This window comes from Bidens hawaiensis, unplaced genomic scaffold, assembly GCF_021521415.1.
Source record: "Bidens hawaiensis isolate Kalapana, Puna unplaced genomic scaffold, B.hawaiensis_p1.1 tig00020665_1, whole genome shotgun sequence".
NCBI classification, from domain to species: Eukaryota; Viridiplantae; Streptophyta; class Magnoliopsida; order Asterales; family Asteraceae; genus Bidens; species Bidens hawaiensis.
Genome location: NW_027493169.1, coordinates 280796 through 352884, shown reverse-complemented (window position 1 = coordinate 352884; position 72089 = coordinate 280796). Strand labels below are relative to the sequence as shown.

Here is a 72089-nt window from a genome sequence, read left to right as displayed (position 1 = left end):
TTTTAAATATACTTTTATAATAATAATAATAATAATATATAAGTATTTTTCAATTTTCAATGTCACAATCATAGGGACATAATAAATTCAAGTCGTAAGGTGGTAACAGTTTTCAACAACCACAAATTGAAATGTTGCCTTGGTTTCATGGCACATCTTCATTTTTCATCACTTAAAAATATATTTATAAAAAATTAGTCTTTTATTTGTGTACGTATATATTAACTTATTAACTTAATAGTATTATTATTATTATTATTATTATTATTATTATTATTATTATTATGTCTTTTCAATCAGTTAAATAAAACCATGGAATTCAGACACTAAGAACAAACAAAAATTGTATATTTTGAGGTCATATTTTTCCCAACAAGGACAACTTTGATTAACCAAAAAATAATTAAAATACATGCAACATTATTTCTGTCTATATAAACAATGCCAATGAGTCATAGACTCATAGAGTCATAGTAGCTCACAAGACAACTTCACCTAGAATTAATCATGGCCAAACCTCATGTTCTAGTAATACCTTATCCCGCGCAAGGCCATGTGATCCCTACATTAGAGCTTGCGCAACGGCTAGTCAAGCAAGGAATCAAAGTTACATTTATTAACACCGAGGTTAACAACAAGCTCGTGACAAACACTTGGCTAGACAAAGATAGTTTTGGGGATGTTATGCGTATGGACTCGATCCCTGACGGGTTAGAGCCATGGGAGGACAGGAGTGACCTTTGTAAGTTGACCTTGTCAATATTACAAATTATGCCTCACAAGCTTGAAGAGCTAATAGAGAAGATTAATAAACAAGACAACAATAAGGTTACTTGTGTTATTGCTGATGATTGCATGGGATGGGCTATACGAGTTGCGAAAAAGATGGGAATTAGAAGAGCTGCCTTCTGGCCTGCCTCAGTTGCTACATTGGCATCCATATTGTCCTTTCAGAAGTTGATTGATGATGGGATTATAAACAATAAAGGTGAGACATTATGTACTGGTTTTCTTGTTTATAGCGAGACGCTAAAAACCAACAAATACAACGAAAGTTACATAGAGAAATTATTACACTTATCTTCACATACAACCTTTTAAATGTAGAACGATTTTTTTATCCAAAGTTAACCCAATGATTTTATACAATATAAAGTACTACACACAGTACAAATTTAGTTTGAGTTGTGTAATTAGGCCGTATAAAGTGGTATTTAAACAATATTGTTTTTGTAACATAATTAACATATCTATTATTGAAAAGAATGGAAAGATAGAGTTAGTGGCTTAACTAAACCTAAATTGTGTGTTCATGACCAATTTCAACCTGAACCAGTTACCCAACCCGCTCAACATGTGTATTGGCAGTAGGGGTGTTCTTCGGGTTTCGGGTTTTTCGGGTCGGGTTCTTCGGGTTTCAAAGTTTTAAATCTTAACCTGAAACCCAACCTAAATTTCTCATGGGTTTTTCGGGTTTGGGTAATTCGGGTTCGGGTTTTTTTTGGGTTGGGTTAATCGGGTTTCGAGTATCTTAGAAAGCAAAACAAAAAAAAATTAAAAACTTCAATGCGAAAATTAAAACAAGATATTTTTCTTTGCTCGTAACGCAAATAATCAAATAATAAACCAACATGATAAAACAATTCAAAAGAAGAATAAAACGAAGTAACTAACTCGAACCATAATTTTCTTCAATCGGACGTGATTTGGTTATTCGATTACGGTTTCCATTATTAATAAACGGAAAACATAAATTAACAATAAACAATCGATCCATAATAGTTGGAATGACAACAATCGATTAGGTCAGCAACCGATAACTTTATTGGCCAAGCCTAAACCTATTATACCTAAAAATATATTTAATTTAAAAACTAAAAGTTTATTCGAGTTGACCCGAAACTTATAAATCAAACCCGAATTACTTCGGGTACGGGTTTTTTTGGGTTTCTAGTAAAAGTGACAGCCCTAGTTAGCAGGGTCAATATGTAATATGTTACATCAAGTAAGAGTACTCTAGATGCTATTTTTTTTTCTTTATGTAGGCATAGCTCTAAAAGAAGAGACAATTCAACTATTAGAAACCATGCCTCCTATTAAATCTCAAAACCTTGCATGGGTGTGCTTTAAGGAAGTGGCTACCGTAGAAGCCACCTTCAAACTTGTACAAGAAGCCGAAGAGGCTTCTAAAATGACCGAATGGTTTATATGCAACTCAACTATTGAGCTAGAGGCTGCAGCATTTAGCATGTACCCGAAACTATTGCCGATAGGCCCTCTGCTTGCAAGTAATCGACTTGCTGACCAGGCAGGTCACTTCTGGCAAGAAGACTCGACTTGCTTAACATGGCTAGATCAACAACAACCAAGCTCTGTCATTTATATTGCGTTTGGGAGTTTCACTATTTTCAACCAAACGCAGTTCGAAGAATTGGCACTTGGTCTTGAACATACCAATAGACCATTCTTATGGGTGGTTCGACCAGGTATGCATTGGCGGACCTACACCTTGGTGTAGGTGTCGGCCGACCCTGTGATAATATTCTTTTAAAGGCATATATATGTGTGTGTGTGTGTGTGTGTGTGTGTGTGTGTGAATGATATTTTAAGAACTTGATAAGTTGTTAGAACTTTAAGAACTCAATATGGACCACACGTTTAATTGAATGGGTATTGAATATGTGGCTGGAAATAAATCTGATTAAAAAATTACACAAGTTTAAATGTTAGTTACACATGTGTAATAAGTCGTTTCGGTGTGTAAAAAAATACTGTAATTTTTTTACGTTACTTACACTTGCGTATTACATGTGTGTAAAAAAATTCAAAAAATAAATAAAAAAATTGTTACATTGAGTTCTTAATACTCAAAGTGGTTCTCAAAAGAAATCAATCACACACACACATATATATATATGTGTGTGTGTGTGTTAAAATTATGATAGACCCCTATAAAATCTTGACACTGACCCTCTTCCGGACCCTGTGAATTTTTCCTGGGTCCGCCACTGCAGGTATGACCAAGGAGACTACAACTGAATACCCGAATGGATTTATGGAAAGAGTAGGATCTCGTGGAAGAATCGTGAATTGGGCATCACAACAGAAGGTCTTGGCTCACACTTCCGTATCATGTTTCATGAGTCACTGTGGTTGGAACTCTACTTTAGAAGGTACCAATAACGGCGTCCCTTTTTTATGTTGGCCATACTTTGCTGATCAGTATCACAATGAGAGTTACATTTGTGACATTTGGAAGACTGGGTTACGGCTAGAAAATAACGAATCAGGTATCATTACTCGGGGAGAAATAACAAGTAAGGTGGACGAGCTTCTTAGTGACAAAACATTCCGAGCGAAGGCGTTGGATTTTAAAGAAAAAGTTACAACTAGTGTAAGAGAAGGGGGTTGCTCACATAGAAACCTAAGCAATTTTATTGAATGGATTAAAGAGATATGAAGACAATTCTCATATGTTATATGCCTTATGATTGTCACACCACAAAACTTTATATTCTCTTGTTTTAAGTGTTAATAAGTTCCAACTTCTATCACAAAATGTTTATAAGGCGTGGTGATGCCATTAGTTGTGGTTATGTTATGTTGGTATTGAATTATTAATTGTTGATGTACTGTTTTCCTATTTGTGGATGTTGTTTTTATTTGAAATTAATAAATAACTTATAGTTGATCACTAAGATAGTTTATTTCACTTTTTTCTAAACACAAAGATATAATCACAACCAACCAATCAGAAAACACCAAATAAGCTCTCTCAACTAAATTTAACCCATCCGGAGAATAAAAAAGTACAAAATAAACATTCAAATCACCATCGTTACCATTGCTGCCGCCACCACTGTTATCATCACGGCAGCCACCACCACCACTGTTACTAATATGTGTCTTACAATATTGTAGATTGGATTTTGAAAATAAAATTTTAAATTGTTGTGAGATTTCAAATCATAAAGGTGAGGCCATTGACGGGTTGGTATATGATAGATATGTACCATTTACATCATTTTCCATCATTTATCACGTCAACGTCATCTCAGCTTTTCTTCCACCATTCAACTCCGCCACTCAACTCATATTATAGCCATTCTCCCTCATTCTGTTTATTTATATATTTACAATTTAAGGTGAACTAAATAATATAGTGATGTACTATTTGAAGCATAATTTATACCAAGTTCTAATTCGACTTTCAAACCCATCACATTTCCACCTCTCTCTCTCTCTCACCTCCACTTCTTTGTAATTGTTGTTTCACGATATCCTCTTCTCCACACCCTTTTCGGTGATTCCATCGCTCCCTTCGACTATTGATTGTTGGCGGGTGTTGATTTAGGATCCTAGGTGTTAGTGGCTTGGTTGTCGCAGGACGGCCTATTGTGGTGAGGTGTTGGTTGTGAAACCTTGAGAAAACGTTATACGTTATACGAACCAAGATCTGATCCCAATTGGATACATCAACTATACACGAGACGATACGCTAAGGATTACTTTATTGATAACATACGTTAAGGATTCATACATTATACATACATAAGGTTAATCTCTATTCTAGAGAGAATTCGAAAGCATAACGTTACTTTTGGAATAAATAAGCACATATCTCTAAAGCCCAATGAACATGATCTGCCTATTTATACGCTCAATCCCTATCCCTATTAATGAATGAGCTCCCATTCACTACATTTCATGGCGAATGGGCATCCTTAACTAGTGAATAAGCCTCACACACTACATCCTTTGCGTTTGAGCTCATACCTTAACGAATAAGCAGCTAGTTTATACTATTTAAAACCAAAAGAAATCAAAAGGAAATTTAAAATAGAAAGAAAAAAGCTGATTGCCCTAGAGGGATATGACTAGGTCTAAAGAGCCTCACCTTAGCATCCCAAATATTAACCCTCCCTCATGCATACCACAATACCCCATGGCCTTGCAAGGATAGGCATTGATAGGGTTTTAAAATCATGATGAATGGTGCTTCATCGAATGAGGGGGTAATTATTTTTGTGAGAAAATAAAAACTTAAGCCAATTTATAAAAGACATATTTTACTTATGCTATATAATTATATAAAGCCAATTTTATACCTGTACTAGATTAGTACCCGTGTTACACACGGTGGAACATATTTAAAATCATAATATGTATGTAACATCATATAAATTTAATTAAATACAAATGTTGTACTTGTAACAAATAATAGTTTTACATGAATTATAAGATATTGTAACTTATTGAATCATATATAAAAACATACAAAGAATAACAAAGATAAATAAAAGTTAAATTATTTTATAACTTTTACCATTAGTACAATAATAAGCAAACAAAGGAAATTAGTCTCCAAATCAATAAAACAATTTTACAATGTCGATTCAACAAAACTACCTATCTCAATGTTGATTCAAAAGATGAACTTTCTGTAAGACATTTATTACACACCAATAACCGTAATGTTTATTACTCTAAAATAGTACCCGTGTTTATTTACACATCAATTTAAAACATTTATTACACATCAATGTTAAAATGTGTTAAAATTGATGAACAATATTTAAGGCATTTCTTTTTATAAGTATATTATAAAATTATGTTACAAAACAAATTGTTATGACAATCAATAATCTAAATTTATTTTTTCATAATACAATAAATAATTAATTGATCTTTAAAATAAAGTCTTAATCGATATTCAATAACATACTAAGTTTCATTCAAGTGTAGTTGACATACAGTTGATTCCCAATATATATCATTCATGAAATATGAAAAAACTTTCTCATTCAATTCTTTATAACTATTTTGTAGATAAATTGTGTTAAATAATCACTGAATGCATATAATAATAATCTTATATTGTTTTAATAGATTGTGCTCTTTAACTTTATGTTTCTTTCAATATGTGCCCATTTAACCCGTTTCCTTTGTAGCTAATTTTTTTTACCCATTTAAAGATAATGTAATTTGAAATGGTTGATGACTATCTATGAAATTTGAAATGAATAATCAACTGTGTATTGTAAGTCTCTTGGACTTGCTTGGTTGCTGAAATTTGAATTATTTCTAACAAATGTCATACTAGAAATATATATATATATATAGTTAGTAAATTTTCATCTTAAAAAATCTACTTTTGAATTAAATAACCTAGTGAGTGACCCGTGTAATACATGAGCGGGAATTATAAAACGTAAAATATACATATATGTTTTAAATTTAAATGAATTGTAAATGTTATATTTATAAGAACGAATTATTTTAGATGAATTATAAGGTATTACATCATGAATATTAATTAAATGGTAAGTGCATCATTTGAAATTAAATTATTATTATTAAAATTATAATAACGTACACGTTTACCAAAATTAGAGTCAAGTCATATTAATAAAAATATTCAAGTTGTTAACCTATTAAAATTCGGTTTTTGAAAGTATGGTCAAAGTCCAACTGTATAACATATTTTTGTAAATTTAATATAAGTGGTAAAAAGTTCGTATTTCAAAATGGTTTAAATAAATAATTTTTACTATTCTCATTTAGGAATAAATATATATATTAAGAGATTTATTTGAAATTTGCATTAAATTCATAATAACTTAAAATATATAGAAATGGTTATTAAAACTAAATTTTTTTATTTAAGGCATGAATAGTGAAAAAATATGAAATGGGTTTATCATAGTGGATAATATTAAAAAAAAACGGGGGGGGGGGGGGTTGAAAAAAGTTGGTCAAAATAAGAATGGGAATTATGGTTGTCTATATGTAAATGTAACTAATTAGCTTTAATATCTGAACTAAAAATATACAATTTTAAACTTTGACAATTAATTTATTGTAAATATAAAAACAATTAACTTATTTACTTTAATATTAACTTCAATAGTTTCGAAAATCAATTTAGTCAACATATACCCAAAATGTTGAAAATGGTTGAAGGTGTAAATTAGTAAATATTACTTATTTATAAAATTATATCGTTGCCTATAACGATTATCTATTTTTGTAAAATATGAAAGTGTAGAAATAAGATCTACATGAATTTGTAAAATATAATATAAACTGAAATGAGAAATAATTTTGTAAATTAAAACACACTATAATGTTACCGAGAAATCATGTCGTTTTTTACTCCGTTTAAATTTATTGTTAATATAAAAACAATTACATTATTTACTTTAATATTAAGTTCAATAGTTTCAAAAATCAATTTAGTCAACATATACCAAAAATATATGGATACTTTAATTTTCAAACGACTTAATTCGTTTAATAATAAACTTATTTCCTCATTTACTAACTTACTTTAATATTAACTAATTAGCTTTAATATTTGAACTAAAAATATAAAATTTTAAACTTTGACAATTAATTTATTGTAAATATAAAAACAATTAACTTATTTACTTTAATATTAACTTCAATAGTTTCGAAAATCAATTTAGTCTACATATACCCAAAATATATGGATACTTTAATATTCAAACAACTTATTCGTTTAATTATTTACTTTTCAAATAATTCAAAATAAATTTAAAATCGGGTTGTTTATAAGTTAAGGAAAGTCAAAGACTATCAAATGTGTTAGAATTTACTTTAAATCTTTTAATTATTTATTTATTTCCGTATTTACTTATTTATAGATTATGTAGTATAAATTAATAACTTATTTATGTATACTTTAATATAATTAGAAATGATAAATAAATCTGTAGATTATAATATATTGTACTATAAATAGAAATCATATCGTTTTTAGATTTATCAAAACACGGGTTACACGACAATAAGTATTTTTTTTAATTTTAATAAACTTATTATCCGTGTCTATATTTTTTTTATATTAACTTGTACAAAAAATATAACAAATTAACTTATTTACTTGATGGTCTAAAAACATTACAATTAAGTTTAATATTAACTTGAATATTTTCGAATACCAAATAAACTTATTCACTTTGACTATAAAGTAATTATTTTGAAATAATTCAAATTAAATTAAAAATTTGTTTGTTTATAAATTAAGGAAAGTCAAAGTATAACAAATGTGTTAATGTGATAATTAAAGTATATAAATTACAATATTCATGTTAATTAGGTTATTTAAACAAATAAGGAAAGTCAAACTAAATAAATTGCATTAATGGGATAATTCATGTCTAATAAACTAACACACGCCGGAAAAAAAAATACAGATAAACTAATCTCGGATCTACGATATACAATAATATTTTATTTTATGTAAAAAAATTTATAATGAATATAAATATTCAAAAATGAAAAATACATCAATATTAAAATTAAAATAAATACATATTATAAACTCATGATCAATCCGTGAAATTAGATTATATGAGTCGGACATACCTAAAATAATAAAAACGAAAATTAATATTGATATTATGGTGTATTTTAATTGTAACTAATAACCGGAAAAATTTAAAGGTGTCACTGGAAATAGGAAAATTAAAGGAGTTACCGGAAAATATATTGTATAAGCCGTGACATTCACCTGAAATTATAAAGTAGAATATTAATGTTGATATTATGCAACCATTGTTATAGGTAAAACAATATCCGGAAAAACTAACCGGAAAAATTTACCGGAAATACTTACCGAAAAAACGAAAAAATGGAATATAAGATTTAGATTAACAAACTAAAATGAAAACTTGAGCAAATCAATCGGGTATATAACCTGAAATAATGAAAAACAACCATTTTTATAGGTATAACACATAGCCGGAAAAACTTAACAAAAAATCTTACTGGAAATACTTACCTGAAAAAATTAATACGTCCATATATAACCTTCATCGACGTTTATGATTTACAACCTAAACTATTTTTTATAAAATCAGTTAACAATGAGAATAAAGATAAAAAGGTTAGAGGAAGCAATAATCGAAAAAAAAAATTAACGTTGCCGGAAATACATAGATCAACATCGGAAGTTTATTATAAAATATAAACTTACTGGAAAATTAATACAAATCTACATCCATATTCGTTGGAATATATGAATAGGAGAAAGGAGATCCGGCTAAACTATAAAAAGAGAGAAAAAGTTGATTAGGGTAAAAAATTAAGAAATGTTATGGTACAAATATAGGTTAGTGGATGAGTTGGCATGATTATGAAAGACAATGGGTGACATGGCAATAAGGTGACATTGATGTGGATGGCCTAGAATCTTGACAAGTGAAAATTGTTCATTGCTTTAGTAGTATGTATAGATTAGTTATGCTATACTAACCTTCGACCTTTGGTGGAGTGATTATGCTAATGATGGACAAGTGTCTACCCTCTTTGAGGGCCAGGTTCGAATCTTGAAGCCCCCCGAGTTTTCTATTACAGTGTATGTATTTCAGAGAGGCTACTCTTGTGGAGGGTACAACATCTATCATGTGGCAGGTGGCTGGAAATTTTCATGGGGAACGCCAAGCCAAACTCGGATGCCAGCATGAACCCGGTTAAGACAACATAGTCTGGCCTGAGTTAGGTGGTGGGGCTCCTCTTTAAGAAGTTGCGATCTAACTTAACTATGAAAATTCGCCGTTCAAAAAAAAGTTATGCTATACTAATAATAATAAAGTATTTTTTTGAATGATGACTATGAAAAAGAAGTTAATTAGTAAATCATAACATTTACTAGAAAGATGACTTATCATCCTATAAAAACTTGCTTTGTTTTATTGAACTTTTAGTTTCATCAAGTATCAACAAAAGAAGGAATAACTAGTAGCAAAATCTCAAGCCGGCTGGATAGATAATAATAATAATAATAATAATAATAATAATAATAATATTCACTGATTTAACTGTAATGGTTAGTGAACAAGGAAAAAAACAAACAATTTCAACAACCAGCATATGTCAGGACACTAGCATAGAGTCTTGAAACTGGCCTTGTTCTTTTCAAGCTTTAGGATCAACATTCTAAACATACTGAAGAAACGTGGATCTACTCACTGGTAGCAGATCTACTTTCCTCGGGTGTGATTATACTATTTCACCGACGGTTCTTCTGGATCAGTGTTCTTCCACCTACAAAATGAACAGCGCCGTTACTTACCCCTCAGAAAGGGACAGAGGGGTCCTCTTTGGGGTAACCCTCCGGCGTGAGAATCAGTATATTTGTGGAGAAGATAATAGTGTGTGTAAGAGAATCTCCGGGGTCTTGCTGAATAGCCGAAATACCCTTTTTGATTGTGAGACTGTCTGTTTGTATGTAACTGACTGTGAGTGAATGTGATTCAATATGATTGAATGTGTTATCACTGCTTGTAACTGTCAATGATTGAGTATGAATGTGTCATCAAAGTGGAGTTGATGCTGTATTTATAGTGCTAGGGTTACCACCGGTTGGGCTCAACCTCGTTGGCTTCCTCCAATTGCACTGCGCCACGTGTCCTCTGGGACACCTGGCGCTTTCTCGTTGGTTGTAATCACGTGGTAACACATGTGTCATGCTGAGTTGTCGACCTTTCATTTGGCAGCTATCAACATCAGCATATTCTTTCTCCTTAAAAAGATGCCTTCTGGAAGGTTGTCTGATGTGCACAATCAAGGTTGCCCTAATCCTGATTTGGATAAGGACGAGGTTGATTATGTGCACGTATGATATGCGCTCACCCTGAGGATGCGCGGGGTCTTCTCTTAATTCTCACGCGCAGATATTTCATGCGCAGATGTGATATGCACGAGCATGTGATATGCGCCGCGCGCTGATGCGCTGCGCGCATATGTGATGCGCGAGCATATGTGTGCCTGAGCAGATGCGATATACACGGGCATGTGATATGCGCCGCGCGCTGATGCGCCGCGCGCATATGTGATGCGCGAGCATATGTGTGCCTGGGCATATGATGCCTGAGCATGTTTTGTATGCGCCATGCGCATAGGTTTTGGCTTTGTGCCTTCATAATGTCTTTATCTTGTGGGTTGACCCGCCTTGCTCGGTGTTGAGGCGGGTACATACCTCTTCAAGCCCCCCCAGTCTAATGTGTGTCTTATCTCGCGCGAGCGCGGTAAGATGGATATTAGACTTACTAATTTTTGTCTTTTAATGGGGTTTTGTCGTTTTCCTGGTTGCTTCCATCGTTGCGCGAAGTTCTATCCATTTGGTTGAAAACGAAGGGTCCAAACACGTGGTTAGTTGGTGGTGACGTGCGCCGTAAACATGTCAGACGTTTCGTGTGCTCGAGGTGCTACAGTTGCCTTTCACGTCCCCTCACACAGCTGTCTTGAACACGTGTCGCGCTCGCATTGGTTAGCACCTGCGAGTGGGGGCGCGTCTCTGCTCCGTGGCAGGTCGGTTACAATTTTATGTCCCCTCAACAGTGTCAGGGACACGTGTCGCGCCCTCGTTGGCTTGCACCCGCGAGTGGGGGCGCGTGAAATCCGATCAGCTGCCACATTTCTCTCTCATGGGCCTATAAAAGGAGGCCCTTAGGAAATTTTTTATCTTCATCTTCATTGTTGATAATTTTCGAGTTTCTGCCTTTCATATTCTGAATTGAGTGTTTTCATCTTTTCGATTTCTCGATTATCTGCTGCTGCAGTTGTATGTCTGATAGTTCAGACTCGTCTAGCCCCTCAATCACCTCTGTTGCCTCTCGAAGACGCCGTGTGAAATCTGTGGTGATGTCGACATTGAAGCAAAAGGGGAAAGGGAAGAGGGTTGTTGAGACCACATCGGAGGAAGTAGGGAGGACCAAGGCCACCAAAAGGTGGAATGAAATCCTCTGCAAATTGAAGCAGGCCGATCTCGACAACCTCATCGCCTCTCAGGGCTTTCCCACCCTGTTTGGCTGCATGTTGCCTAGGTCCGGGCAAACGGCGGCGGACCCGCCTGCCGGCTATATATCCCTATATAGCCACTTTTTCACCCACTGCAACCTTCGTCTCCCGATGACAAAGTTTGTGGGTGCACTGCTGAAGTTCTATGGGATTCATATATCCCAAGTCCATCCGTTTGGACTCGTGCGCGTGACTCACTTCGAGTTCATGTGCAAATCCCAGCGCGAGGAACCCACTCCTCGGCGCTTTCAATATTTTTACAAGCCCAAGATCCAGGACAATTGGATCTCTTTCATTCCTCGCAGTCAGAAGGTGAAGTGCTCCACTGTTTCATTCAAGAGCCTTCATGACTGGTCTGAGAGGTTCTTTTACATAAGGGCTGGTGTGATCCCCATCCGTATGACCATGCGCTCTATCTCTTCTGCGCCTGCGGATGAGGGTGTCCTCAAGAACCCAACTGGCGCCTGGGTTAAGAAACTGACCGCCGAACCATCCCCCGCGAAGAAAATTTGCGAGGAGGCGCTGGTTGGGGTCGGCATGAGTAAGCTTTGGGCCGATAGCGCGCTTGAGCCCGTTATCCAAGTCGACGGGTTGTGTAAGTTTATTTCATTGGTTTATTTATTTTTTCTGCGCGAACATAATTCTTTTGCTGATATCACTTGATTTGTTTTTGCGCAGTCACCAAGGATTATGTCCTTGCCGCTTATGATGAACAAGTGGAGGGTGGCTCCGTCGCGCTTGGCGCTGGGGAAGTTGGTTTCCCAGATCGCTTCGATGACATGTTCATCCCAGTGGATCTGGAATTTGACTTTGACAGTGACGCGCCTGGTAAGCCTTCGCACTTATGCTCATTCCTTTAGAATATCCAAGTTTATTAACAGTTCTGTTGGTTGTTTTTGTAGATGCGCTTGAAAACTACGAGCTAGAGCTCGCGGAAGAGGAGGAGGAGGAAGAGGAGGCGCCCCTACTAAAGCGCAAAGCTAAGGGGAAATCTGGCGCAGGGGCCAGTAAGAAACAGAAGAAAGATGACACCCCTGTCGCTCATCCCCATGCTCAAACGAAGGGACCTAAGGAAACCCAGGTGTTTACCACAAAGGTTTCTTTAGCTTCTTTGCCTGTGAGAGTGGGCAGACCTCCTGTCCACTTGAGGTATGGTGGCGTCGCCTCCTCCTTTCGCGCGGCTGAAGAGAGAAGCAGTGCCGCGCCTGCAACAGGTATACTTTATTTATCTTCATCTGGCTGAATTGTTATTAAACCTTTCCTCCTTTGAATGTTTGCAGAACCGGCGACGGTAGGAGATGAGCCACAGGCGCCACAAGGTGCTGAGGCTGCGCCGGGGGCTGCTTCGGAGTCCCCTGTTCTACCCTCTGAAAAGGTAGAATGAATTTTATGGCGATGTTCGCCGCGCGAACAGAATTGCGCCAAGGTATGTTTTGCACACTTGTCTTCTTTATTTTTCTTTTGGATTCAGTCATAAACCATTTTTCCTTGTTGATTTGTTCATAGGAGTTGTAGCTGGCGTACAAGTTGCTGGCGACACTCCTGGCGCCGTTGGCGGCGCCGCTGGTTCTGGTCCTGCTCCTGCTAGTGCTGATTCTCCCCTTATTGGGGTTACAAAAGAGCAGGAAGCCGTATTGTGCGCCGAACTGGCGGCGTCGAGACCTCCCTCGCCTCCGCCTACGCGCAGCCCTCTCCGCGATGCTGGTTTGGAGCCCCCCAGGTCGCAGGAGAAGAGGCCTATTCAAGAAGATGAGGAGGATGAGGGGGCTCAAGGTGAGGGCTCTTTGGGAGACCGCGCCAGCCCTGCGATGCCACAAGTCTTCGCAGCGCATACTTCTGGTGGGGCTGGCGCTGACTTTTCTGCTTCATCCCCGCAGGTATGTTTTAATTTGTTGCTCCGCTGCGCGTTCCTCCATATAAGTATGTTTTATGACTTAGAACATTTCTTGTGTTTTGTAGGAAGGTGACCACGTTTATCGCCCGAGATGGAATATTAATGAAGAAAGTTCCTTCCAATCCATGGGCGTATGCGAGGACTTCTGGGCTCATGCCGTGCCTCCTACTGAAAGGAGGTATCAGGAGGAGCGCACGCGCGCTGACTTGCTCAACGATCACATTTTCGTTGGGTCAGCTTTCTTTGCTGCCTCCCAAGAGCTTCATCGCGATTATATTAAAGTACGCGATGCTCTTGTGGCAGCCCAGCAAGAGGCTAAGGTGGCTGCCTGGAACCTTTCTGATGCTCGCGCACGAGCTGAGAAACTCCAGGCGGAGCTCAGCGAAAATAGAGCAAGTGCCAACACCGCCTATATTAAGCGCGGGCATGAGCTCCAAGCTGCGCGGGAGAAGCAGCAGTTGGCGGAGGCCGAAGTTGCCAAGTACGCGCGTAGAGTGCGTGTCTTGGAACAGCAGGCTGAGGCGCGTGACCAAGCTATCGTCCAGAGTATCACTGAAAAATCATCACTGGAGAGCGAGGTTGCACGCCTGAAGAGGGAGTTGGCGGCCGCGCAGGCCGATAGAGATGAGGCCTTGGCGACGGCGGCGTCCAGCCAGGAAGCACTTGGTGCTGCGCAGGCGGAGAAAGAAAAAATCTTGGCGGCAGCAGCGTCTGATAAGGAGGAGCTACAAAAGACTAAGGAAACTGTTGAGTTATTAAACTCCCAGGTTCCTGTCCTCGAGACGTCTGTTGCTGGCCTAGCGCAGGATCGCCAATGGCTGGTGTCACAGAGCATAACTCGCTGCGCTTTGGCGATGAAATATTCCGCCGAGTTTCAGGCCCTTGTGATGGACTGCAATGCCGCCGCGCGCTTGGTGGGCCGAGCTGAAGGGTTTACGGATGGGTATGACTATGGCATGTTGAAGAAGAACCCATCCGAGTACCCTTACAAGAGCGACGCGGCCTGCGCGGACATGGCCGCGGTGGGGGAAAAGTATATGAATACTCCCATCCCCATCCTTATGCAGGTACCTTGACCTTAATGAGTTTTACTTGACTAATTTTTCCAAGTGTTTTGTACTCAATATTTTTCTAATGATTTTGCAGATAGCTGCGCTTGCTGACCAGCCCGACCTCGGCGCGCTAAAGAAGTTGCTCGATGAATGCGAGAGGGCTGGTGGCGATGATGGTGGCGCGGGGGATGTTGCCCCTGCCAGCGGTTCTGGCGCTGCGAATAAATCTGCTCCTGCCACCGTCGTGATAGAAGACTCTAATGAGGAGGAAGAACTTGACTATGGTCAGTTCGGAGATGAGGAGCAGGCCGCGTCAGATGCTGCGGGAGATGATGAAGGTGATGAAGTGGCTGACGTCGACGTGGAGACTTGAGAAGCCCTTCATCAAATTTTACATATTTAATTTTTTATACTTGTAATTTGTAACTCATCATACTTGTAAATTTCAATCCAATGGAATGAAACTTGTTTTCTCTTTTTCACATCTTGCGCATTTCCATTAATCTCTTCATGTTTGCTTGTAGATATAAGATATGCTTGCACGTTAAAATAAGAACAAGGTTGTAAGGAAATTATTCACTTAACCTCTGTTCTATTTTGTTTGTGGTTTCGCAGTATCTTGCTCATGCTGACATGCGCGCTAACTTTTCATTATTTCTTTTTTGCGCGTCGTTGTCGCGCGGTATTTATATGGAAGTATGAGTTTAGCCATTACATGTCAGCGTGTGTTACTCAGATATCCACTATGATTCCGCGCGCGACCTCGACCTGAGACCTTAACATGATATGGCATGTACTTTGCCTTAGTTGTGTTTAAGGATTTTTATGATCAGGCCGCGCGGGATGTAAGATGGATGTTTGTGAGTGTTTTGAGCTAAGGCTCTTTGTTTTGGGCTAAGGCCCTGACGTTTTTAGAGTTAAGACTCATTAACGTGTTTGAGCTAAGGCTCGTAGGTTTGGGCTAAGGCCCTGGCGTTTTAGAGTTAAGACTCGTTAACGCGTTTGAGCTAAGGCTCGCGCATGTATGTTTTACTTCGCTTTATTTTGCTTTGAAGTCAATATAGTGTTGTCATATTGTTCCAAATTAATAAAGGAAGTGTGAAACATGTATGCAAAGGTAATAGAACAAATATTGAAAGATAGCGCGACAAATATTGAAAGATAGCGCGAATCATCATTCATGATGGCTTAAAAGCCTTGATTACATATTTGAACTTTTTACATGAAGCATTTTCTAAGTTGTGCCGCGTTCCACGCGCGCGGTATCTTTTTTCCATTCAAATCTTTTAAAGTGTACGCGCCTTTCCCCAAATCTTCTGAAATTTGATAAGGTCCCTCCCAATTGGGGGACATTTTTCCTGGGGGTATTGCGCGACTAGCTTCATTGTTTCGAAGGACAAAATCATTTTTCTTGAAGTGGCACTCTTTCACGCGCTGATTATAATATTTTTCCAGCTTTTTCTTGTATCTGGCTTCATTAATGATAGCCGCTTCTCTGCGCCCTTCAAGCAAGTTAAGGTCCAATCTTCTTTCGCGCTCGTTATCAGTTTTGCTCATCATGAGTACCCTATGGGATGGGCATCCAATTTCTGCTGGGATCATAGCCTCTGTCCCATAGGTTAGGCTGAACGGGGATTCGCCATTGCTAGTTTTGCTTAATGTCCTGTGCGCCCACAGGACATTAGGTAACTCTTCGACCCAAGAATGGGATTCTCCCTCCAACCTTTTCTTCAGCCCATTTAGCAAACTTTGATTCGCGCGCTCCACTTGGCCATTCCCCTGAGGGTGGTAGACGGACGTGAAGATTTGGTTGATGTGCAATTCTTTGAGCCAGCTTGATATCTTCCTGTCAGTGAATTGTTTGCCATTGTCGCTCACAATTTCCATAGGAAGGCCAAAACGGCAAATGATGTGGCTCCAGATAAATTGCTTCATCGCCTCAGCTGTGATTTTTGCTAGTGGCTTGGCCTCAACCCATTTTGTGAAATAGTCTATCGCCACTACCAAAAATTTCACTCGCCCTTGCGCTTGCGGCAGGGGCCCCACAATATCAATGGCCCATTTGTGGAAAGGCCATGCGGAGGTCACTGGAATCAAGTTGTTCTTTGGACGCATGGTGTTTGGCGCGTAGCTCTGACATGCCTTGCATTTTTGGATTTCTTTTAGCGCATCCAAGTACATGCCTGGCCAATAGTAGCCTGAGCTCATCGCCTTGGCAACCACCATGCGCGGACCAGCGTGAATTCCACAGATTCCTTCATGAATCTCCCTAATCACATAGGTTGCTTCTTCAGCATCCAGGCATTTCATGAGCGGTCCAAGATAAGAGCGCCGATATAATGTACCATCAAGTAATTCATAGTTCTGTGCCTTGTGTCTTATCTTTCTCGCCTGTGCGCGATCGTCCGGTAACTTCCCCTCCTTCAGGAATTCCATTATTGGAGTTATCCAGGATGAAGGGGTTGTATGAATTACAAGGACCGATTGCGTTTGCACTGACGGGCTGCTCATTACTTCCACCCTGACATCTTTGCCAAAGTGATCAAAATTAGTTGATGCCATTTTACTCAACGCGTCAGCGGACTTGTTTTCGCTGCGCGAGATGTGTATGATTCTGAAGAAGTCAAACTGCTCAACGAGCTTTTTTGCCTGCTCTAGATACAGAGGCATTGTGTTCTCCTTGGCGTCATATAGGCCGTTGACCTGAGCAGCTACCAAGTAAGAATCAACATGCGCCTCTAGTCTTTTAACCCCAAACTTGCGCGCGATGCGCAGACCAGCCAGCAGGGCTTCATACTCAGCCTCATTGTTGGTACTCTTGAAGTCCAACCTAATAGCATAAGTATATTCATGATTATCAGGGTCCACCAGTTTGAGGCCTGCGCCGGACCCTTCGCTGTTGGAGGCTCCATCAGTGAATAGCCTCCAAACATCTTCTTCATCATTTGCTCGCGGAGGGTCTACCTCGCGCTGAGCTTCTTCAATCTTTCCCTCTGGGATTTCCGTGATGAAATCCGCCAAAACTTGACCCTTTATCGCTGGACGGGGCTTATAAGTGATCGTGTGTTCACCTAATTCCAGCGCCCACTTTGTCAGCCTTCCGGAGAGCGCGGGGCGTCGCAAGACCTGCTGGATGTTGTAACCAGTCAGAACTTCAATAGGATGACCATTGAAGTATCTATAGAGCTTGCGCGACGCGTGTGTTAGTGACAAAACTAACTTTTCCATGATGGAATAGCGCGTCTCAGGGTCTGTGAGCACCCGACTCACATAGTATATTGGCGTTTGGATCCCCTTGCGATCCACCAATAATACTGCGCCGATCGCGCGGTCTCCAGCTGACAGGTATAATGTAAGGGTTTCGCCAGGAAGTGGAGCTGTGAGCGCTGGCAACTTTATGAGACATTCTTTTATCTCAGTGAAAGCTTGCTCAGCCTCAGGCGTCCACTTGAATTGGCTCTTCTTCAAACAGTTCCTCAAGGTGTTAACGAATGGAGTAGATTTGCTGGCGTGGTTCGCTAGGAACCTGTTGATTGACACCAATCTACCATTCAGCTTCTGAACCTCTTTCATGGTGGATGGTGAAGGCATGTCAAGGATGGCTTCCACCTTTTCAGGGTTCACCTTGAAACCATCCTTAGTGACCATTACACCAAGAAATTTCCCCTCTTCTGCGCCGAAAGTACATTTGCTCGGGTTGAGCTTCATGTTAACTTCCGTTAGGCGCTGAAGAGTTTCCTCGATGTCATTGAGCATTTGTCTCTCCTCCCTGCTCTTGATCACCAAATCATCAACGTAGACTTCTAGATTTCTTCCGATTTGTTCACTGAAAACCGAATCCATAAGTCTCTGATAGGTTGCGCCCGCATTCTTTAAACCAAAGGGCATTTTTGTGTAACAAAAAACACCCTTGTCGGTTCTGAAGGCAGTCTTGTCTTCATCCTGTGGTGCCATTTGAATCTGGTGATAGCCTTTGTAGGCATCCAGGAAACATTTGAGCTTGAATGGCGCCACGGAGTCCACCTTTGCGTCGATGTTTGGGAGGGGGTAACAGTCTTTCGGGCATGCTTTGTTGAGGTCCTTGAAGTCAATACACATTCTCCATGACCCGTTGCTTTTCTTTACCATCACAGGATTGGCTACCCATGTCTGGTATCGGATCGGGCGGATGATGTTTGCGCGCAACAGGTCCTCCACTTGCCCATTCATGGCCTTCGCCTTTTCATCCCCCATGATTCTCTTTTTCTGAGCAATTGGCTCCACCGACTTGAACGTGTTAAGAGAATGTTGCGCCAAGTCTCGCGGGACCCCCGTCATATCGGAGTGTTGCCACGCGAAAACCGACGTGTATTTTGTGAGCAACTTTTTCATTCTCAATCTCGTTTCGTCTGAAATGGTAGCGCCAATTGTGACCGTTTGCTCTGGGAATTTTGGGTTTAAAATCCACTTCTCTGGCGCATTGTCAGCCATTGGAAGTTTCATTCTCCCTTCCCGCGGCGTGCTTGTCACTGCGCACAAATGATCGCGGTAAACAAATGTTACGCCTGTTGGTGTAGGGATCCCCAATGCGCCGTGCGCTGGCGACGGTACAGCATTAAATTGGGCAATCGTTCCCCTACCCAGGATCATATTGTGGCATGACGTGGTGGGCAAGACCAAGAAGTTGACAACTTCGGCTCGCTTGTGCTCATCATCCCCCATAGTTAGTTCAAACTGAATCTGACCTAGGGGATGTATGATTTCATTTGAGACACCACAGATTGGTGCGTTCACAATTTCGAGCCGCGCTTGGTCTGCCGGGTCTAACTTTCTGAAACACTGCTCATACATAATGTCAGATTCGCTTCCAGTGTCCACCAGGACCTTTGACACTTCGTAATGAGCAATGTGTGTGGTGATGACGAGAGGACTGCTTATTGAAGGGCCTCCCCTGATTCTTGGGAAGATGACTTGCTGCTCGCGCCAATCTCCGTGGATTTGCGCGCTTCTCTTTTTTGACGTTTGCCCTTGTCGTCCCCCCTCAGCCACACAGATTCTTTTGTATTTCTTGCTGGCAGAGGCTCCTTCCGGTTGCTCATCTTCTATTCTTTGGTTTTTTACCAAGTGAGCCAGCCTGCCTGACTTTACATCCTTCTCGATCGCATCCTTTAAATGATGGCATGCGTCGGTGTTGTGGCCCGGGGACCTGTGAAATTCACAATATTTGCCACTGTTTTGCGGTCCCTTGTAGTGTAGTTGCTTGGGGGGCTTGAATTGGACATTCTCAGTACTTAACACCTGTGAAGGTGTTTTAGTGAGGGGCGTCCATATTCTTGGCAGAGGTCTGCTAGGATCTCTGCCGCCCTCCCTCTTGTCACCCTCCCCGCGATTACGAACTTCTTTTTGGGGCTGTGGTGAGGTTGGTTGCGCTTGTTTTTCCGCGGAAGAAAAACTTGTTGGCTGCAACCTGGACCATACAGAGTTCTGTTTGGCCCTCTTCTCTTTGCTGCGCAGTGATTCTGCCTGATGCGCTCTTTCTCTTGCCCTATCTTGGGCAATCTGTTTCTCATTTCTCGCGAAAACTCGCGATGCCTCCATTAACTTGGCCCACGTGGTGGGCATACCATCTTTGCTTACGAGAGCCCGGCGGAGTTGATCACTGCGCGCGCCTTGTATAAAGGCCACGCGCAGGAGCTGCTCAGTTATACCCCCGATTGCCAGGGATTCCTGATTGAAACGAGTGATGTAATCTTCAATCGTTTCATCATTCCTGCGTATGCAGTGCATGATGTCATCAGGATCGCGCGTGTGCCTGCGCTGCTGTACGAAGTGGGCTTGGAACTTTTCTAATAGTTCCTCGAACCCATCAATTTGCCCTGTCGGCAAGCTCTCGAACCATACCCGCGCTGCGCCCGTGAGGCAGCGAGCAAACATATGACACCATGTTGGCATCGTCCAGCTCTCTAGGTTTCCCGTGTTATAGAAACCTTGCAAAAAGTCATCTGGATCTGTTGTGCCATCATATTTGCCCAGACCACTTGGCATCTTTGTCTTGTGCTGGATGGGAGCCTGCGCGATGCGCGCAGTAAACTTTGAGTGTTTTACCAGGATGGCTGGTCTGTAGGGCGTGGTTACGTCCACTTGCCCTCTGATCGGTGGGCTGTACGGCATGTGCAGATCCAGATCTGCTCTGGCTCCAGGCGCCATGTTCACAGGCGCGCGGAGCTGTGAGCCTCCTGCATGAGTATCCCGTGTCTTCCTCATGCTATGCACTTCTTCATCACTGAACTCAGTGTGTGCAGTGTGAACAGAATGTCCTTCTTCCGGCGCGCGCGGCCTCTTTGTAGTCTGCTTATCAAAAGCTTGCCTTTGTGTTTGGTCGGCTAGCTTCTTCTGCTTGACCATTTCGTTGTACTTTTCAATCAGACGCCGCTGCTCGTTTATGAGCCATTCATTCGGATCATTTGCTTCATCTTCTGGACTCATTGGTCCTTTCAGCTTCGCGCCGGCCATATTTTGTAACGTGTGATCGTCTGGAGGAGTTTCAGTCTGGCCGTGAGGGGTTGTGACGAAGGGACGGTTGCTGGTGGTACGCGTAGAATCACGCGGAACCCTCAGAACCTGCTGTCCGTCGTTAACACCCTCACGTTCAATATCCTCCAGAGCTTGATCAACGTTACGAACTCCAGAAACCATGGTGATTGATTTTTTTTTTATAGATCGGATGAGATCTGATTGCCGTTTGTAACCGTGGATGGCGCCAATGAAGAAACGTGGATCTACTCACTGGTAGCAGATCTACTTTCCTCGGGTGTGATTATACTATTTCACCGACGGTTCTTCTGGATCAGTGTTCTTCCACCTACAAAATGAACAGCGCCGTTACTTACCCCTCAGAAAGGGACAGAGGGGTCCTCTTTGGGGTAACCCTCCGGCGTGAGAATCAGTATATTTGTGGAGAAGATAATAGTGTGTGTAAGAGAATCTCCGGGGTCTTGCTGAATAGCCGAAATACCCTTTTTGATTGTGAGACTGTCTGTTTGTATGTAACTGACTGTGAGTGAATGTGATTCAATATGATTGAATGTGTTATCACTGCTTGTAACTGTCAATGATTGAGTATGAATGTGTAATCAAAGTGGAGTTGATGTTGTATTTATAGTGCTAGGGTTACCACCGGTTGGGCTCAACCTCGTTGGCTTCCTCCAATCGCACTGCGCCACGTGTCCTCTGGGACACCTGGCGCTTTCTCGTTGGTTGTAATCACGTGGTAACACATGTGTCATGCTGAGTTGTCGACCTTTCATTTGGCAGCTATCAACATCAGCATATTCTTTCTCCTTAAAAAGATGCCTTCTGGAAGGTTGTCTGATGTGCACAATCAAGGTTGCCCTAATCCTGATTTGGATAAGGACGAGGTTGATTATGTGCACGTATGATATGCGCTCACCCTGAGGATGCGCGGGGTCTTCTCTTAATTCTCACGCGCAGATATTTCATGCGCAGATGTGATATGCACGAGCATGTGATATGCGCCGCGCGCTGATGCGCTGCGCGCATATGTGATGCGCGAGCATATGTGTGCCTGAGCAGATGCGATATACACGGGCATGTGATATGCGCCGCGCGCTGATGCGCCGCGCGCATATGTGATGCGCGAGCATATGTGTGCCTGGGCATATGATGCCTGAGCATGTTTTGTATGCGCCATGCGCATAGGTTTTGGCTTTGTGCCTTCATAATGTCTTTATCTTGTGGGTTGACCCGCCTTGCTCGGTGTTGAGGCGGGTACATACCTCTTCACATACTTACAATAATAATTCACTACTCACTTCCACATCCTAGCTTTATGTTAAGATCATATAGTTTAGCCAAAGATATATAGACAATATTACCATATGGAACAAACATATAATTACAATTTAAAAAATAAAAGACAGTCCATATGTCATAGTAACCGAGGATCGCATCGATAAGGTGTTTTGTATAAGTTAGCTTAGATAGGTTAAAAATTAAACCCGATAGAAACTATGATGTGATTATGCTTAAAGTTAAAGTGTTATGATCAGACTTGATCAATCTTCTTTATATGTTATTACCAAAGACCATTTTTTTAGTTTGCGAGTAAGATTGGCAATTTTAGCTCAAAATTTTGTTAAAACATGAAATATAACAATTAATGCATCTAGACTTTATCGCGGGTTTTACCATCTCTTACGTATATGATTGCAAGTGGGAGCGGTGCTTTTTCTACTGTGTCTGGTTTCGGTGTTGAGATGTCTTTCAACTTGACGTTCGAATAGGATCACATAAATAATAATAACAAGTTGTTGTAGCCGGTAAAACTAAGCGCTACGATGAGGTTTTGAGGTGATCACGATCCAGTGGCGAAGCTTGGACTGAGGGGGGGAGCTCAAAATGTATACAAAAAATCACAAATGAGGGGGGCCGGACTCAAATTTTCAGCCGAAAAAGGCTAGACTTACACTACGTATAAAAATTTCCGACCGAAAATGAGTAAATTTACACTAATACGCACAAAAACAGGGGTCCGGGTCCACCCGGGCCTCAATGAAGCTTCGTCAATGTCACGATCATAAAGGTAATCGCTCGTCCAATCACCTTTTGGAAAGAAAAACTGAAAAACTTAACTGAATTTGGAAGTTATATTTTCCTATCATATCATTTTTTTTTGTGTGTGCATAACTGTAATTGATTAAAACGAGAGAAGTTGTTTTCGTATATAAGATGCACACAGTTTGTAAGAACATCATCATCGTATTTAGTAAATCCCACCAGGTCTGAGGAGGCTAAGATGTAGACAGCCTTACCTCTACCCCGTAGGAATAGAGAGGCTGCTTCCAGTGAGACCTCGGCTCGATATTAACAAGGTAAATTAAAATGGGTCATGATCAAATCACTAAACATAAATTGTAGTCTAGAGTAGAAACTAGAAAGATACAAAATAATATTTACATGTTAATGGTCCAGTAATAAAAAAACATCATGACACTGACAAGAGACAAAAATAAGTTGAGATCCGGTTAATGTCAACAAGGTCACAAGATAATGGAATAGTAACACACCATACATAACCAAACAAACTCAAATTAATAACTAAAAAGAAAATTTTTAAATTCTACAAGGCTGTTTTTGTCTATAAATAATGAACAATATTCAAGTATACTTGAAAATCATGGCAAAACCTCATGTTCTAGTAATACCATATCCGGCGCAAGGCCATGTAATTCCTATATTGGAGCTTGCTCAACGGTTAGTCAAGCAAGGAATCAAAGTTACATTTGTTAACACCGAGATTAACCACAAGCTCGTGACGAGCAATTGGCTAGACAAAGATAGTTTCGGGGATCTTATGTGTATGGTCTCGATCCCTGACGGGTTAGAGCCATGGGAAGACAGGAGTGATCTTTGTAAGTTGACCTTGTCAGTATTGCAAACCATGCCTCACAAGCTTGAAGAATTAATAGAGAAGATTAATAAAGAAGACAACAATAAGGTTACTTGTGTTATTGCTGATGATGTCATGGGATGGGCTACACAAGTAGCTAAGAATATGGGAATTAGAAGAGCTGCCTTTTGGCCTGCCTCAGTTGCTACATTGGCATCCATATTGTCTTATCAGAAACTGATTGATGATGGCACCATAAACAAATATGGTGAGCCATACATGCACATATATAATTATATATCACACAACATTTATTTTTATTTAAAAGATTCAGATTTTTGTTTGAGTTATTCAAATTTGTTATTTCGGTTCAAAAGTTTAGTATTTTCTATTTTCGTCCCTAAGGTTTCATTTTCTTTGCAATTTTCGTCCTTTTCGTTAACATATTTTGGATTGGAATAGCAAATTTTAAAAAACCACAGGGACAAAAATCGCGATGAAACGAAACCTTATGCACAAAAATTGCAATGTAAATGAATCCTTAGGGACAAAAATAACAAATTTTAAACTTTTGGACTAAAATAACAAATTTGAATAGACCACAATGATAAAAACCATAGTTATTTCTTTTTGTTTTGATAAAACTTTTGTTGTAATCATGCATATATAATTTGAACTCGTTACCCAACCCACGCAACCTTTAATATCATTCTTTAATGAACGGTAACATCATCAGAATGAGCAAGTTGTGCGAAATTATTAACAAAACGAACATTGAGCTTTAAATTTATCAAAAGGAATAAAAGCGTCGTCTAAGACAGATAAAATTTAATTCGTCTGCGCTTTAGATGTGGAGATGTGGAAGGAAGGTTGAAAATTTATAATTAGCATGCTCTTTTATTCGTAGGATAAAATCTGGCCTGTACTTTTTTAGATGACGGCTAAAAAGGTAGGCTAAATTTTAAAGCTAAACTTAGCCCACACTTAACACGTGTAAAATTTTAATTGGAACTCCATTGTACTTTTCATGTTTTTTTTGTTAGGCTAAAATTTAACGCACCCTCTACCGTCTTAGCCAGCGATACTCATTTGTCCACTCCATAATGGTCTTTTCTTTGTTTTTTTTTATGTGTTTTTGTGCAAAGGATGCTTTTGAATGTCCATTTTGGGCGAGTAAGGTCGTAAACTTGTTTATTTTGGTAATTTTTGTTAATGAATATGTACTATGATAACTTTCAATTAATCTTTCTTGAACCATTTATTGTAGGCATACCTCTAAATCATAACATAATTCAATTGTCTGAAACCATGCCACCCATAAAACCTAGTAACCTTGCATGGGCGTGCTTTGAGGACTCAGCTACGGTAGAAGCCTTCTTTCATGTCATAGTGCAAGCCGTAGAGGCTTCGAGGTTGACATAATGGTTTATATGTAACTCAAGTCCTGAGCTGGAAACCGCAGCTTTTAGCATGTACCCACAACTATTGCCTATTGGACCTCTATTGGCAAGCAATCGACTCGCTAACCAGGCAGGCCATTTTTGGCAAGAAGACACCACCTGCTTAGCATGGCTAGATCAACAACCAATGTGTTCAGTTATTTATATTGCATTTGGGAGCTTCACCATTTTCAACCAAACTCTATTCGAAGAATTGGCCCTTGGTCTTGAGCTTAGCAATAAACCATTCTTGTGGGTGGTGAGACCAGGTATGACCAAGGAGACTACAACTAATTATCCGGATGGATATATGAAAAGAGTAGGCTCTCGTGGAAGAATCGTGAGTTGGGCACCACAACAGAAGGTCTTGGCTCACACTTCCGTAGCATGTTTCATGAGTCAATATGGTTGGAACTCTACTTTAGAAGGTGTCACAAACGCGGTGCCTTTTTTGTGTTGGCCTTACTTTTCTGATCAGTTTCACAATGCAACTTATGTTTGTGACATCTGGAGGACTGGTTTAGGTTTTGAAAAAGATGAAATGGGAATCATCACCGGGGGAGAAATAAAAAGTAAAGGTGGATCAGCTGCTAAGTGACGCAACATACAAAGCTAACGCGTTGGATATTAAAGAAAAGGTAACAAGTAGCGTAAGTAAAGGGGGGGCGCTCACACAAAAATGTAAACAATTTTATTGAATGGATACAAGAGAGTGATGACAATGCCAAGGACACTATCTAACAATGAGAACTTGAATTTGTAAAACATTGTCTCTTTGTTTCTACTCTCACTTTGGTTGGAATTAAGATATTTCATATGTTTCACCTTCTTTATGTAATCTTTGGGTTGCAATGGATATTAATAACACTTGCTATTTAACTTGCTATTTAACAACCCCACAAGGCATTGAGGCATCATATCCAACACAGTTTCAATAATTCCAAAACATGACATGACATCTATCATCAAATTACTATACTTAAAACTGTTTAACACCACAACAAAACAAGGTGGCTGAAACTAAGGAAAAAATAGAACTATCCTATAATTAGCTAGATGCATGTTAAAAAACAAGAAATTGCTTGATAAATTATGGGATGAATTCTAATTAAAATTTTTAGGAAAATTGGATTTTAATAATCCCAACTTATTGCAATTGACCGATAATAATACCAATTTGAAAAAGAATTGTCACCGGTCCCAACTTTCATACTATTTGTTTTCATTAGACCTCCGTTAAAAAAAATTAATGACGTTAAGTTTTTTCCAAATTTCAAATTGATATTTTTTGGCTTTTGATCAGAATGAGATATTTCAAATTGATATTTTATTGATTCTTTTAGTGGTTATGATGTGTATTTTGGGTTAAGGTTGGTATAGTTAGTACGTCACGTCACTACCATATAGACAGTGAAGTTTTTAACTAGTTCATCCTTAACTATCGTGTTATAGTTTAAATTGGGTTTAACTAATACTTAATAATATCGAATATGTATGTGTGCGTGTATGATTGGTGAGTTTGAAGTGGACCCCATCCACCAAAATGGGTGGAGGACATAGGGTAAAATGGGTTGGCACCTGCATGAGAGCGGTTGTGTTCTGGTTTGGTGATAGCTTTCGCGGATGAGTTGGATTTTGACACCCTCTTGGCTAGGGATGAGATATGTACAACACCGGTACCGAAAATCCTAATCCCGAAAATTGCAAATTCTTGGTACCGGTACTAAAATTTTGGTAAAATTCGGGAAATACGTTACCGAAACTCAAAACTTTGATACCGATTTCGGTACTGGTACTAAATTTGCTCATTCCTACTCTTGGCGGCTACACAACCGGGAGCCTTATAGTGAAACTTTTTAAAGTTAAAGGGCATAAATACAATATACACATAAACCAAGACATCTTTATGCAATTTAACACACAAATATGAAGAAATACCCAATTGTTCATAAATCCTGTACCAGATAAAACCAACAACAATATTATTATTATTATTATTATTATTATCCTTCAATCCAGCATGACAGAAGACGATCGATCTAGGGTTTCAATCCATGAATCAACCCATGATTCATCCAACACCAAACAAAGGTAAATTTGAATACAATCAAACCCAATGTTATCAAGATTTTACCTTTTTATGGTTTTGAAGCTGAATTCATGACAATATTGATATTATTTGATAACCCCTTTTCTCTAATTTATAAACTAATTTGAATACAATCAATCCAAATTCCAAATGTTATCAAGATTTCACCTTTTTATGGTTTTGAAGTTGAATTCATGACAATAATGATATTATTTCATAACCCTTTTCTCAAAATTTCCATCTAATTTGAATGCAATCAAATCCTAATGTTATCAAGATTTAACCTTTTTGGGGTTTTGAAGCTGAATTCATGACAATAATGATATTATTTGATAACCCTTTTGTCAAATTTTCCATCTAATTTGAATACTATCAAACCGAATGTTTTAAAGGTGTTACCTTTTTATGGTTTTGAAGTTGAATTTATGACAAAAATGATATTATTGCAGGAAAAAGAGAAAATGGGATCAGCCTGCTGAATCCTTGGTTTCAGCTGGATTAGCAGTCCCTGGGATGCTTCCATTGGGAAATATGGGTGCTTTTATCGGGCCCGGTGTCGGTCCGGTTTCGACTGCTTGTTATGGGAACTTGCAGCAGGTTCTTATGGCTCAAAAGATTCAAGTAAGATATCGTTTTTTTTAATTATTTGTTGTTTTGGTTGCACATATTGTTCCTTGCTATGCAGTTGATATCGCTGAAATCGGTCCCTTGGTAAAATATCGGTGCAAAATAACAGTCCCGATATCATCAACTATATAGACCGGTATTTGACCAACATATGGCGATTTTCTCTATATAAGGTTTTTAAGTCTATATTGTCAATTTTAGTGTTTATGTTGGAAGTTGCAAAAGGTTAATTTGTTAATGGTAGGAGAGTATACTGAATTGTTAGTGTTAAATTGCTATATATATAAATTCTACATGATATTAAAATTATATATGTCTCACACTCTCACCGCAATTATCTGTATCTCAAGGTCCTTGACTGATTTCTGATATTTTTTCGCATTAACTGCATAGTTTCTTTTTGATTTGAGATATGTTTGATATAAGTTAGTTATAAGATTGTTTTTAGGGTTACTGTTTTGTTTTGTAATGATATGAATGAAGAAATTGAATTTGAATGTCGTTCTTGTAGCCGAAGATTCAGGAGGAGTTGATTGCAAGGGAAATCGTTATAAATGATGCAGAGTCATCTGTTCGGTATAGGCTCACGAAACGGCAAACACAAGAAGAGGTTAATATACATTCTGCTGTTTGTTTTAACTATTAATGAGTTTAAATAACTGAGATATACACTTACTGTGTGTTGTAACTTGTGCAGATTCAGATGAGCACTGGTGCCATAGTGATAACTAGGCAAGTATCTCACTTTAATGTGAATTTGGGATATATATATATATATATTTCGTTATGTTGATATAGAATGGCTTCTGCAGGGGTAGATATCGGCCACCAAACGCACCATCGGACGGTGAAAAACTGTTATATCTTCACATTTCGGCTGGAACTCACGTAAGATCGCCTTTTGTTTCCGTTTCCAGATTGTTGGTTATTTTGGTGAAAACACAATATATGTAAAGCAAGGTAATTAGTTAGAAGTTTTAGTTTGCAGACGGGAACTTTTATGTATATTTTTATAGCTGATAAAAAGATATCAGGGTCCAAATTCTAATGCACTGTCTTAATTTAGGAGCTAATTTTTTTGATTATTAATAGTCACACTGTTCCTATTTTTTTAGCATACGTTACATCCTTCATATGTTCCGATAACGTATTCTGTTAAAGTTTATTGGAAAACAGTATGACTTATTCAGTAATAGAAAAACATTTTATATTCTTTGAATTTGTAGAACAAGTCTAAAAATGTATGAAATTAAGTTATATTTTACCTAATGATCTAAAATGACTGTATTTCTCGTCACACCGAATCAAACCTTAAAATCACCAATGGTAAGCAGTTACTTCAAAAAGTTAATAGTTTTCTAAATTCTACGTTTTCAATTTTTAAAAATTTAGGCATTTAAGTTTACATTGAAGTGAATTTTCAAGGTCATAATATTCGTTTGCGACTGTAGTTGGAAACAACAGCAGACAGGATAAAAGCCGTTGATCAAGCAGCTGCCATGGTAGAAGATATCCTGAAGCAGGGTCCTCTAGGCAATGGCTTAAAGGTGCAATATCAATTAATAATAATATTCTTAAACGGTGCATTGACCAAAATCCCAAATCATTGACTTTAAATCATTTCACATGCTCTTATTCGTTAGGCGGTTCAACCATTTAGTACATGTGTGTTCTTGGGCTTTGAACCGGACCCCTCCTTGAACATCACCGCGCGTATCCGTGGACCAAATGTGAACTCCTCTAACGTTTACTCCGTGTTTTACGATATTGATCTTTTTCTTTTTCTATTATTTACTTTTAGTAAATTTAATAAAACTTCTTAGTATGATGAAGTTGAAAAATTCTAATTTCGAAGCTTTCCCTGAAATCTCCGTACGATCGGGAGAGTTCTTTTTTGTTGCTTCTGGTTGGGTTTTGTACATGCAGGATCAGTATGTAAATCACATTATGAATGAAACAGGATCAAAAGTGTTACTTAGAGGGCGCGGTTCAGGAAATTTAACAACAAATGCTGAAGGTAGCGTTTAATACTTTAATATTTATATCATTTTTGTGACATCTTCTCGTTTCTATTTTTAAACGCGTAAATTGTTATATACTTATTATATTCCCATTTATTTGCATTGCAGAACAACAACCATTACATCTGTTTTTGTCAAGTAGTAATCCTAAAAGCCTTGAACATGCAAAGCTTCTTGCTGAGAATCTTCTAGATACGATATGTGCAGAATGTGGTGCCTCTAGGTAGTTATGCTGTGCATTAACGTGAATAATATATATATATATATATATATAGGATATATATATATATAGTGAAAAGATCCAATACATTAATCCTTAACGTACGTGGATCCCGTTTTTCACGAACCGATCCATGAAATCACATCCCAAAATCTCGGAATCGTCAATACATATCCAATTAATCATTGGTTAACTGAAAAAAAACAGTTTTGGATCGTTAACCGATCAATTTTTTACTTTTTTCACGAAGACCGTTTTCTGAGCGTTTTAGGTTTTTGGCTGAGCGTTTAAGTTTTTGTGAGTGTTTTCTGAGCGTTTTAGGTTTTTGCCTTTGTTTTTTGCCTTTGAGCGTCTCGCGTACCTCTCGTGGGTTAAGGCATTAGCGTACAGTATCTCTACCCTATATATATAGGATTAGGATCATGTGAGAACCATTTTGAAACTGAGAACTTTGAGAACCATTTTCGACCACAAAAAAAATTCTTTTAAGAAAAATAAAAAAAAATTATAAAACAAAAAAACGCGAAAACAAAAAAAGTAAAAAAACCAAAAAAATTTATTGTTCATCCCGGTTTCATAAAAAAATACGGTTTAGCAAAAGTATGCATATACATATAATACGTATTTTTTAATTTTATACATGTTATTCTTTATAAACATCAATCAATCAATCAATCAATCATACCCAGTAAAATCCCACCGACAGCAGAGCTATAGGTAGGGTCTGGGGAGGGTGGGATGTAGGCACACCGTACCTCTATCCAAAGGAATAAAGAGGTGGCTTCCAGAGAGACCCTCGGCTCTAAGAACATGTGTATGAAGCAAAAAAAGGAAATCAAAGTTTAACAGTTATATAAAAAACTACTACTAATTATAATAATATTAATAATAAGGTCACAGTTTAACCGCAATATAAAAGCTAATAATAATAATAATAATAAAATATGTAAGGGAAATACCATTATGGTATGTGACCTAAATAAGTTAAGTCTAAGCCCTAAGGTATTCAATTCTCTCTAAAAATCCTTAACTTTAATTCTACTTCTCCACGAATTCCTATCCTCAACCATGTCCTCGGAGAGGTTTAGGTCTATCAAATCATGCCTAATCCTCTCATCCCAAGTCAATTTCGGTCGTCCTCTACCCCTCCTCCCCTCTATAGTAATGTTTTCTACGGATCTAACAGGTTCGTCGTCTGTCTTCTCTTTACATGTCCAAACCATCTCAATCTCCACTCTCTTATCTTGTCAGCTATGTTCGCCACCCCTAATCTCTCGCGAAGCACAACGTTTCTTATTCTGTCTAGCCTTGTGTGCCCACACATCCAACGTAGCATTCTCATTTCTGCTACCTCCATCTTCCGCACTTGTGCCTTCTTGATGGCCCAACAATCTGTTCCATATAGCATTGCAGGTCTAACTGCCACCCTATAGAATTTTCCCTTCAGATTAGTCGGGAAACTCTTGTCGCATAATATACCTGTGGCTGCTTTCCATCTACACCATCCTACCTGAACTCGGTGGGTCACATCACTGTCTAATTCCCCATCGCTCTGTACAAATGATCCTAAATACTTGAACTTCGTTACCTGCGGGACCACCTGCCCTTCAATTGTGATGTGTGTGTCTTCACTGTCGTTTATCTCACCAAAATCACAGTGTAGGTACTCCGTCTTAGATCGGCTAATCTTTAAACCTTTTGTCTCTAAGGTTGTTCGCCACTCCTCAAGCCTCATGTTTAGATCTTGTTTTTTCTCAGCAAGTAACACAATATCGTCTGCGAACATCATGCACCACGGGAGAGTCCCCTGAATCGACTTCGACAACTCATCCAAGACTACTGCAAAAAGAAACGGGCTCAACGCTGACCCCTGGTGAAGACCTACCTCTACAGGAAAGAAATCAGTATCCCCCACTGGCGCACGGACACTTGTTTCACTCCTGGTATACATATCCATAATTATCTCTATGTATTTCCTCGGCACTCTTCTACCCTCCAAGCACTCCCAGAGCACCTGAATCGACTTTATAAACATATGTACAATCAAGATAAATGATAATTTAGGGTTTTTTTTAATGAAGCTGGGATGAAAAATAAATTTTTTTGGTTTTTTTAGTTTTTAAAAATTTTTGTTTTATAATTTTCTAAGGGTTTTTTTGTGGGCCAAAAATGGTTCTCAAAGTTCTCAATTTCAAAAAGTTCTCTTAGGATCCTCACCATATATATATATATATATAACTTCAAAAAGTTAATAACTTTAACATCTTGTAACAACCCGTATTTTATTTATTTATTTTATATATTTAATATTATTTGAGGGTAATTTTGTCATTTATTAAATGTATTTGTATCATTATATGATTACATATATGTAATCACAAAGTTACAATTCATTAATGGCACGTCTACCCTCAAATAATATTAAATATATATAAAGTAAATAAATAGAATGATTTGGTTGTTACAAGCTCTTGAAGCTCTTAAATTTTTTGATATGTATATGGATACATATATTTTACATAGCCATTTTATTAAAAAAATATATATTATTTTTTATCTCCATTTCACTGTCCCAGGGTATCATCGGTTAAGGTTTACGGTGCGGTCCCACCTCCGCCAAAGTTGTCACTAGGGGTCCAGAATCCGGCTGTTGAAGCCACCACCAAAATAACTGCCAGCTCAGCACCATTGACTGCAGGCTTTGGTCAACCCCCTGCAACTTCTTTAGTTACATACCCTGTGGTTTCACATGGTACAAGCTATAACGGTTTTGGTGGGATATATCCACAAGCAACGCCTTTGCAACAAGTCGCCTTGGCCCTCAAGCAAGTAACTTCTCCCATCACTTCTACAGTTTCTGTTACCCAGAAAGTTGGAAACACGGCTGCAAGCACGGTTTCTAAGAAGGAAAAACAACCCGTTCAGAAACGCAAGTTTCAAGAAGGGCCCGTTAAAACACTTCAGGTATCTGTGCTCTAAACTGTATGTATGTATTATAATCTTATATCTATAATTTTGACCCGTTAGAATTAAAAATCTATACTTTTAAATAAAAGACTACCACTTTTTGCTTAGGCGTCATCACCACATTCACTCTCACAAATTCTTAAATATTTATTATTCATTTGTTAAATAATTATTAATTTAGCAAAGATATTTTAAGAAAAGAATCTCAAATTAGTTTTAAAAAGTCTGTATATCACAAAATTTAAATTTTAAAAAATCTCAATGATTTTGGTTTCCTTATATCTTTAAATTTTAGCAAATTTTGTTCTAACGTCTTTTTGTTTAAATGTTACGTTTTTTAAAAAAAAAACTCGTGTAGTCTCAAAGAAACACAGCAACAAACAATGTCAGTTAATCAACTCGTGTACAATAGCTTTTTATCAACAGTGTTTGATAAGTATATTGTTAAATTGTATTTTGATTATTTATTCAATATTTATTGCATTTAGTTATAGGGTACATTTTACGTTCTTTTTTATTAATATTATTAATATACAGTTGCGATGATTTTGGCTCTGACTTTTGTTACTTAATATTACAGGTATTTACTTGACCTTGTGTGAAGTTTACAGCTGACAATGGATCTTATGTTCTTGTCGATTTTAACCGATTATTGAGAATCATATTGGATTGTATGCTTATGACTTGTAACAGGTGTCAGAAATGTTGAACCAAAGTGAAGTGAAACCATCGATTCCACAGCCAAAGAAGCCGGTCCAGTCAGCATCCAATGGCATGCTGCCACCTCCTCCGAGAACCATGCCCCCGCCTGCGCCGCCTTCAAGGACAGCGGTCCCCACACCTCCAAAGTTTGATTCATCCACCACCGTCACAAAGGCGGTGGAAGTGAATACCTCCAAACCAGAAACCAAAGCTGCCAAATTAGTGCCCGGTAAGCAAGCATGCCGTCTTTGAGAATCGTGAAAATGTTTTGGGCTGAAGGTGAAAAAAAATTTGGGCCTTAAATTGTTTAGTAGTTGGGTTTAAGTTTAAACATTAAAACACATTTTTTTTCAAAAAAATATATATAATATAAAAAAATAAAAATTTGGGCCTATCGAGGTGTCGGGGCAGGCCGGGGTCGGTCGACCACCCAGCCCTGCCTCATAGCCGGCCTTGCCGGTAAGCTTACAATCTTAACTTCGATCATGAAAAAATTTGGGTGTTAAATTAGTTTAGTAATTGGGTTTAAAGTTTAAACATTAAAAATCATATTTTTTTTTCAAATATATATATATAATTTAAAGAAAGAAAATAAAAATTCAGGCCTATCGGGGTGTCAGCCCATGGTGGGTCAACCACCCGGCCCTGCCTCATACCCGGCCTTGCCGGTAAGCTTACAATTTTAACCATTCGATCATGAAAACGTTTGGGCCTTAAATTAGTTTAATAATTGGGTTTAAACATTAAAAAACATTTTTTTTCTCAAAAAGGTATATATAATTTTTTTAAAAAATAAAAAATTCGGCCCTATAAGGGTGTTGGGCTGGGGTCGGTCGACCACCCGGTCTTGCTTGTAAGCTTACAATCTTAGCCTTTCGAATATGAAATTTTGGACGGAAAATGTTGGTAAATTATTTGAGTTTGTGACTCGTTGTCTCGACTTGTTTCAGAAACGTTAGTTAGTTTGATGGCGTATGGAGATGAAGATGATGATGAAGACGAAGACACCCCTGCGGATGCTGTAACGAAAGGTTCAAAATCGTTGCAGGGTTCTAAACCTTTCTGGGCCGTGTGAAACCATAGGCGCGGCGTGCTTGTATTTTTAAGTGCTAGTTTTTAAGTTGATATATAGATGTCATTGTACTTGAGTTTCAAGAAATTTGCCTAATGGCAAAATGAAACTTGTTATAAAAATTTTAAAAAATCCGAACATGATGTGACAAATGGTTAACGGTAAGAGTTTAAGTAGGGATGAGATCAGTAGGTACCGAAACGTACTGATGTTGATTTTACACTTTATGGTTTTTATGATATTTCTAACAAAAACATGTCCGGTCGCGTATAAAAAATGTGGTGAAGATCTTGTCTTTGACCATAGGATTATAATAATCTTGTGTAATAAAATCTATAAATTATCTGACTTTGCTGATAAAAACTATAATACACCCTGGCAACCGTTGCTGATGTTGCTAGGGGTGTACAGACGAGCCCAAGCATTGCACGATATGAGTTTGACTCGTTAGCTTTTCTGTAACTTGAGCTCAGCTTTATTCAAGTCTATGTTTTTGGGGTTGAGCTCAGCTAGTGATGCTCAAGTTTGGCGTGGTTTGCCTCGGCTCGAGCTAATTTGTGAGAAACTTTAAATGAGCCTAGCTTGACATGAGCTTGTGTGTGGTACCTTATATGAGCCAAAACTCAACTCGAGTTCGGCTTGTGGTGGAAAAATAATACATAGAAGTCCAAAAATGTTGGCATTAAAAAAATATATAAGACTTAATGAGCCTAAACAATCTCCTTGTTCAAGGCTCAAGCTCGGGCTTCAAAAGACTTGACTTGATTCGAGCTTTTTATCGATCTGGTCTTAAGTAGCTTGTGAACAGCAAATTGTTTGCACCCTTGATTGTCGTGGCTAGCGCCATTGACACCTTGTTGTCGTCTCCTTGTCCCCTCCGACCAACGCCATCATCTAACCACCGCACCACCCCAGTTACCTGACAATCCTCGTTGCCACCACCAAACCCAATCGCCTCAACCAACATGTTTCAATTTTTTATGTTTGTTTTTTCTTTGATACATTTACGAATTTATCACATGATATCTTAAATACAACTCATACAAATTATAAAATGTATATGAAAAAGACTTATTTGAGTTTGATCATATGTTTTTTTTCTTACAAACCCGATAGAGAATATTATATAGAAATATCAACCTGAACCCGGATCCGGCCTTGGAAAAAAAGAGACCAAGTTTTTTTATATCCGGGTTTTTAATACCCGAGCTCATACGTGATCATACTCATAGGGTACGGATATAATATGCATTCAGTATTAAAACCCGTATCATGAACCGGAACCGATTTACGCCCGGTAATACCCAAAATACCGAAACCGATTCCATACCCAGAACTTGGGTTTTTCCAAAAGTCGAAACCGGGTTTTTCAAATACCCGAACCATTGTTAATATTTTTTTTAAAATATACACAAAAAGCAACCAAACCACCAAGATGATATGTCATAGAACATTCAAACAAACACTATAATTAGATTCATTAAATTGGTCATCACATGATGCCATTTTTAGGGTTGTAATTGGGATCATTAAATTTCATCACATGGTCTCAACCATTCTTCTGCAGAATAATAATGTATTCACATTATTATATTGATTTTCGTATTGTACTTATTTTCAATATATAAGCCATAAGGTCATATAAGCTAGAATTATGTGATATTGAAACTTTAATAAAATAGTCTTTCAAAACTCTAGAACTTCTAACGTAGACGTCATTACCTTTGGTTTATAGAAGAAACCTTTGATTTGGCACTTACCTTTAAGGAATATCATCGCATTTTAGATCTACTCAGAGCATTTCCAACTCATTCTCGACCATATCAAGATAATTACACTAACAATTACTATATTTTCTATCTTCTTCTTCTCAATTAAATAATATTTTTTTATACATTTATTATTATTTTTTCTCTTTTCTCCACTCACAAACACTTTCAGAAAATATAAAAAAAATTATACTGTGTAAACAGTAAAAACCCAAATTTAACTTTCATACATAACATGTTATCTCAAACTCACAACCATTATAATTATACCATACAATTTACAAAACTCACTCACATATTTATAATATTTATAAGGAACGGACTGAGAATGCTCTTAGTTCCTCATCTTTATTTACTATGCATTAAGCAATAGATAAAAGGGAAAAAATAGCTTCACTTTTTAACCTTTTTTTGTTAAAAGTTTATTGGGATTTAATGGTGAGTAGTATAACTATCATGCAACTCTTTTATAAATCCTTTAGCTAAAAGTTTTCAATATTTCAAATTTGAGGACCAAATTTGTAACTTTTAAATAATAATAATAATAATAACTTTTTTTTGGAACGACCAACTAAGTAACGCCAGATATTCCGTACGCGGCGCGGCCTATTGGTTAAAGTTAGCCCGAGTCAGCCATGAGTCCGGACGGACGTAGCCCCTAGCGGTCTATCTATTGAGGGATTCCCCGGATAAGACCCGACTCCCACGCCCACTAAACAGCACGACAACGAGAAGACGCTAAAAACGATGAGATCAAGATTCGAAACTTGGCTATTCAGAGTCATCCGTCATCCCTAATATCTCCCATATAATAATAATAATAATAATTAAAAAGCCATATATATATATATATATATATATATATATATATATATGGGAGGGATATTTTGAGAACTTGATAAGTTTTAAGAACTTTAAGAACTCAATTTTAAACCACATATTTAATTAAATGAGTTGGAATATATGGATAAGATTAAATTTGATTAAAAAAAGAATCAGAAGAGAGAATAAAAATTTTTGTTGATTACACAAGTTTAAACTTTAGTTACACGTGTAAAAAGTCGTTTCGGTGTGTAAAAAATTACGGTAATTTTTTGTACATTATTTACACTTACGTATTACACATGTGTAAAAAAAATTCAAATAAAATTGTTACGCTGAGTTCTTTCGAGTTATTATAACGGATTAACGGGTAAGCATGTTGGTCAATGGTCCAAGTTTGACTTGACAACACCCAATAACCTTCCGCCACGTCAGCAAACCTTCATCTACGGATTAACCGATGAAAGACCACCAGCTGCTGCAGCTGCCTCTGTATATTATTATTATTATTATTATTATTGACAAAAACTAACCTTGAAACCTCCGAAAGACGACTGTCAATTGTCTGTCTGTCCTACTAGTTCATCATAAACCCTAATATTTTCTTGATTTAAAAACCCTTCAAATTGGTTGTGTTTTGTTTGCTTCTAGTACCTGTCACATGTAAGTTCTTTTGTACTTTTCTGGAACAACACTTAATAATAATAATAATATTAATATTATTATTATTCATCACTTTCCGGGTAAGAACTGAAGCTTCTATTTCCATTGATTGATTGATTATTATTAATATTATTATTATTGGCAACTTTTAAAATTTGGGATCTACTTTACTTTTTCTCTTCTGGGTCGGTAACAGATTACGAATATTGATGATGTTTATTATTATTATTATTACATGTTTTTTATTTGCACACCAAGTGTTTGTTGAAATGCCTCTGTGAGTTCATACTCTTTTTTTTTTCTGTCTTGCTTAAATATTTCTTTTGTATATTGTGAGTTTATAGTCTTTCTGCTGTGTATTTGTGTTTTGTTTAATTATTTCTTTTGTATATTGTATTGCACACAAGGTGTTTGTTGAAATGCCTCTGTAAGTTTGTAGTCTTTCTGGTGTGTATTTGTGTCTTGTTTCTTGATTTCTGTTTGCATATTTTGTGATATGACTTTCTGGGCTCAAAAGGGTGTGTATTTGTGTCTTGTTTTTTGATTTTTCTTTTAATTATTTTTTCTGTATGTTTTGTTGCACACAAGGTGTTCGGTGATATGCCTTGGTGAGTTCATAGTCTTTCTGGTGTTTATTTGTGTCTTGTTATTTGATTTCTTTGTATGTTATAGTGCACATCGAGTGTTCGGATAAGACTCTTTGAGTTCAGAGTGTGTATTCTTCTATTTATTACTGCACACAAGGTGTTCGGTGATACACGTCTTTGAGTTCTGAGAATTGTTGGAGCTTAAAAGGGTGCGTAATTGTGTCGGTGTTCCTTCACTTCCTTGATTGATTTGTGCATTTTTATGGGAAGTTGTAACCTCATGATGGAGACACTAGAAGAAGAGAAAATGATAGCTGCTGCTAAGCTTATTATTACGGAATTGGACTCCAACAAGACGTTATCTGACGAAGCCGTTAGAGTTTTGGAAGATCTAAGCGTACGGTTGGCAGGTATAACAAAGACCACCGAAGATAAAGACGAAGAACAAGATGGAAATGAAGTGTTGAGTGATATGAAGGGGGAGATTGATTCGATATACCGTAAGGTCATGACATGGGAAGTTGGTCAATCTATGATATGGGAATCGGGACCCGATGAAGCTAAGGAGTATTTGAAGGCGGTTGATGATGTTCGAAGGTTAATTGAGAGATTAGAGGGCTTGAATCCCGTTAAAAACAGTGAAGAACATGAGCTTTTACGAAAGGCGAATGACGTTCTTCAGACGTCCATGGCTAGAATCGAGGAGAAATTTAAACACTTGCTTGTTCATAATAAGCAACAGTTCGAGCGTGAACGGTTTTCCTTTCGGTCAACTGAAGATGACGGGATTGATGACAGTTCAAGATTTTCTTTCGGGGATGATTTGGGTGACGAGTCGGTTCAAACAGATAGTTTAAGCCGAGGTTCCGAGGTTTTCATTATGGATTTGGTCAATCCTAATATTATTCCGGATCTCAAAAACATTGCTAAGGTGATGTTTGATTCGAATTACAATAAAGAATGTTGTCAAGCGTTTATCAGTGCGCGTAAAGATGCTTTAGACGGTTGTTTGAATATTCTTGAAGTGGAAAAATCGAGCATTGAAGATGTTTTGAAGATGGAATGGGCTACGTTGAATAACAAAATCCGACGGTGGATAAAAGCTTTGAAAATCTTTGTAAGGAATTACCTTGCAAGCGAAAAGTTCTTCTGTGAGCAGATTTTCGATCAAAGTGAGTCAACGGCTTCATTCTGTTTCGCCGAGTCATCAAAAGCTTCAATCTTGCAGCTTCTTAACTTTGCAGAAGCGATCGCGGTTGGGACCCACCAACCCGAAAAGCTACTCAGGATCCTCGACATGTATGAAGTGTTAGTAGATCTTAAACCCGACATCGAGTCTTTTTATCCAGATGAAAACGGATCATATTTAAGAATCGAGTTCCAAGACGTGCTGACTCGAGTTGGAGATTGTTGCACTTCAACGTTTCTTGATTTCAAGAACGCGGTGGGGTCAAACGTGTCAAGCGCGGCTTTCCCAGGAGGCGGGATCCACCATCTCACTCGTTACGTGATGAATTACATTCGTACCCTTATCGAGTATAGCTATTCTTTAAACACCCTTTTGAAGGATCACGGTGAAGATCAAGATCAAGATTCATCGTCGTCACCCGACACAAGTCCCGCTTTTGAAGACGATACTAACGAAAACTCGTCTTTATCTCCGATGGGTTTGCATTTTCGCTCACTAATGTCGATTCTCGAATCGAATCTAGAAGAAAAATCGAGATTATACCGAGAAGAAGCATTGGGACACCTGTTCCTGATGAATAATATTCATTACATGGCTGAAAAAGTCAAAGGGTCAGAGCTAAGAACCGTGCTCGGTGACAACTGGATCCGAAAACATAACTGGAAGTTTCAGCAACACGCGATGAGTTACGAAAGATCCACGTGGAGTTCGATCTTGAGTTTACTTAGAGACGAGGGACTTTATCATTCCGGTAATTCAGGTTCAATCTCGAAGTCACTTCTTAAAGATAGGCTGCAAGGGTTCTACACCGCCTTCGAAGAGATTTACAAAAGTCAAACCGGATGGTCAATACCAAATAGTCAACTCTGCGAAGACCTCAGGATCTCGATGTCACTCAAGGTGATTCAAGCGTATAGGACTTTCGTCGGGAGACATGCAAATAACATAAGCGAAAAGTATATCAAGTATACTGCGGATGATCTTGAGAATTATCTTTTGGATCTGTTCGAGGGTTCTCCGAGATCTTTACACAGTTTCCATAAAAAGTGATTTCATTAGCTTTATGTGTTTTGTTTTATACTTTTATTTTTATGTTCAGATTTCTTGTTTTGTGTCATGTGTGTATCTTTTTCAAGTTACAGTTACCATATATGTATTGTAAGTTGTACATTGTATGATTTTGTAATTTTTTGTGCTTTGCTTACTTGTGTTTCAGTTTCATTCATATTGTCACAAGTCAAAAGTCAATAGTCAAGCAATGGTGGTGTTTGATTATTCGGGAAAAAGTGAACTGCGGTTTTCGTCCCTGGGGGTTCGTCAATATTTGCGGTTTTAGTCCAATAGTATCAAATTTGCGATTTCTGTCCCTATGGTTTCATTTCAATTGCAGTTAAATCCGATTTCATTAGTCCCGTTAAATCTGGTCGATAGATCCATCAGTGTGCACTTCACTTGAGGGCTTGCGAATTAGGACCGGGAAATATTTGGGGTGAAAATGGACAAAAATGCCCCTCACGTGAGGGGCTGCTGATGGGTATAACGATTAGACTTAACGGGGTTAATGATTTCGAGTTTAATTGCAAGTGAAATGGAACCACAGTGACGAAAATCATAAATTTGAAACTATTGGACTAAAATCGCAGATTTAGACAACCCATAGGGATGAAAACCGCAGTTTACTTTTTGGAAAAAATATCTAAAAGCTTTATGGTTTCTACTTTCTAGATAAACAAAGGTCTTGTATTTTGCACCATAAATAAGAAATGGCCCATTAATTTAAAACCTAAAAGATGAGGATTTAATGCTTTTGTTTGGACTATAGGAGTCAAAAGTCATAGAAGTAAAATTTGTGATTCAAAGATCAAACTTGAAAGCTGTAGTATGAAAGAGTCTACTAAAAAGTCAAATATTGAAATGTTTGACATAATCTAAAGAAAAGCATAGATTTGGTCTAGGGTGAGACCATGTAGGAATCAGTGAACACATTTAAGGTTGGTTACTGTTATATATATCTCCTTTTATACTTATTTTTTTCTTGTTTGAGTTAGGGTTGTTCAAGAAGCTTGTGGCTCGCTCGCTCGTAAATAGCTCGGCTGTGACACCCGGTAATTTTCCCAATCCTATAAACTAAGTAATCAACCTAATAATTAGGTGATTGTGAATATTATGCGCGCTAAATTAGAATCAGCGCGGGCATGTGTTATGTGCGCCCTGCGCGAGCGCGCTAAATTAGAATCAGCGCGGGCATGTGTTATGTGCGCCCTGCGCGAGCGCGCTATGTTAGAGTCAGCGCAGGCACGTTATGTGCGCCCTGCGCGAGCGCGCGATGTAAGGACCAGCGTGGGCATATGTTATATGCGCCATGCGCGAATGTTTTGGCTTTATGTTTTCATATAACTTAACTCTATGTTGTCTAATGGGTTGACCGTCCCGCATGATGCTAAGGCGGGTGCATCCCAAATCGTTTATGCGCGTGCGGAAGGGGAACTAACCTCCCCGCATGGCGGGAACATTGAGAGCTAGTTTGTCTGAAGCTCCAAGATGGAATTGACTTCAACATAACTGATCACTATGTTGAAATACCAAGACCACCTGGAGAATCTACAAATGAAACTCAATGTCCCTGACTGCGAGAAGGTTACGTACCTACCCGCAGCAAAGAAATGTCCTTCACGCAGAAAGCTATGCGCACAAAGCTATACGCGCAGAACACTTAGCCTAATCTCCAGATTTAAGGGGGATTATTCCCGCCCAAAAGGAAACAGTAGCGTGTTTCAGAGATTTCCACTTTTTACTGTACAACTGACAAAAGCACCTGAAAAAGCACACTGTAACATGAAAAGTCAACTGTCAGCCACCCTACTCTCACCAACCACAGACCTGCATGTCCTGTCCAAATCAAATCAGAATCTTTTATCCACTCCTCCACTTTTAAATAAATAATAATAATTTCCATACTTTATCATCATTACACCTAGATATGAAAAGATTACAATCCCCTAAAGCAAGGGATTGTGTTCCCTTGAGTTTGCCTATAAATATGTAACCTAAATTATCACCCAAAACACACTTCAAACTTCTCTCTTAAGAACTGCAAACTTGCACTAATCATCTCCCAGGCATCCGTTGTTTTCATTTCCGATCCTGTTACTAGGTAAGCCGAGATTATAACATTGAGATCTACTTTCCAACCCTTATTCTCCTATTTCTTGATCTTAATATATATACTTCTTGTTATTTAATCGTATTCTAGACCTTCAATTCCGAGGCCAACACCAAGAAAACCCGAATCTCGATTAATCCCTTAACAAGAACCACATGTGAGTCTCACAGCCCCTATTTTCACTGTTTTCACTATTTTTAAACTGTTTTCGGGGCGAGGGACACGTACTTAAATTATGTTTTATCATGATACTCTTACAAGCAATGCAAGCAATTATGTGCTTAAATAATGTTTCATTATGGTATATTTACGAGCAATGCAAACGGTTATCTATGGTTTTCGATGTTAGTGCACCAGATTCGAGTAAGTGATCACTTTACCATTGGAACTCTAAGGGTAGGGACTGCTGGTTTGATCCGCCCACTCGTAGGGGTCGCACCTCTTACACAGACGAGTGCCTAGCATGTCACGGGGCAGTACTATGGGATTGAGCCCGCTCGTAGAGGTCGCTCCTCTTACGCAGACGAGCGCCTTGTTTTCCGGCACAACGTCTGCGCGTAACCCGCGGGACGGTATTATCCGCTCGTAGTGGCAGCGCCACTTACACAGACGAGCACGGTTTTTCGGAAGTGTCCGCGCGTAACCCGCGGGACGGTATTACTTATTTCGCTCGTAGTGGCAGCGCCACTTACACAGACGAGCACGGTTCCCAGAAATGTTCGCGCGTAGCCCGCGGAACGATTTTATCAGAATATGTTATCAGAACTATGTTTTACTAAGCACGTGTTGTAATGATGCTATCAGAATTATGTTTCAGAATGATTTTTATCAAGACTATGATGCAATACGAATTATCAAGTTACTAAAACTGTGAACTCACTCAGTTTATACTGATTCAAATGTTTTACGTGTCTTTCAGGAGATAACTAGGTAGCGCATGGAGTCACACTTAGAGCACCTCACGCTGAACATCTAAAACTAGCTTTTTGGAAGATTTTAGTTATATCCCTTCGATGCGCGTGGTTGTTCCCGCCGCGCAAGGGGATATGGCGTGGAAATCTTCAACAGTTTTTATACTTGGATGTCTTTATGTAATTTTTAAACAATGTAATGTATTTGTATTAAACATTTCATGCGCAATGAAAATCTTACTTTGAATGTTTGCAATGGCCCGTGCTTAATTATCAATCCCCACTCGCGCGCGCCCGGCTGTTTCCGCCGTTCAGGGCCGGGTGTGACATCGGCTCAAAAAATCTCGATTCTAAATGAGCTCGGCTCGACTCAGCTCGATTTCTAAACAAGCCGAGCTCGAGCCATGGTCAGCTCGGCTCGTGGCTCGGCTCGTTGGCTCATTCAGATTAAACCCTATATTTAACTATCTATATATAATAATAGCGTACCAAGAAATAAATAAATAAAAATTATACATATATTATGCCACTCGATACCTAAAACCTTGTAAAAGTATAACTAAAATAAAACATATAAAGTTATAAATTCTCTAGTTTATAAATTGTATATAATATGTATATTAAAGTTATAATTTTTGTCTTTTATATATCAAAATTTGTAAAATATAAAATAAAAAAATAATAAATAAATAATAAAAAAAGTTAAAAAAATTAAAGGAGCCCAGCTCGACGAGCTCGAGCTCATTTTTCAGCTCGATAAAGAAAACTAGCCGAGCTCGAGCCAGCTCAATTAAGTTCGAGCTCGAGCTCAAGCACACTCTGGCTCGATTCGTCTCGACTCGTTTACAACCCTAGTTCTAGTTAACCTGTTTAATATTTATTTACGAATATAAATATTTTGTGACTTAGCAACAATTCAAACATTCAATCACTTAAGCTTAGATGAACTTCTTTTTCTTGCATTTGGTGTATTTTTAATTATTTTTAATAATTTATAACATGATGAGTAGTCATTAAAAATGAGCGAATGAGAGCAACAATAGGCGTGTCCAGATGTTTGGTCCATGTAGGCTTCTGGATATTTTTCGAAGGCCTACGCTCAAGATGCTCTTTTACGTATTCCTCTAAGGATCATATTCATTGCGTTATTTTATATGTGGTGTTATGTTCCAAAGAGTCGATCATTTCTGCCTGTTTTTTAGCCCGTGACCAACAACCAATCATGCTGGGAAAAATATAAAAACTTATTAGCATCATGCTAATTCATATCGTGGTATGTAACTAATAAAATTTGTAGAGTGATATGTAAACTAACATGACACCAAATAAAAACTAAGAATGTTCGTACTTAACTGAAAAATATTTTATTAGCGTTTTATAAAAGTACTTTTAGTACAAAGCACTAGTTATTTAGCACTTGGTCCCGTAGACATCAAGAACATATGTTCGGTAAAATTGTCAAGACGAATAAAATCTTATATAATAGAGAATATATATTAACCAAAGTGAATATATATTAACAAAACTTCAAACTTTATATAATAGGAACATAGTTAAAATTATGTTGAAAATTCTTCTGCTTTTTCAGTATACTTTGAATCATCATTGACTAATTATATTTAACTCACAAGTTATTTTAACAAATGTGATTTATATTATTATATACTATAGGTTTTTGGCCATATCTCTTCGGTTTTATTATAAAAGTCAATGTGGATGGAAATTGGTGCATTATTATTTTATTAACTACTATATCTTTTCTAAAATATTAACTTTTAAGTTCCCTATTAACATTACTAAAAAAAGAAAATAAATACATATTATTTATCTCTATACTTCTCTAATTGATCAAAATGAAAGATGTACTAGTATTAATGCTTGTATCAAATCTATTTGTTATTCATTGTAAACAACCGATATTATTGCAACCTTTAAAACTTGTAATTACCATTTTTTTCTTTAATTCATGAGGGATGATTGATAAATTCCTATAATGGCAGAAAAATATTGTGTTCAAATTTATAATGCGTATTCTATTTCTAGTGGCATCCCGGTGACTACTCTAGGAAGATCATTGGTTCAAGTCTCGTTGGAAACAAAATTCCATGCACGAGTTATTGGTTTAACCAAAGTTGATCTTTGAGTGATGGGTTTTCCATGAAATCGGTGACGGGATTATATTAGCATTGTCACGTTCATGATCATTGATTTTATTACTTTTGTTCACGATGTTGCTACTTTCGTAAGATATTTATAGATGCGTAAATGAAATGTAATTTTCTAAAACAATAGCTTATAAGTATCTTTTCTCCACGTAATATAGTACTTATGTGAACACGTTTTTATGATTATTGACCACATAATTGTTGTCATCATTCTTTATATTAGATTATCCAAATAAACAACTTCAAATTTTGTTTGTACTGGATGCATTATTTACCTGTTTTCAAACCTAATAATAAGATTTTTTTTATTAGTTTTTTCATCTATATTGTAAGAGAGATTATTTTTCTAGTAATATCACAATAGAGATAGTTTTATGTACTATGAAGTAATAATAAAGGACACTAAAAAAAATTGAACAAAAAGACACTAAAAATAACTACGGGTTGTTTGGTAATCTTGTGCCGAGTCACTAAGAAACCTAGTCAGCTGACCGATTAAAAGGTAGTATGTGAATGATTTAGCATGTTTCTAAAACTTACCAATCGAAATGTTCCATAAACTATTAAGAGACGTATTTTATGTGAACTAAACACACTCTATCTTTAAATGATACATATTGATATCATTAAAAGACAACTATGTAGCCCCCATACATTCTTTTCAATAATAATGCCTTAAAATGTACATCAAACATGACACATTTTTTTTCATAGTGAAATGAAGGAATTTAATCATATTAAACAAAATTATCCAATTACAATAGAGATGTGGGTAAGCGGGCAACAAGTTGCGCCAACACCCCCTTTAAATGAAAAACTCGATCCTACTGAAAACAAATTTACAGTTCTTTGGCGTCAATAAGTTACTGTGCACGACCTGTTAAACTCTTTTCAGAAACGTAATAGCTTCTGAGGCAAGAAACCTGAATGTGTCAAAAACAAAGGAAATGAAGACGTGTTGATTCTCGGCATTGATGAGCATGATCGCTTATATCAATGTATTCCATAAATAAGATCTCCTGATGCTAAGTTTTCTTATATTAAATAACCAATGTTCCCACTGTATAAAACAAATTGTTAAACCAAATTCTTTTTTACTTCTCAACATACTTATTTTAACTTTGGATCTATCACAAATTCAAAATCAAGAATTGAATTTGTAGGACACCAAGTATTAATATCAGATTATCGACACATCAAACTCATGGTAGTCAAGTTTTCACACATCAAATCACCCTCTTATTGAGGGGGCAAAACAAACATAACCCAAAGATAAAGGTTCAAATCCAAAACAACACTCTCTCTTAAACCATTTGACTTTTTTAATCCATTTCCAAAATTACCCAAACCCAGAAAACCAAAATGGATCAAAAAGCTAAATTATTATCCCCCAAACCACAAAATTAGGGTTTCAAGTCTCATTCAACCCAAAACCCAGATCCTTCACTCAAATCCTAAATAATTTACACTTTCAGATACCCTTTTCGGAGTTCTATAATGGGTCATCTTCAAAAAAGCTAAAAACATCTTCTTACTTATTATACCCCAAACCACCAAATTAGGGGTTTCAACACAAAACCCAGATCCTTAACTCAATTTTCTAAAGATTTATATTTTCAGACACCCTTTTCAGAGTTCTATAATGGGTCATCTTCAAAAAAGCTAAATACACCTTCTTTCTTATTTACCCCCAAAACACTAAATTATCAGGGTTTCAACCCAAAACCCAGATCCTTTAGTCAAATCCTTAAAGATTTACATTTTCAGATACCCTTTTCGGAGTTCTATAATGGGTCATCTTCAAAAACCCTTGAAATCCATCTTACTAATTTTGGTCTTCTTCACTCTTTACGCTTACGACGTCGTTTCCGGCAACGATTCCGACAAATCGGCGCTCCTGGAGTTCAAAAGATCCGTATCCGACCCGGCCGGAGTGTTGTCCTGCTGGACGGAAGCTAATTCGGATATTTGTTCGTGGGTTGGAGTTACTTGCGGGTCGGATTTTCGAGTCGTGGGGATTAGTATTACCGGTGGAGGTAACTCGGGTTCTTTTACTTGTAGTAAATATGATGAGTTTGAGTTGTATGGGTTTGGGATTAGGAAGAATTGTGTTGGTAGTAATGCTAAGTTGATTGGTAAATTATCATCTGCTATTTCGAGGCTTTCGGAGATTAGGGTTTTATCGCTTCCGTTTAACGATATTAGTGGCGAAATCCCGGATGAAATTTGGGGGATGGAGAAGTTGGAAGTGATTGATCTCGAAGGGAATATGGTTAGCGGGAATTTGAAGTCGAGATTTATTGGTTTGAAGAGTCTCAAGGTTTTTAATTTAGGGTTTAATCGGATATCAGGGGAAATACCCGAATCACTATCGAATATGCGGAATCTACAGGTTCTGAATTTGGCTGGAAATCGTATAAACGGGTCGATTCCGAGATTCTTTAACGAGTTTAGTGGCTTAAAAGGGTTGTACTTGTCGTTTAATCAGCTGTCAGGAAAGATCCCGAGTGAGCTCGGGTATAATTGTGAGAATCTTGAACATTTAGAACTGGCTGCTAACTTCTTACTTGGAGGTATTCCGAGCAGTTTGTCGAACTGTACTAAATTGCGATCGGTTTTATTGTATTCAAATATGCTTCAAGACAATATCCCGAGTGAGCTCGGTCGGCTTAAAATGCTGCAAGTTTTGGATGTTTCAAGAAACAGTCTTAGCGGACCGATACCAAAACAGCTCGGAAACTGTATCGAGCTGTCGGTTCTCGTGTTCTCAAGCTTGTTTAACCCGATCCCGCGTGTCGGTAATGATGGTGAGTTTATGCAAACCTAGTTGGCTCGAACTGAAGAGGAGTATAACTATTTTCAAGGTGAGTTGCCTTCGGAAATTACTAGTTTGCCGAAACTGAAGATGTTATGGGCTCCGAGAACTTCTTTGGAGGGTCGTTTTCCCGACAACTGGGGCGGTTGTAAAAGCTTGGAAATGGTCAATTTGGGTCAAAACTTATTCACCGGTAAAATCTTCGGATTGAATGTATGCAAGAAGTTGGCTTTTGTTGACTTGAGCTCAAACAAGTTGACCGGAGAGCTTAGTGGTGAACTTCCGGTCCCGTGTATGACTTTGTTTGACGTCAGTAACAATTGTCTCTCAGGGGCAATTCCGTCTTTTCGTCACACGACCTGTGAAGCGTTTGATCATTCGTCGGTATATTTAAGATACTTCGCATTTCAAGCTGCAAAAGATAGCGAAAGTAAGAATCTCGCAATAATTCATAATTTCAGCGGGAACAATTTCACGGGGACTTTGAGTTCGGTCCCGGTTGCACCGGGAAGAACGAGATTACTCGAGAAGTCCGTTTATTTGTTTCTTGTGGGTAGAAACAAGTTAACGGGTCGGTTTCCAGGCGTTTTGTTTAATAAATGTTCTGAATTTGAAGCGATGGTTGTTAATATAAGCTCAAACGGGTTTTACGGTGAGATCCCGTCAAATATCGGTCGAATTTGTAAATCTTTGCGGGTTTTGGATGCCTCGGGGAATAAAATAACGGGATCTCTTCCGATTAGTTTTGGCGAACTGGGTTCTCTTGTCGCGCTTAATTTGAGCCTGAACATGTTACACGGAGTCATACCGGTTAACTTTAGCAAGATTCTAAAGAATCTTTCGTTGTCACGCAACAATCTAACGGGCCCGATTCCTTCAAGTTTCGGAAAGCTGGAATCTTTAGAAGTTCTTGAACTCTTTTCAAACTCGTTATCCGGAGAGATCCCGGAGAATCTTGTTAATTTGCGAAACTTAACCGTTCTTTTGCTCAACAACAACCGTCTTTCGGGCCATATTCCAACCGGGCTTACAAACACTACAAGAATGAAGAAATTCAGCGTTTCATTTAACGAATTATCGGGCCCGGTACCGAACACCGTGATGGCAGCCTCGTCGTCAGCCCAACAGCCGAATGAACCCATTGCGACCGGGGGCAATTTTGTAAATTACCCCGATTCTTCATCCCCACCGCAGAAAACCGGGAACGGGAACTTCAATTCGATCGAGATCGCTTCGATCACGTCTGCTTCCGCGATATTCGCAGTGCTTTTAGCTCTAATTGTCCTGTTTTTCTGCGCCAGGTGGCGGCCCAAATCCGTGGCCCACGGGCCAACCCAAAAGGAAGTCACCGTGTTTACCGATACCCGGGTCCCGATAACTTACGATAACGTGATACAGTCGACCGGTAACTTTAACGCGAGCAATTGTATCGGGAACGGTGGATTCGGTTCTACGTATAAAGCGGAAATCGCTCCCGGGTTTTTGGTGGCGATAAAACGACTGGCGGTGGGACGGTTTCAAGGCATACAGCAATTCGACGCGGAGATCAAAACGTTAGGGCGGCTCCGCCACCCGAACCTCGTGACGTTAATCGGATATCACGCAAGTGAAACCGAAATGTTCTTAATCTATAACTACCTACCCGGTGGAAACTTAGAACGATTCATACAAGAACGTTCAACGAGAGCCGTCGACTGGCGGGTCCTTCACAAGATCGCGTTAGACGTAGCCCGAGCGCTCGCGTATCTTCACGATCAATGCGTTCCACGCGTTCTTCACCGTGACGTGAAACCGAGTAACATATTATTAGACGATGATTTAAACGCGTACTTATCCGATTTCGGGTTGGCTCGGCTTTTGGGTACGTCGGAGACTCACGCGACGACGGGGTCGCGGGAACGTTCGGGTACGTTGCACCCGAATACGCGATGACGTGTCGGGTATCGGATAAAGCCGACGTGTACAGTTACGGAGTGGTGCTTCTTGAGCTTTTATCGGATAAAAAGGCGTTAGACCCGTCGTTTTCAAGTTAAGGGAACGGGTTTAACATTGTCGGGTGGGCGTTAATGTTGCTACGGGAAGGACACTCGCGGGAGTTTTTTACTAGCGGGTTGTGGGATGCGGGCCCGCATGATGATTTGGTGGAGGTGTTGCCTCTTGCGGTGGTGTGTACGGTGGATTCTTTGTCGACGAGGCCGACGATGAAGCAAGTGGTACGGCGGTTGAAGCAGCTTCAACCGCCGTCGTGTTAATGTAATGTTTGTTATTAGAGTTTTTTAAATTTTAATTAATATTAATAATAGTGTTAATTAATGATGATAGTGTTGATTATGATTTGTTTGTAAATTGGTGTATATGGTTGTTGACTTTGACCAGATTTGTGCAGATGAAGATTTGTTGCAACTGGTGTTGGTGTAACATTATTGTTTGTTTGTTTTTGTATAAACTTTTGATTTTATAAAGTCACTAGTCAGATTCTGTTGGTCAATATGCGATTAGAGCGAAATGAAATCGGGTTGAAATGAGTCGTTTAATTTTAATATATCAAAATGGGTTCACTGATTTTACGGCGGCTAATGCCATGGGTGGCGGCGACAGTGATGGTGACGGATAGAGGTGCAAAAATACCAAATTTCAGACCTTCTCGTATCCGACCCGTGTGTATGACTTGATACTGGGTTTCTCCCTAGAGTACCCAGAACTGGACCCAGACCTGCCCAAACCGGCTCCAAGTTTAACTGGTTAAAACCCGAAAATACCTGGAAAACCCGGTCAAATACCAGAATATACCCACTAGTTTGAAAGAATATTCAAGTTTAATCAATTCTTGTAAGTTTACGTATTAAGAGTCCGCTTTACACTTTCAAACATGTTTAGCTGTCCGTGCACCAACCCATCTAAACTATTAGACCTCAAATGTTTTTCTAATCTGTTGTTTTTTTAACACCGTTGTCTGTTGATCATCTAAACTTGACTAAACCGAAAAATCTGCTGCTTCACCATCTTTCTCGTTAATATTTTTCTTGTTTACTTGCATGATCGTTGTCTTTGATTTATTCATAGAAACCAATAAGTAATTTAAATTCAATCGAAAAAAGCTCAACAGAATAACTATCGAAAATCACACTAAATAAAAACTTTAAGCTTTAAAAATTTGCTAGAGTAAAATATTTGTCTCACTTATAAATATCGAGTTGAGTTCTCATTATCACCGGGATTGAACTCACTCGAACACTACTAGTTTAAACATATGTTTTTCTTAACCACGTTTTCAAGGTTTGAACCATTACCATTTTAGTGAATTTTAGTGAAGTGTGTTCTTTATAACTTATGCTTGTATAATACACAAAAAAACAAAAATACACTTTACCACAAAAGTGATTAATAACATAATATTATATTTTCTATATGGACAAAAGCCTTTACAAGTTTAGTTGGATACTTGGATCCATTCCATTTAAAAATGTACCCATTAGGGGACAAAGGCCCAAACATGTTAAATGCACATTTTAATCTTTTTATATTATTTGCTCATCTATATAGATCAAATACAAACTCTATTTAATCTTCAAAACTTAAAAAATGATGTGTTATTAGTAGATAAATCAATATAAAATGGAAAAACAACAATTGTTTTTTTATTCACATTAACTTGAATTCTATGCGTAGGTAGAATCATAAATTGCTTTGAATAAAATACATGTTGAAGTATATATATTTTTTATACTTATTTAATATACATATTATTTGTAATTGGTATGCAAAACTATAATAACTAATATGGACAACAATCAATTAATTGAATAATGAATTTATGGTTGAGATTAAATCTGATTAAAAAAATAAGTAGAAAAAATTAAAAGAATCGTTTAAAGATGTACAATGATTGTTGTAATGTAAACGTTCGTCACACATGTGTCAAAAGTTGATTCAGTGTGAAACAAAGCTGTAATTTTTTGTTTCCGTACATTTAACATGTATATAAGAAAAATGTAAAAAAAAATTGTTACATTGAGTTTTTTATTGTTTAAAACTTATAGTGGTTATCGAATGAAATCAACTATACACACACACACACATATATATATATTGACTACTTCAGGCGTAGCCTCATCTGACCCTGCCTGTGTGACTACCTACAAAATTATACCGGCCTGGTGAATCCATTTTTGAGTCCAATCCATCAACACTCACGACCACGATAGCCACAACCGATCAACCATAGATGGTCCTGCATCAAATATGGCTAATAATCATTACAATAATCAATATCAATATCATAACATATACATCAACTATAGTCACACTATGTTTATTTATATATAATCCTTATTTTCTTTGTGTTGTATTCATAGTTGCGCATGCGGATCACAAGTCATATCATGGTGAGAACATGTTAAGGTTTGGTCTCATTTTTTACTAGATTTAGTCATCATCCTCATTCCACTCAAACCCCACTTTTATTCTTCTAGTACTCTCACACCACATAAATATATTTCTACAGTATTTGATACTTTGTAACACATTTATACTTTTATAAATAAATCTTATTGCATGTTCGTTTCAAAGAATTTATAGGAATTCAAAGGAATTTGAATTTAAATCCCATGGCATGACTTGTTCAGTTAAAGCAAAAATGAAATTGGAATTTAGGTGAATTCCAATGAAATTACACGTTGAATGAAATTCAAAAATCCTTCTAATTTTGAAACGGAAACTGATAAAAACCGATGAAACTTTTTAACTATACCCAATTGGAAAGTGGATAAATCCTTCCAATTTTTTAATATATATTTTTTGGGTTTTAATCATACTACAACCCAACCTGCCATGCTATCTTCCAATTTTTATAATTTTATTTTTTACTTTAACTAAGAAAAAAAGTAAACATTTTTTTTTTGGGAAAAGGAGGGGAAAGGATGGGGGGGGGGGGGGGGGGTTCTGGTGTGATTTATTTTTAAGCAATTTTTTTTGGATGAAGTGGGTCGGTGAGTTGAGAAGAGAGGAGATGTGGAGAATTACAATTCCATTCATAAGTTTACCAACTGAACACATTATAGATTTTACAAACATTCCATGCTATCCATTTCCCATTCCTTTAACAAAAATTCCACAAAACGAACACCCCTTAGTGTTCCTTATATCGTAAACGAGTGAAGAAGTGAAGAAGAGTGTATAAAGGCTATTTATTTTGTATACTTAATACTCTTTGTTTCTTTTTATCTAATGTTCTATTATTTGGGGTTTTGGAAGAAAGTTATAGTACAAAGGACGCTTAATGTATAAAGCATACGAAAACCGAAAACTAAAATACAAGTTGCATAATTATTAACAGAGTTTCTGTGATTATTTCACAATTAGTTGCGTAATTAATTTTACATGTTGCATGGTTTTTTGTGTCTAATGCATGCGTAACTTATTTACAGCATGCGGAATTACTCATGCATGTTACGTAATTTTTTGGTTCATGTGTAATCATGACGCAAAAGAAATTTGTACGCCTTATACGTGAAGCGTCATTTGTATTGGATCATTTAGTATATATTAGTATCAACTTAAACTTTGAATCTTTTAATTCAAATTGTAACATAATATGGTACAAATTTTACTTCTTTTTAAAAAAAAGTTAAAATTCGAATAACACGAAAACCGATACAATGAAACCGTATAACTAAAGTATATGATCTGCTTTCATCTGCATCATGTATATAGATAACAACATGAAGTTACCTTGGTGGTGAATAAAAGCTACAGGACTAGAATTACATGCCAAAGTCCAATCAAATATGCTTTTTAAGAACTTTACATTGTACCCCAAGTGATGCTTGTACTAAATAAATAACCACTACTAGAAAAGTCGATTTTTCCCCACAAAATTTACCGACAAATTAGGAAAAAAAAAAACACTTAGTATAATGAAATGGTTGATTGGTTTCATCTCATGTAATTGCTTATGACATGCATAAGACATTTAACTAATGATTTGAAATGTGTTAACTAATCGTCATGACACACTACACAGATCGAATCACGCATATTCTTAAATTGTTTAGATTTAATCGTGTGAGATGGATTGTGTTGTGTGATCGTGCTATTAAACTAGCTAGTTATATTTAGTCATGCTAACATGTATGTTTGTGTTAAGTAAATGACACATTTAGTTATGACACATTTAGTTAAAAATCTCTTGTTTAGATTCAATAGTTGTGTTAACAATACATGTGTTGCCGACTCTACAAAATAAGTTAAGATGCTTATAGAACTACAATTATATATATATTTTTATTATTACTAATGATATATATATATATATATATATATATATATATATATATATATATATATGTTATATGGTCCTCACCATATTTATGCTCAATTATAAATAATTTCACAATCATATATAATAAATTACGCATAATATTATGCAACATATATAAATAATTATAAATAATTATACGAGGTTAATAGGTTTAGTTTAACAACACTTTAATCTACTCTTAAAATAATCTCCATCATAAGATCGAGTTCAAACACTCGACCTTTACACGACTACTAAACACATTAAACAGAAACATAGTTATATTATATTATACATACAATACATTTTGAATTAAGTTTTAAAGAAGTCATATTTTTTATTTATAGAACTACTTTTATTTATAGAACTACTTTACTAATTTGTGTTTCTAGAAAAAAAAGTCTAGCAATGGTGATATTTTACACTTTGACATTTCAGCCACTTAAGTTGTGGTATCAATTAATAATAATAATCTTAAATATTAAGTTTACTTAATCAAAGGTCCATCACTTTGTATAAACCATTTAAGCTATCAAACAACCTTGTATTTATTCCTAATTAAATCTCTTTCTATGCATATATTCCATTTTTTAAATGTGTGATTAATTATTTTATCAATTAAATAATCACTAGTTATAATTCCTTAAAAAAACTTGCAAAACAACCACATAGCCTAACTATAAATACATAAATTGTTTCCATTCATTTTTTTTGTCATAAAGTCATGAAATACAACAAACAAATGTTTGTGCTAACCTCTTCATGTAGAAATTCATACACAACTCTTTGGAATCTGTCGTAGATTTTTTCTTCAAACGGATTGATGGAAACCACACACCAAAAATCATATCTTTGCAGCTTCTTACTTCTAATCATTAGATAAGGTCAAGTGCATGAATCCAAAATCACCTTCTATTAAATTATTTTCTATCTTTCACTTTATATACATCTTTATAATACACATGCAACTTATAATCTTATAATTAATATCCAAGAAACTTCTGGGGTTGGTCTTTTTCTATTCATATAGACCTCTTTCATCAAACAGTAATTAAAAAGATGAATAAATAGAGTTTGGATCAAATACAAATTAAATTAACGTGCTAATTGTGAGAATCAAGCAGTGTAATTATAGTGTAATTATAGTATAATATAATTATATTATGGTGTAATTACACTCCGATGTAATTACATAATTACACTACTTGGTTCTCCCAAGCACGTCAATTTAATTTGTACACACACATACAATACACATATATATAGGCAAAATATCCAATACAATAATACCTTAATGTACAATAAGTACGTGAATCATTTTTTCCACGAATCGATCAATGAAACCACATCCCAACATCTCGGAATCATCAATACATACCCATTTAATCATCGATTCACCGAAAAACCAGATTTGGATCATTAATCGATCAGTTTTTTACTTTTTTTTTCATGAAACCCGTTTTGAGCGTTTTAGGTTTCCGACTGAGCGTTTTTTGTGCGTTTTAGTATTTCTGCCTTTGAGCGTCTCGCATACCTATCGTACGTTAAGGTATTATTGTAAAATATCTCGACCCTATATATATATATATATATATATATATATAGAGAGAGAGAGAGAGAGAGAGAGAGAGAGAGAGAGAGAATAAGGTGCATGCAGATCTCTGTGGAAAGAAAGAAAGCAGAAGTGGTCCAAGGATAGTGGAAGAGAGGAAGAAGATAGACAAGTATATGTAAGAAAATTGGTCCCTCATCCATGATTCTAAAGGGTACTAGCTCTGTCTTCCTAGTGTTGCTTTCATACACCTCAACATGACTCCCTTTTATTGAAATTATTATCTTCAGTTTTTCATTAATTGTGATATTATGAGTTCGTGAAGACGTAGAATTAAGGCTAGAGATTTCTAGGAAATTAGTAGGAGAACGTAGACTTTAGGAACATGACTCCCTCTAATTGTAATTATTAACTTAATTTTCTTCAGTAATTGTGATACGAGCTTTTAGAGACGTAAGATAAAGTCTAGAGATTTCTAGGAGGACGTATAGACTTTAGGAACATATATGACTCCCTCTTATTATAATTATTATCTTCATTTTCTTCATTATTTGTGATACGAGCTCGTGGAGATGTGAGATAAAGGCAAGAGATTTCTAGGAGAACGTATAGACTTTAGGGATTAGGCGCGCCTGCATCGATAGGTGTTGGGGAGCGTATAGACCTAGGTGGGTCTGGAAATTCTTTAGTGTTTCGTTTATTTGCCTTTGTGTATGCCTTTCCTATCTTTGCAACTTTTGCCACTCGATATTTTTTGAAGAGTTGAGATGTACGTTGTTTATGTGTTGTTTTGTGTTATGTGCGTGCATGTTTTGAGTGTTTATACCTAGTCATTTTTATATATGAGAGCAGGATCATGTCACATCTATTTATAGAGGTGTAATTTGAATGAGAACAATATTAAGTTAATAACTACTAACAAACTAACTGTCAAATAATAATTATACCTTCATATGTTTTCCAACATCTCTACAAGATTAATTCTATTTTGTATTTCTTTGTTTTACCATAAAAAAATCTTTACTACATAAAAATTTAGTTTGAACTTATTTTTACTAAAAACATGTAGATCATGAACCAATGCTCGTGACCTTCTCGTCTATGCCCTACGGTAATGATTCCTTCATTATTTTATAAAACACATGGCGCAGCTAGGACCTACAAAATAATTCATAAAGAGCCAAGAAACAATTTTGAAACTATATGTGAAAGATTGTTACTAGTTTTTATAAAAGTATAAAACTTTCATTTTCTTAATTTTGTTAAGTGTGATCAATTTGTACTAAATATATATGTATAGATACAAGAAATACATTCTCCCGAATACAAATTATTAGTTTCCAACTATCTTTTGAACCAACCATGTGATATATAAATTTTGGATAAAAAAAAATATCCTGCCTTTTAAAACTGTCGATAAAGCACACTACCCACAGCTTTTTATTATGTCCAGAATGGTCCCCATAAATAATTAATATGCTCTTTCTTTCACTATTTTATCCCAACAAACCCTAGATCCATTTTCATTCTTTTGTGAAAGAATGTCACTTAACCTCAAGAAGAGAATATATATTGGGTATCTTGTTAATCATCAACCCAATCATATCTTGAACTCATAAGCAAACCCAATTTTCAATTTAAGACATAATTAGTCATATTAAAGTAACGAGGGATCTCATTATTATTTTCGACTAATTTAATTAGTACTTTTTTTAAACTGCTTACACGGACGTACCACATCTAATTATACTTCTAAATCTACACATTTGTCTACCAGACTTTGATACATACACCTTGATACAGCTAGGCCACATACCTTTTAAACGTGTTTTGTCGTCAATGATGGGTATTTCTTCAATAACATAATCTTGTGACGAAAGTAATGTGTGATATATAAGGTCTTGACAACTATTTATGATGCCGAAGAAAGGTACAACACGTGGCGGACTACGAGTCATTGCTTTAATCTTTACTAAAATCTCATTCCTATTGGCCATGGTAGGTATGGTTCCAACATTTTCAAGCTTAATTTCTTTACTCATTTCTTTCATGAAACACCTTAAAACCATGTCCTAGATCTACAATAACATGTTCACTTCAAAAACTAGTACAAGTGAAATTGTAGACCTTTTAGCTTCAAAAGACCCCTCTCTCTTGACTAGAATTACAAGATACAGTGAAGTAATGGTTCAAGAAAAACAACTGATTCTTGGCTAAAAGGTTATATTTCTGTTTATACCTGGTTCTAGTACTCTAAATTTATGCATATTTTCTGCTTCAATTTGTTTTCTATGTGTATTTTGGCAAAAACAGTAAATAAAATCCTTCTACACATCTAGTAACCATTGTACTTGATGAGTACTTGGTATTTTACCCTAATTAGGGTTAAAAGTTCATATATTTGATACTTTTCTGTTAATTATATGTGAGTTTATGAAGCTTTTCTACCTTCACAGATTTCCTTTTCTTGAAAGATTTAAAGCTAATAAAGGAGTAACTTTTACTTATTATTCCTCAAGTAAGATGAACATTTCAAATTTAAGAGATTCAGACCAAGAAATGAAACAAGAAGCTGCTAATGATGGAAGCAAGAATCCTAAACCAAACTTCACTACATCATCATGGTCTAGACTAAAAGATCCGAGAATTGTTCGAGTTTCAAGAGCGTTTGGTGGGAAAGATCGACATAGTAAAGTTTGTACGGTTAGAGGGTTACGTGACAGGCGAGTCAGGCTTTCGGTCCCAACAGCGATCCAGTTATACGATCTCCAAGACCGTCTAGGACTCAGCCAACCAAGTAAAGCCGTCGATTGGTTACTTGATGCTGCCAAACATGAAATTGATGAACTCCCACCTCTTCAAATCCCACCAGGAAGCTTTGGACATAATCTTCAAACAATGCTAAATGCTTCTTCACAAGAAAACAAACATGATCAAGAAGATGCAAGAAACAAACATGATCATCATGCAACATTTGTTCCGTCTTGTAATTTCTTCGAACGAAACCCTAATCCTTCGAATTTACCGGATTTGTTAAACAATGTTGTCCCAGCCAGTTCTTATCTCAAATGGGATCCCTCTAATTTGTCATTATCACAATTTGGAAGCTATGGATCAGTAACACCTCATCAACATGAAGACAATGTTCTTATGTATCCACCACAAACACAAACACAAACATATTTCCCTTCAAACAGTCATAACTCCAATACCGAGTTTGATCCAAAACAACTCAATTTTCAAATGCTGAATTCCTCTTCAAGCTCTAGTTTCACACCATCTCTATATACAATTAACCAAGAGACGCGGCCATTTCATTTGCGCATGAACCCTAAGTTCTTTTCTTCAGAAGATGATGGTGATCAGCATGGACTAAACAAGTGAGCTAGCTAGCTAGTTGTTTATGTAATAAACACGGGAATAAGAAGACGTAATGGTACGTTCTTGAGTTCATTGCCTTTATAAATTCTTTAGGGTTTAATTATTGTTAGTTTTGGATTCAAGTTTTGGTTTGATGGTTTCCTTCATCATGTTGATTGTTAAACTTATTTTATTATATGTATACTTATATATAATCTTTATATTATTGATAAAAGAATAATTTCATCAGTCTTTGAGTTGTAGATAGCAACATTATATGATCAATTGATTAATTGAACAGAGGCATTTAAGTTTCTTTCTTAAACCCTCTATGTAATTTAGTGTTTTGTTTCAAAATCAGAAATATGTTGAGATCTACTCCAACAATCGTATAATTAAGCACATAAAACGGTTACGTAACCACCACATTTTCTCTCTTCCACTGTACTTAAATTATCTTATAATCAACTCCAACAATCGTATAATTAAGCACATAAAACGGTTACGTAATCATCACATTTTCTCTCTTCTAGTACTGAACTGTACTTAAATTATCTTATACGCACCTTATACACATAAATTATAAAGTTTTTACGTATATCAATATATTATTGGTTATGAAAAATGAACTTGTAGCTATACATTTGTGTATATATCTACCTTGGTCACAAAACACTTATTGATTGAACTGTGTAAATTACATGTTTGAAACATATATATATCTTTCTAAAATTGTGATGAAATATGTTCCAAAAATTATGTTACTATTTCTTTATTTCATAGAATGCATTACTCCTTAGCAAATATTGTGAAATATATAAATATTAATGGAGAAAGTTAACATACAAATTAAATTAACGTATTAACTGTGCAAAACAAATAGTGTAATTATATAATTACGTCGTACACTACACGATATTCACACTATGTTATATATATATATATATGATTACACTACTTGATTGTCACAGTTAGCACGTTAATTTAATTTGTATTTGATCCAAACACAATATTAATTATACATGTTCGTTAAAATAAACGATTAAACAAGAAAAAATTTACATGCATCTTTACGTTCATTCAAAATTACCTATCTTGTAGATTGCGATGAATTGTACATGCACTTATATAATAATGAGAGATTATTCATGCCAAAAAAGTATGTGATAAAAAGATACAGATGTCTAGGTAAATATGTGATGTCTATATACTATGACTTTAGTACTTTTAACTTCGAGGTAAAAATGTACTGAAAGGTGAGTTATTTGAGAAAAAAAAACAAAAAAAAAACAAACAGGTAAAGAAAAAGGTAAGTAATTTGTGCCTGAAGTGATATCTCATGGCCATCTGCACACATTCATTGATTCACACATACACATAGATACATATATACAATGGAGGAGTCAAGATTTAATTTTCTATGGTGTCAGTATTCTTTGATGTTTCGATTTATAACTACCTAGCATCAAAATGTTCGGGTCAGGTTGAATCACATATTAAAAGAGAAATACTGTCATCGAAAACACACTCAACAAAATACAAAGTCATTTAAATTACATAAAAAAGTCAACTAATAATTGTTCTTACGAATTTTCATGTTTTGAAAATGATTCATCGAATCGCAACTTTTGTAAAGAACTATCTCTTAACATAACAAATGCAAGCATCGTTTGTATAATCATCACTTATCCGATTACACAAATCCATCTTCACATGCTTCATTAAAGAAAATATATCTCAACACTTGTCGTTGCAATCGGTACAAGAACTAATGCTAATTCCAATAAAAGATAAACCAATGTATAGCCAAGATATACACTATCTATTGTAAAATATTATATATACCATTCACGTTGGCAAACATTTTATATTCTCTTATATTAGCAATGCAGAAGTCTTAAGTTCGAAACTTGATTCAAGTGGATTTCCCCGCAATGATGGGGACTTTTTCCTTCTTGATTGACTTTGTTCCTTCGTGAGTCAGGTCTGAAAGACTGAAACATTAAAATCAATATAGACGGTTGGCATGTTGTCTCAAGAAAGCTCACTCAGATATTGAGAGTAATTCTAAACGCAGTTAAAAAGAATTTGAAGCTTTTAGCTATTCGTAACTCTCAATTTGCATTCTATGCATTTAAATTCGATTAATTTGCTAAGATGATTTGAAAATTAAAATGTTATAATTCAAATTTGTAACTCAAGGATTAGATTAAGCTCAATAATCTATGCAAGGCCCCGAACCCGGTAGCCCTACTTTAGCGTCGGATTTACTCATAAACACAGTTCTTCAAATCAGAGTTTATTAAAACTTTTCGCGGAATATAAAACATCAATCATTTGTTACAAAACATTAAATCTTTTCTTTGATACCATAACACAAAACTTTATATTTAAAATATCTTTTCTTCCTTCTTCAGATGCCAGCCGTTCAATCCATGCCATGTGCCATCCTCATGCTAACTCTATAATCAGCTCACATGCGTGCATACTAAAAGTCAGCTACGCTGAGTGAGTTCTAGTTAATCGAACGCCATACAATACATACACATACATACATATCCGTAGATACATATCCATACTTCACTAGTTACCCTTCTGTTCTACATACATACTTGCTACCATACATACATACATATCTACAATCACTAACCTCAGTCTACCGGGAGTACGTTCATAGTCCACCGTCTATACCTGTACTCAAGGTCGTGAACACGTACAAGGTTCGCAGTCCTTACCTATGTTCACCATTTATGGTACGTACAAGGATCGCGGTCCTTCCCTATACCATAGTACATCCACAACACGTACAAGGTTCGCAGTCCTTCCCTATGTTGCAACCTAATTCATAGCACGTACGAGGTTCGCAGTCCTCCCCTATGCTACAATTACAGCACGTATAAGGTTCACAGTCCTCTCCTATGCTGTAATACATCCACAACACGTACAAGGTTCGCAGTCCTTCCCTATGTTGCAACCTAATTCATAGCACGTACGAGGTTCGCAGTCCTCCCCTATGCTACAAAATCAGCACGTATAAGGTTCACAGTCCTTTCCTATGCTGACATACATCCACAACACGTACAAGGTTCGCAGTCCTTCCCTATGTTGCAACCTAATTCATAGTACGTACGAGGTTCGCAGTCCTCCCCTATGCTACAAAATCAGCACGTATAAGGTTCACAGTCCTTTCCTATGCTTACATCTATTATCTACATCACGTATAAGGCTTGCAGTCCTTAACTACGCCATCACCTGCCAAGTCTATGACCAACAGGAGTTAGAGGGATTCGCCACCCTAACTTACTATGTCGAACGTAGGACTCACATACCATTCGTGTACCTGTATACACATACTTCACATATACAATAATTATATTATAGCATAAGAACACTCTAGGCGTTCTTTACCTCATTCATTTAACAACCATACCCCTTGTCGTTACGTGCAATATCCGAAGATCGTTCACGCCCCGACAAGTATTCATTTGAAATATTCATACATCTTCGATATATAATATTCGTACCTTTATTTTTAACCTGACAGTACGCGCAATATCCGAAGATCGTTCGCGTACCGACAAACAATCATTCATATCTATCACACATATCACATATGACATACACTTATCACTTAGGATGAATGTATTAACAACACATCGAGTATGCACACAGCCCCGAAAACATAACAAGGAATGGGGCTAGAAACTCACCTGGACTCTGCTTCTTCCTCTGATATCTGTAAATCCCTTCTTTAACTGAGCTCGGCTGACTGTACAAGTTACACGTATCAATACTCGCCTGATCTAATCTGGTGGCCTAGTATTAGCTTACTTTAACTTATCGCTTAATTTATTTTCTATTCGAACTTGGCTTTAGGCGAAGTTAACCCTCGGGCGAACTTAGCTCTAGGCGAAGTTAACTTTAAGCGAACTTAGCTTTAGGCGAAGTTACCAGCTAGGCGAACTTAGCTTTACAGCGAAGTTGCCATCAGGCGAACTTGGCTTCAGGCGAAGTTGTCATCAGGCGAACTTGGCCTCAGGCGAAGTTACCAGTTAGGCGAACTTAACTTTACAGCGAAGTTGCCATCAGGCGAACTTAGCTTGCAGGCGAAGTTCATCAGGCGAACTTAGCTTGCAGGCGAAGTTCATCGCTTTGAAGGCGAAGTTGCCCAGTTGCAGGCGAAGTTGCCCAGATCAGCCGCTGTTCGGTTTCTGTCCAGCATTTTGAGCGATTTTAACACCCTTGCTATGGTTCAATATCACCCACTACGCTTCCCGACCATTTTCGGTCGTTTATACACTAAAAAGCTTGGATCTTTAAACTTCAAAGATCAAGAATCATACCTTTTTGAGCTTGTTTGGATCTCGTTTAACTTGTTAACACAACTAATCGCTCTCTCTCTCTCTCGGATCTGCCCGTTCCTCTCCTTGGCCCGGCGGCGGTGTAGATGGTGTGTGTGTTTTTGGAGTGTGTGTGTAGAAAGTAAGGAAATGAAGATATTTTTGGGTTTAGGGGATATTTATATCCCTGAAATCCCATGGACCTAAGGCCCATTCTCATTTAACCCGTCTCCATTAATCCAACACTAGCCCTACTCATACCAACTCCTACTCTATTATTTATTTCCTGACAACCCGAGTAAACTTTCCCTCTATTAGTAAGTAATATAATTAATATCACCTTGAAATTTCTGGATGTTACAATCTAAAATTAAATTTGGTTAGTTATTTAAAGAGAGATTAAAATGTTAGGTGGGAAAAATTGTTAAAAAAGCATTAAGAGTATAAAGAGCAAGTGTCAATTTTGCATCAGATCCAATACACAGCAGCAGCAGCAGCAGCAGCAGCAGCTTAAAAGGCAGTACTATGCAGCTTATTTTCATTGAAATTAAAGCCTGCTGGTCCTGTTGCTTTTAACTTTATCAATAAACCAAAACTTATATATCTATCTTTAACTTTTTAATTTTAGCAACATTAAAGGAAAAAAGTTATAAAACAGTAGTGGAATAAGAATAAAATGAACATACATATACTATATATATTTTGTTCTCCATAACCATGTGCATCTAGAAGAGGGAAGCATTTGAAATCCAACTGTTATTACTTATTAGATAACCATAAGATATGTGTAATTATTTATGCATTGAGAAGATTGAAGTACCTGAAATCTAACTATTAATTATTTATGAGATAACCATAAAAATATACGCTATGGGCGCTATTGGGGGCACCCATGGAGCCTCGAAGCCCCTGCACACAGTGGCGAAGGATAGTTGGGGCCATGGGTGGCCACAGCCCTCTCCGTTTTTTTACGCAGTAGTGTAAATTTACCCGTTTTTGTCCAACATTTTTTATACGTAGTGTAAATTTACCCGTTTTCAACCGAAAATTTGATCTCGGCCCCCTCCGTTTACGGTTTTTTAATGCGTATTTCCATCCGGCTCCCTCGACATCTTCGTTCAAGATTCGCCATTACCAGCACACCGCAGAGGGGCGCTCAAGGAAAGGGGGGGGCTTCACACTGATGGGCACCTAAGGAAGCGGTGGTGGGGCCATGTGTTTTTTTTCTCTCTCCTTTGACGCCCCAACTATAGAGAACAGCCTAAGAATTATATAATTATTTATGCATTAATAAGAGTAAAGTACATGAAATATCTAACTGTTATTATATAACCATAAGAATCACAATTATATATTTATGCCTAATGTATGAAGGTAAATTGAATTTTAATAAAGTTATATTTTAGTAGCTATTTTTATTTTAACTAATGCTTGATATGAATGTGTCGTGTTGTGTTTAACATGTGTATGTGTTGACACTATGTTATGTAGTTGATTAGCTATGCTATTCATAGTGGATTATACATTTATACAAACCCAAACCTCGAGTGATCGCTTGTTTTTTGCTTGGTATTGTTTACGCCTTGTGTTCCTATCTTATTTTCTAATATAATTGTGATTAAGTTTAATCTCCGTTCATTGAAACTATTCAACATCTTTTAATTTTACTTTTATAATAGGATAACACGTATAATACTAAGAACACGCTTCTCGTTGATAGATATCATACTCACCCTATCTATTTATGGAGAGATTAGCAAGGTAATTACCTATAACCGGCTTATCGAAAGATGATAATTTCAGTATTTCATAGCCTTTTGATAGAAAATTTACCTAAGAAGCACCAAGTTTAGTGATGCACTAATTCTTTCTTTATTAACATTATTATTTTGTTAAAAAATAATGAAATTCAAGTGATTAGTATAAAAAGAATGTATGGGCCAGCTACATTTTGGGTTGAAACCCAGTAGACCGGTTTCATTCACCTGTGTAGTCAAAGGCCGAAGCCCAAAGCTATCAATATGTGTAGCTAGAGGTGTACAAAGCGGGTATTTTTTGGAACCGGAACCGAGTAGGAACCAATTACGGGTATGGTCAAAAAAAGTCAAAAACAGGTTGGGAAGGAACCAGTTTCGGGTATAGTCGGGTATTTGACCGGGTTTCTGGGTTTTTTCCAGTTTCGGGTAGGGTTGGGTCGATTTTGACCGGGTAAATGTGGAACCGGTTCCGGCAGGTACAGATCCAGGAGAAACCAATACCAGGTCGTACCCACGGGTCGGGTACGGGTCTGGATCCGGGTATTTTGTGCACCTCTATGTTTAGCTAACGAAAATAGCGTAGGACCTTAGAATTAACTATTTTAGCTAAATTTATATTTATCAATCTAAATTAAATTGAGCTAAATAAACTATTTTTGCTAAACATATGTTAACTATTAAATATGTTGACACATGTAAATATTTGTGCTTCATGTTAATTGTTCATATATTGGCATGTCTCTCTAAGTCTATTGTATATTGTATGCAAGGCTTTAGGTTGTAAATTTTCAATATTTTGGAGAAATTTCTTCATTTATCTCAAGTGTTGTAAATATCGCCGGTCGGTGGTATCGGCTAGCGATTAGTAGGACTCGTATCGAAATTTTTATATATAAATTTTCAAACTTATATATGTATGTGTATATACACACTAGCATACACATACACGCACATTTTATATGTAATTTTACAAAATTATATATGTGTGTATATACACACTAACATACACACATTTTATATGTGAATTTTCACACTTATATTATATATGTATGTGTATATACACACTAACACACGCACACTTTGTATGTAATTTTTCAAAATTATATATGTATGTGTATATACACACTAACACCCACGCACACTTTATATGTAATTGTTTAAACTTATATATGTATGTGTATATACACACTAACATACACACACACATAACACATTTTATATGTGAACTTTCAAACTTATATATGTATGTGTATATACACGCTAACACTAACACTAACACACACACACATGCACATTTTGTATGTAATTTTACAAAATTATATATATGTGTGTATACACACACTAACATACACACACATTTTATATGCAACTATTCAAACTTATATATGTATATACACACACATCGAACCCTCGTTTGATCATCTTTTGTTGCTTAAAACATGAACAACGAGTCAATGTCGATGCTTAAAACTCGGGTAAAACCAAAAGACCAATTTTGACCGCCTACGATTTTTAGGTCCCATTACACATTTACATTAATCTTCATAACTAACAAAATGGATTCTGTATATAATCTATATATGCAGTTGAAGTTACAAACAAATACATTATTTCACTAACCACTTATTTCATTTATGAACTCATCAACAATATTATAAGACTTAACAAAAAGAAACTAGACTATGAATGTTGATCATAGAACAACAATACTCGAATCCTACACGACGAATAATTGCCTGCGGTACCTCTCGTGTATTACCTGTGAACCATACACCTCACCATTCACAATCTCACCGATCAAATCCTTGAATATAAGACGTTCGATATCTAAAACCAACGCTGCAACCTCGTCACATTTGTGGTCCCAGTCTTCGGTTCCTTTATTCATGTCTTCGGTTATGATGCTTATTATTTCATCATATGATTCATATGGATCACTAGTGTTATTATTTTGGAGGTTATTAATCTCTAAGCATAATTCTTGTAAAAGCGTGTCACCATTTGGATTCCCGCCTTTCCTTTTGCTGACGTGAAGGGTATTGCCAATCAGTATCATCATAATAGTATTCGGAATTAGTGAATTCCGTGAGGATTATAGTTCAGATGAAGACTTTAATTTTAGTGGATATGAATTCACTAATTCCGAATACTATTATGATGATACTGATTGGCAATACCCTTCACCGTAATGGAAAATAATAGTTTTAATAAACTAAAAGAAACAGAAAACTCTTTAAAAATAGATAGAGATATGATAGAATTACAAAAAACAATTATATTTTATGGAGATAAATAATTTTTAAATTAGATACGATTATAGATTTATTAGAAGCAGCGTTCCCAAATAGAAAAAACAAAATAACCCCAAATAGATTTCAAGAACCTTTAGTTCAACTTTTACAAAATATGAAAATTCTTAAAGAATATAAAAGAAATTAGAAATGAGCTCAGACGACTCTGAAAGCGAAGTTTACGTATCTCCTGAAATAGAAAATTTAATAACAAAGATAGGGATATGGAATTAAATGATTATTTTATAAATATAAAGGCTAATGAGGAAAACATTATAAAAGTATTAATTATAAAATTAAAATCTAAGTATATTAAGTTATTAAAATCGTATTCATGTATATTAAATAGTTCAAGTAAGTTATTATCCATGTAATTTAAGATTATATCTAAGTTTAAGAAACTTATGAATTTTATAAACCACATATTATAACAAATATTTAATAAGTATGCAAAATTTAAACACATAGGGATTATTTTTAAGTGTAATTTAAAATTATTAAGGCAAGTATTTATATCTCTGTTTCAAATTAATTATGAGAATTTTCCTTATAAGACCCAAGAGATTCAAATATTTAAAAGTATTTTAAATATTCTCCGCTGGTACCTCTAAAATTGGTATCAGAGCCACGCAAATTTCTTTCGCGGGGGCTCTAGCCGATGAATTTAATATACATGAATACGATTTTAATAACTTAATATACTTAAATTTTAATTTTATAAATAATACTTTTATAATGCAAACAGAAGAAATTAGTTAAACTTTTAATTCAGGTTATGATTTTGATGAAGATTATATTTCAGATTAAGACTTTAATTTTAGTGGATATGAATTCACTAATTCCGAATACTATTATGATGATACTGATTGGCAATACCCTTCACCGTAATGGAAAATAATAGTTTTAATAAACTAAAAGAAACAGAAAACTCTTTAAAAATAGATAGAGATATGATAGAATTACAAAAAACAATTATATTTTATGGAGATAAAATAATTTTTAAATTAGATACGATTATAGATTTATTAGAAGCAGCGTTCCCAAATAGAAAAAACAAAATAACCCCAAATAGATTTCAGGAACCTTTAGTTCGACTTTTACAAAATATGAAAATTCCTAACGAATATACAAGAAATTAGAAATGAGCTCAGACGACTCTGAAAGCGAAGTTTACGTATCTCCTGAAATAGAAAATTTAATAACAAAGATAGGGGATATGGAATTAAATGATAATTTTATAAATATAAAGGCTAATGAGGAAAACTTTAATATTAATGATACTGAACAAACAAGCTCAAGTACAAATCCTAAAATTCCAATAAGAGATGAAACCCGTAGGTCAGCACAAGGATATGCTGCTGTAAAATCAACAATAAAAAATGAAGATAATTATAAACCATACCAGAATATGAAAAATGAACCGATTAATCCCTTTGGAATATATTTAGACGTAGATTGTATAAAAAATACGGAAGAAGCAATAGATAAATGGGAAACAGCTTTAAGAATAGCAGTTTCTGTTAATAGAATGGATATTGAAACACTTCAGGGATTCTTAGAAAGAACTTTAATAAATAGTGCTTTAAGATATTGGCAAAATTCACCTTTAGATATAAAGAGAACAATATTTGAACAAGATGAAATAATAGCAAACATAATAACAAGAGCAGTGGAAGCCTTTAGGTTAGAATTTTGTGGAGAAGGAAATATTATAAAAGACCCAGCAACTATCGAAAAATACTCAACAGCCTTAATAAGATTACAATTATGTGACATATGTGAAATAGATAGATATATTTGTGTATTTCAAGATTATTATTACCATATATATAATCAAGTACCGGATATGAATAGTTATTTAGCATTATTTTTTGCAAAAACACCAGACCCTTGGGGACAAAGATTAATAAAAACTTATAATCCAGGAACAGCTGATACGTTAGGAAAAAGAATAACTCATGTTAGAGATAAATTAAGTGAATGGTGCGGAGATGCTATATTAGCTAAATTAAGCAAGGGATTAAAAAGAAAAATATCTTTATGTTGTAGTAGTCCAAAAATGCCTTTAATGATTGGATGTGATAGTTCATATTATTATGGAAAGATAAAAAGAAAATATAAGAAAAGAACTCATTTTAGAAAAAAATATTTTAAAAAGCGTAAAACAAAATACTATAAGAGAAAGGGATATAAGAAGACGTTTAAGCCTACTTATAAAAGAAAACGAGGTCCTAAGGAATGTAAATGTTATTTCTGTCATGAAAAAGGTCATTATGCAAATGAATGTCCAAAAAAGTTTAAAAAGAATCTTAAAATATTTGAAATAGACGAGGATATAGGAAAAATGATCGAAGAAGGAGATTTTATACCAATAAATGATTTTCAAGAAATAGACTCTGATGAAAGTATATTTATTTTAACTGAAACATAATATACGTCATCTGAAGATGAATAGATTGGATACAGCCTCTAGTAGTAAAATAAATAATAACATAATCGATTGTCAAAATGAACAATTAGGAGAATATAAACAAGAAATTTTAATAGATAAGAAAAAGCTTAAGCAAATACAACATGAAAATTTTTCGTTATCAAACTATTCAGGATTTAAATTGAATACTTTACAAAGATTAGGAATAAGACCTAGAGATCATCATTTATATTATGGATTAAACATTCAGGAAAGGGCTCTAGATATTAATATAACATCCAATAAAGTTATGATACCTTTATTATCTAAAAAGGATATTCAAGAAAAAATACAAAAGGTAAGACCAGAAATAAAAAATACTTTAGGATGGGTTCACGTTGGAGCCATCCAAATAATAATAAAATCCACATTTAAAGAAGGTATAGATACTCCTATAGAATTAGCAATCATGGACAATAGGATCCAAAATAGAGAAGAAGCGTGTCTTGGAATATTAAGAGGAAATTTACAATATGGAAAACTTAAATTTAATATTTATCCAAGAATTTCCTATCATATTCAAGACAAGGATTTTGATAAAACGTTAAGTTTATTACAAGATTTTAAAAGAAAAGATTTCTTTAAACAACAAAACAGGCCATATTCTATTACATATGCTATCTCTTATGCAATATCGAAT

The 72089-nt window shown here is 36.4% G+C and overlaps 3 protein-coding genes and 3 pseudogenes across 5 annotated transcripts; all 6 read left to right on the top strand.

Annotated features, from left to right (window-relative positions):
- The first annotated feature begins 496 nt into the window (after positions 1–496).
- Positions 497–3616, top strand: LOC143561364 (UDP-glycosyltransferase 83A1-like). Its single transcript, XM_077049473.1, has 3 exons — positions 497–988; positions 2046–2486; positions 3015–3616. The coding sequence occupies exons 1-3, from the start codon at positions 508–510 to the stop codon at positions 3458–3460; spliced, it is 1368 nt and encodes a 455-aa protein (XP_076905588.1). The 5' UTR covers positions 497–507; the 3' UTR covers positions 3461–3616.
- Positions 3617–23942: 20326 nt separating this feature from the next.
- Positions 23943–26340, top strand: LOC143561363 (UDP-glycosyltransferase 83A1-like; annotated as a pseudogene). Its single transcript, XR_013140293.1, has 2 exons — positions 23943–24428; positions 25428–26340. The product of XR_013140293.1 is annotated as a UDP-glycosyltransferase 83A1-like (transcript).
- Positions 26341–27577: 1237 nt separating this feature from the next.
- Positions 27578–35410, top strand: LOC143561372 (protein RIK-like). 2 transcript variants are annotated; one of them, XM_077049478.1, is made up of 12 exons: positions 27578–27690; positions 28138–28309; positions 28827–28925; positions 29013–29047; positions 29128–29203; positions 29767–29862; positions 29959–30045; positions 30242–30332; positions 30448–30559; positions 33133–33520; positions 34217–34454; positions 35176–35410. In XM_077049478.1, exons 1-12 carry the CDS (start codon positions 27620–27622, stop codon positions 35298–35300), a joined length of 1590 nt encoding a protein of 529 aa, XP_076905593.1. In that variant the 5' UTR covers positions 27578–27619; the 3' UTR covers positions 35301–35410. The 2 variants fall into 2 exon arrangements, with proteins under 2 accessions (XP_076905593.1, XP_076905592.1); XM_077049477.1 differs by having other exon boundaries at positions 30445–30559.
- Positions 35411–38920: 3510 nt separating this feature from the next.
- LOC143561371 (exocyst complex component EXO70E2 pseudogene) lies at positions 38921–41517 on the top strand (annotated as a pseudogene).
- A 6229-nt stretch (positions 41518–47746) lies between these two features.
- On the top strand, positions 47747–51647 carry LOC143561370 (LRR receptor-like serine/threonine-protein kinase RPK2 pseudogene; annotated as a pseudogene).
- Positions 51648–59566: 7919 nt separating this feature from the next.
- On the top strand, positions 59567–60780 carry LOC143561362 (uncharacterized). The gene has a single exon (XM_077049472.1). The coding sequence runs from the start codon at positions 59665–59667 to the stop codon at positions 60613–60615; it is 951 nt and encodes a 316-aa protein (XP_076905587.1). The 5' UTR covers positions 59567–59664; the 3' UTR covers positions 60616–60780.
- Positions 60781–72089: the final 11309 nt, after the last annotated feature.

Coding starts and splice junctions, on each gene's coding strand:
- LOC143561364 (XM_077049473.1), top strand. CDS start 508: ATGGCCAAACCTCATGTTCTAGTAATACCTTATCCCGCGCAAGGCCAT. Junction 989..2,045: donor TGGGATTATAAACAATAAAG/GTGAGACATTAT, acceptor TTCTTTATGTAG/GCATAGCTCTAAAAGAAGAG. Junction 2,487..3,014: donor CTTATGGGTGGTTCGACCAG/GTATGCATTGGC, acceptor CCGCCACTGCAG/GTATGACCAAGGAGACTACA.
- LOC143561372 (XM_077049477.1), top strand. CDS start 27,620: ATGACAGAAGACGATCGATCTAGGGTTTCAATCCATGAATCAACCCAT. Junction 29,204..29,766: donor ACATTTCGGCTGGAACTCAC/GTAAGATCGCCT, acceptor TTGCGACTGTAG/TTGGAAACAACAGCAGACAG. Junction 30,046..30,241: donor CGCGTATCCGTGGACCAAAT/GTGAACTCCTCT, acceptor TTGTACATGCAG/GATCAGTATGTAAATCACAT.
- LOC143561362 (XM_077049472.1), top strand. CDS start 59,665: ATGAAGCTTTTCTACCTTCACAGATTTCCTTTTCTTGAAAGATTTAAA.